The 70,514-nt window shown below is 43.5% G+C and overlaps 4 protein-coding genes across 7 annotated transcripts in view; 2 read left to right on the forward strand and 2 right to left on the reverse strand.

Moving 5' to 3' along the window:
- Positions 1-3,594: 3,594 nt before the first annotated feature.
- On the reverse strand, positions 3,595-10,884 carry LOC113421176 (phospholipase A2 inhibitor and Ly6/PLAUR domain-containing protein-like). 3 transcript variants are annotated; one of them, XM_087970369.1, is made up of 6 exons: positions 9,987-10,884; positions 8,580-8,639; positions 6,868-6,978; positions 5,887-6,045; positions 4,525-4,665; positions 3,595-3,841 (listed from the first exon to the last, which is right to left on the reverse strand). In XM_087970369.1, the coding sequence occupies exons 2-6, from the start codon at positions 8,632-8,634 to the stop codon at positions 3,627-3,629; spliced, it is 681 nt and encodes a 226-aa protein (XP_087826495.1). In that variant the 5' UTR covers positions 8,635-8,639; positions 9,987-10,884; the 3' UTR covers positions 3,595-3,626. The 3 variants fall into 3 exon arrangements, with proteins under 3 accessions (XP_087826495.1, XP_026537219.2, XP_087826494.1); XM_026681434.2 differs by lacking the exon at positions 9,987-10,884 and adding an exon at positions 9,470-9,522 and having other exon boundaries at positions 8,580-8,696; XM_087970368.1 differs by lacking the exon at positions 9,987-10,884 and adding an exon at positions 9,470-9,513.
- Positions 10,885-17,136: 6,252 nt separating this feature from the next.
- Positions 17,137-26,505, reverse strand: LOC113421179 (interferon-inducible GTPase 5-like). The gene is made up of 2 exons (XM_026681437.2): positions 26,301-26,505; positions 17,137-18,735 (listed from the first exon to the last, which is right to left on the reverse strand). The coding sequence occupies exon 2, from the start codon at positions 18,720-18,722 to the stop codon at positions 17,502-17,504; it is 1,221 nt and encodes a 406-aa protein (XP_026537222.2). The 5' UTR covers positions 18,723-18,735; positions 26,301-26,505; the 3' UTR covers positions 17,137-17,501.
- A 6,285-nt stretch (positions 26,506-32,790) lies between these two features.
- On the forward strand, positions 32,791-49,062 carry LOC113421207 (heat shock cognate 71 kDa protein-like). Of its 2 annotated transcripts, none has more exons than XM_026681468.2 (9): positions 32,791-32,914; positions 37,462-37,671; positions 40,396-40,601; positions 41,857-42,009; positions 43,005-43,560; positions 44,355-44,557; positions 46,083-46,281; positions 46,428-46,660; positions 48,506-49,062. In XM_026681468.2, exons 2-9 carry the CDS (start codon positions 37,467-37,469, stop codon positions 48,695-48,697), a joined length of 1,947 nt encoding a protein of 648 aa, XP_026537253.1. In that variant the 5' UTR covers positions 32,791-32,914; positions 37,462-37,466; the 3' UTR covers positions 48,698-49,062. The 2 variants fall into 2 exon arrangements, with proteins under 2 accessions (XP_026537253.1, XP_087827175.1); XM_087971049.1 differs by lacking the exon at positions 32,791-32,914 and adding an exon at positions 33,098-33,372.
- A 14,035-nt stretch (positions 49,063-63,097) lies between these two features.
- Positions 63,098-70,514, forward strand: part of LOC113421177 (uncharacterized) — a 16,303-nt gene continuing 8,886 nt past the window's right edge. Inside the window, exons 1-3 of the mRNA XM_026681435.2 lie at positions 63,098-63,271; positions 67,932-68,045; positions 70,023-70,169. Coding sequence (XP_026537220.2) covers positions 63,223-63,271; positions 67,932-68,045; positions 70,023-70,169 — 310 coding nt within the window. The 5' untranslated portion in view covers positions 63,098-63,222. The remainder of the gene's footprint in view (positions 63,272-67,931; positions 68,046-70,022; positions 70,170-70,514) is intronic.

Raw genomic sequence — 70,514 nt, forward strand, 5'->3', positions numbered from 1 at the left:
TGAATTATTTGGGATTTACTCCTAAGCCAACACACTCTGGTCAAGGATGTCAGTTACCTTAACTTCTTTCAATAATTTGGGCATCAGATATGGAATCATGCAAGCCATTACTGATCCAAAGTTATATACCCATTGCATGTCACCAGTTAAATGTTCTCTAGGAGCAACTTTATATTTGGGTGCTGAAAGATATTTCTCTTAATTCTCATATCACTGTCTTTCTTAGGTTAAGGTAAATTACACACTCTGTTAGAAGTGGGGGGAAATATTACTGGCTAACACAATTATGACACCAGTGGCTTGTTCCACCAACCACAGGGTTGGTCAGAGTTCTGTGTCCATTCTTTGTTGACCATTACTTCTGTGGTCATAAAGCAAGTTCCAGAATCAAGTTGAACCCACCTGACACCAACTTGGGACTCCTACATCAGTCATCTTTGACTCCAGATCCCCAGCCTTAAACTTAGATATCTTGGTCCCAGAGTTAGAGGCCTCAGGTTTCCTTCCTGCCACCCAAAACAGCCATCCCACTTTGTTCCATAACCAACTTGACTCTGGTACACCCATGCCAATAAGGAACTAATTGTGTGGTTTGTGTAGGTAAGCTGTCATTTGGGAGGAGCTGTGAAATAACATTTGCCCTTTGAAACGAGAAGATATGAGTGAAAGTTCACCATTAAATCCTTTAGAAATCCACCTGTTTTCTGAGGCTTTATATGAGGTCAAAGTCAAAATGCTCAAAAATTGAGAAGTGAGCAGATTTGAGCATTCTCAATGGATAAACCTCAAACCCCAAGAGGAAATGATGGGTGTCACAATTCCTTCCTCAAATGTAGTTTTTGATTAAGGAACTCTTGTATATTCCTGGCATATTTTGTCATTGGGTAATTTCCAGAAAGTGCAATGATTGCTTTTTTTATCACTGAGAGGATATCTTTAGACTAGAGTAATAGTCAACATGCTGGACATAAACTGTTTCAACCCCTCCCCTTGGGATACTACTATAGGGCATTGCATGCCAAAACAACTAGACACAGTTTTTTTTCTCGTGATGTTACTCTGCTGAATACCTAATTCCCTCAGTACTGACTTATATCTAAGGATCTTTACCATACAATATGGCTGTATCAGTGGTGGGATTCAATTTTTTTTTACGACCCGTCCTGTGAGCGTGGCTTGCTGGCCGTAGTGTGGCTTGGTGAACATGGCAGGGGAAGGATACTGTAAAATCTCCATTCCCACCCCACTCTTGGGGGAAGTGTAGGAAGTTAGCACCCACCCGTCTCCTAGAAAAATGAAATATCCTGGGAAATATTAAAAAGGCAGAATATTTCCTCTAAAAAGAGTAGAAACTCAAGAGAAGAAACACACCTCAGAAGTAGAAGCTCACCCACACCTTTGTTAATGGGTGAGCCATTAAGGCCTGGGCCAGAATACTTTACATAACAAAGATTTCCAGGTAAAACTATAGCAATTGCCAAAAGTCCTTTCACTGCATCATTATCCAGCAAGGCTCAACCAAGCCTGGAACTCAGGACAGCCTACAGAGTTGCCCCTGCATGGCCTCATGGGAGTCTGACAACCAATCAGAATGCAAGCTCCAATTCAAATCCCAACAAAGGTTATAAAACCCAGGCACTCTCAGCACCTCAGCTCTTTCTTGATCTCTTCCTTCACCTTGAATCATGTGATCATCCTTCCTTTTCACTCTGGAGCTCCAGGCCATGTGGTCCTGTCCACCATTAAACCTTCCAAACAGCCTCCATGTTTCCAGTGTCTTTTCCCCCCACTTGGAACTGAACCCAAAAGGATAATTCTTCCAACAGAAGGATACTGCAAAATCTCATTCCCTCCCCACCCCAATAACCTGCCTTCCAGTTCTGTTATCCTGCAAGGCAACAAAAATAGACCCAGCCAATCAGCTGGGACTTGGGAGGCAGAGAATAGATGGAGGCAGGACCAACCAGAGGTTGTATTTGCTGGTTCTCCAAACTACTCAAAATTTCCACTACCGGTTCTCCAGAACTGGTCAGAACCTGCTGAATACCTCCTCTGGGCTGTATTACTATTATCTTTCTCATCTTTTCTATTACCTTGTCCTATTGGTATCTTATGATTATATTACTTGTTTATTACTTGCCTCCAGAGTTATGCACCAGAGACAAATTCCTTGTGTGTCCAATCACACTTGGCCAATAAAGAATATTCTATTCTATTCTTTGCTGTGCTATGCTATTCCCACTCAATTTAATTTGGTCTTCTCCAGAAAGTATTACTCATAAGAGAAGATGGTAAGGATCTTTGTAGCTTCCTCAAACTATGTTCTACATGATTTTCTAAATTTCTTCCTTCTTCAAAAAGTGACTGGGTAACATCAGAAATTGCTCCATGGTGGACTGAGGTTTAATGCTCATATGACACAAGTGGCTGAAATTATCTCAGGATTAAAAGTCTCTCCTGATCAAATTAGGTTTTGGTGGTTGCATAACATATTAATCCCATCCCATATCTAGCTCGGCCTGTTAGGGAAACCCATCTTATTCTGTAGAGGAAACCTCAATTTAAAAATACTTACTCATTTATTTGATTTGTATGTTGCCCATCTCACTTGGAAAATCTTTCCAAAGATTTTATCCAAGGTAGATCCATCATAAATTTGAAGGTTGCTAAATGATTGATTATTCTCCAGTCATATACAGGTAATCCTTGAGGACTGGAGAATAAACATATTAAGATGATTTGAGGACCACGCCAGAAATCTTGTGTATTTTTCCCAATGTTTTATAGAATATAGTAAATTCCAACAGTCAAGAGGACACTCTGCTAAACCAACAAAGGGTAGAAAATGTATTTGTAAGAAAAAGACAATAAAAGAGAGGGAGTGAGAATGTGGTGCCAGAGAGACTGGAGAATTATGGAGATCAAGTTGCTATTGTAAATAAATGCTTTCATTCCTTCTCCCATTTTATTTATTTTATTTTATTTATTTATTTGATTTGCCAATTGTTTACAAGATAATAAGTATAAGTGTATACATAGTTGTGAATACATGAAATGGGTACATATAAGAAAAATAAAAGAAGAATAAGAGAAACAATAGGACAGGGACGGTAGGCACGTTGGTGCGCTTATGCACGCCCCCTACAGACCTCTTAGGAAAGGGGTGAGGTCAATAGTAGACAGTCTAAGGTTAAAGTTTTTGGGGTTTGGGGAAGAAACTACAGAGTCGGGTAGAGTATTCCAGACATTGACCACTCTATTGCTGAAGTCATATTTCCTGCAATCAAGTTTGGTGCGGTTAACTTTGAGTTTGTATCTATTGTGTGCTCTTGTGTTGTTATGGTTGAAGCTGAAGTATTCATTGACAGGTAGGACATTGCAATGTATGATTTTATATACCATGCTTAAATCAGACCGAAGACGGCGTAATTCAAGGTTTTCTAGTTCTAGAATTTCAAGTCTGGTGGCATAAGGTATTCTACAACGAGTAGAGGAGTGGAGAACTCTTTTGTTTGAAAGACTACTGGACTTCATGGATGAAAAGAACTTGAAAATTTTATTTGCAATTTTGGAGACCATCCAGATGATGGCCTTTTTATCAAACACAGAAGAGGAACCAGTTGACTTCATGAGAGGTTCTGCATGAAGAGGACTCCAGCAAGGGATGAAAAAATGATTCCTGAAGAAGAAATCACACCCCATGTGCCCCTGTCGGTGCAAGCTGCTTTCATACTCAGCTTATATATCTTCCCCCCAAATGGCACCAGGTCATTCTGTTTCAAGTCACAGGCATTCGTGGTTGCACAGCCCTTGATGGTGAAGGATTGATTCGTAGATTTCTCTGCAATGAGAGAAATAAGCAGAAGTACGTTTGTGCAAACATGGGAATCACTTTTCCATGGGGAATTGTGGAATCGGAGCTGGGTCACACAGGCAAGTTGAACTATCCTCTTGCATGTGCGAATCAAACAAGTATTGTCTTGCATGTGAGAATCAGACAACACTGAACTTCCTAAGTAGATTCTTTTATTTTACCCTACATCAGGGGTGGGGAACGATGGCCCTTTTATGACTTATGGACTTTAACTCCCAGAATTCCCGAGCCAGTCAGCCATGCTTTAAGGATCGTGGTCAGTGGTGGAATTCAAAATGTTTTACTACCATTCTGTGGGTGTGGCTTGATGGGCATGATGTTGCAGGAGTGGCTTAGTTGGTGGGCGTGGCAGGGGAAGGATACTGCAAAATCCCATTCCCTCCCCACCCCACTAACCTGCTTTCCAGCTCCGTTCTCCTGTGCAGGGCAACAAATGAAGACCCAGTCAATCAGCTGGGACTCGGGAGGCAGAGAATAGATGGGGGTGGGGCCAGTCAGAGGTGGTTTTCTCCGGTTCTCCAAACTACTCAAAATTTCCACTACCGGTTCTCCAGAACTGGTCAGAACCTGCTGAATACCACCTCTGATCTTGGTGTGAATATCTAGTCAGTATATTGGGGAGAAGGGGGATGAAATACTTGACAAAATACCAATAGAATCTCCTGCGAGAGTAATGCATTTCTCCTCATTTCCGATGCAGGCAACGTGGCTTTTGATTTCACACTCCTTCTGACTGTAGCTTTCACAGGCTGGGCAAGATATCCCGTTTTCCAATGTACCAACTGGGGGAACTGTAAAGCAAGATATATTTTATCTTAGCATCCAAGTGAGAAGGAATATCAAAGGATCTGTTGAGGGTACAGTGTCAAAAAATCAGGATAGCTGACATGATCACACAACATTCTTAGTTTTGATAGTGTAGCCAGGTACTATTTTGAATTTTTTAATACTACCAATACTACCCTTAGACACTCTGATGGATAAGTATCCTATACTACTAAGTCAACTATTGGCTTCAAAAATATTTTTTTTAAATGCTTATTGTATTTTAACCAGTTTTCCATTGATGTAAGTTTTTTCTTCAATGAAGATCCATCCAACTCTGAATAGGCTGTCTTTGAGTGGGGGTTGCTAGTTCCATTCTAAATTTCCACCTTTTTTATCCCAGTTTAAACATTAGCTATCATCAGAATTTCTAACATATGCATTAGACCTCTGGGTCAAGAGCCACTGTAGTGTTGTCCTCCTTAGAACATGGACATAAAAAGTAGACAATAGAATTCTTTATTGGCCAAGTGTGATTGGACACACAAGGAATTTGTCTTGGTGCAAATGCTCTCAGTGTATATAAAAGATAAGATAGATTCATCAAGAGTCAAGAATCATCAGGTACAACACTTAATAATAGTCATAGGGTACAATAAGCAATCAAATCTTACTAGGAAAAAGTCAATAAAAGTCATTAGGATACAAGCAACAAGGTTACAGTCATACAGTATTGTCTACTGACATAAAAAGTGTTGCTTTGTGGATTTAAAAGATAATAGCCTCTCTGTCCTTGTTGTTTTAAGGTTTAGGAATAGATCCCATGCCTCTGAGTTAAGGCTATAATGACAAGAATGTAGAAAAATCCAAAGAGCATGTAATAATCACTTTCTTCAACAATCCATTGTCTCTAAGATAGAGGTAAATACTTGGTCAGGAATGAGCCACTAAACTTTTGATTTGCTTGGAAGCTGTGTGACACAAATCTTTATTGTTTCTGATGTTTGTTTTTCCCCATGGAAAGTCACTGATTGTGTGACTTTAATAAGACTACCTTTAGAGGCTTTCTAAAATTGATTTCTGTTTCTTAAGCTCTGTATCTTTTCCCTCCTTGCCAATGTACAGTATAATTAAAATTACATAAAGTATTAGAATTCTTACGTTATAGTTTCTTCTTTTAAACAAAATAATTCTATTTTTTTTTTTTTTAAAAAAAGGAACAGTTTCCAAGCCCAGGAAATACCCACCATTTAGACTTAATATTGCATTGCACATATTTGTTGAGCAACAGGCCATATTGCTTTGGGTGTGGCGTCCAGCAGCTGTGGTCAAGGTGAAGGTCAGAGGTCTACAGTAGGGTGAGTCAATGCATCCTTTATATTCTCTATTGGGACTGACATTTCCACCTGGGAAGAATGAATGAAAAGCAGATAGAGAAGAACAGGGCTATTCCATTGGCTTTGGTAAAAGAGCATCTCAACCCTTCTTAGCTGAAGATTCTACCGAGTATTCTTTATTTATTTGAGTTTTATCCCGACCTTATTACTTTATAAGTAACTCAGGGCGGTGAACATACAATACATACTCCTTCCTCCTCCTATTTTCTCCACAACATCCACCCTGTGAGTTGGGCTAAATGAGGGTGATTGGCCCAAAGTCTCCTAGCAGATTGTCATGCCTAAGTCAGGATTAGAACTCACCACCTGCTGGTGATTGGCCCAAAGTCACCCAACCAGTTTTCATGCCTAAGGCACAGTAGTGGGATTAATTTTTTTTTACTACCGGTTCTGTGGGCGTAGCTTGGTGGGTGTGGCAGGAGAAGGATACTGCAAAATCCCCCTTCCCTCCCCACCCCACTAACCTGCTTTCCAGCTCTGTTCTCCTGTGCAGGGCAACAAAAGAAGACCGAGCCGATCAGCTGGGACTCAATGAGAGGCAGAGAATAAATGGGGGCGGGGCCAGTCAGAGGCAGTATTTGACGGTTCTCCGAACTACTCAAAATTTCTGCTACCGGTTCTCTAGAACTGGTCAGAACCTACTGAATACCACCTCCGCTAAGGCAAGACTAGAACTCACAGTCTCAGGGTGATTGGCCCAAAGTTCTCTGGCCAACTTTCATGCTTAATACAGAGCTAGAACTTACAGACTCCCGGTTTCTAGGCCAGCACCTTAATCACTGCCCCCAAACTGGTTCTATCATGGCATCCAATGAGACCTAGCACTCTTACCCAGTGTATTGGCTTCTGTCAAAGAAACACATGTAGTCTGCGGAGCTGTGCAATTAGCTTCGCATTTGGGGCTTCCAAAAGGACATGAAACACAGGTTAAATTTACCATTCCTGGTGAGAGAGAGAGAAAATGTGAATTATTGAAGAAAAAAATGAAATGCTTCTCTGCTGTAGACCCAACCAGCCTTGATCCTTGGACCACTGGAAAGCTTTCAAAAGAGGCTGGACTGCCATCTGTCATAAATGGTGTAGGGTCTCCTGCTTGGGCGGGGGGGTTGGACTAGATGACCTACAAGGTCCCTTCCAACTCTCTTAATCTGTTAAATTGAAAATGTCCACTCAAGAGGGCAGCCCTGATAACTTCCACACAAATTTTTCTTTCCTTCTTCCTCTCCTGATGTTTGCCTACAAGTGGGAGTGCTGGATTTACAGCAAGGAACCAAAGAACAGCACAGGTAATCCTCGACTTACGACCACAATGAGGAGCATCATTTCCACTGCTAAGCAAGGCTGTTATTAAGCGAATTGTGGCCGTTTTCCCCCCTTTTAGCCATGGTTCTTAAGTTAACCACTGCAGTTGTTAAGTGAATCACATGGTCATTAAGTCAATCCAATGACCACCCCCCCCCATGAACCGCTTGTCGGAAACCACCTGGGAAGGTCACAAAGGGGATGCTGCAACCTTCATAAATACATGCACCCCAAATTTGATCGTGTGGCTGTAGGGAGGCTGGGACAGCCGTAGGTGCAAGGATTGGATGTATAAGTCACATTTTTCAGTGCTTTTGTAACTTTGAATGATCACTAAATGAATATCCTAAGTCGAACTGCATTTACTTGATGCCTACAGTCCACTTGCAACCCTCTGCCCAAGAATTCACACCACCTAGTACAAACCCCAAAATTCAGGGTTGAAAGCAGAGGTGAGCTGCTGGGGGTTCACAGAGCCCCTAGCTAAGATTCTGTGCTGTTCGGAGAAACCCCAAATCCGACTCCTGGCTGGCCCCACCCCTCCCAGGAGTCCCCACGAGGCCCGTTTTGGATGCAGGTAAGCGCAGGCGCATGCGGAAGCTCAGGGAGGGCGAAAAATGGGCCTCCTGGAAGTTGGGGGAAACCGGAAATAGGCCCATTTCCAGCTTCCAGAGCCCAGAGAGGCCGTTTTCGCCTTCCCAGAGTCTCAAGGAAAGCCTTCGGAGCCCGGGGAGGGCAAAAACATACCCACACCCAACCACGGTGGTGCAGGATGCTGACTAAACCATGGCCACGCCCACCCAGCAACCTGGCCGAGAACTAAGGTGACCAACCGTCCTCCTTTAGGGAGGACAGTCCTCCGTTTGTAAGTTCTGTCCTCTCTTGAAAAGTGTCCTCCTACACGTCCTCCTTTTTGATATTTGAAAATTAATCTGTAAACCTCCATATTTGATCGATGCCAAGCCGATCCGTTGTGTGTGATGTGACATATTTGTATTTGACATGGTGATTCGTCAAGGCTCGGTACAGTGTGGTGAGACGCGATTATGAGACGCAGGCGCTCCACACAGGAGAGTTGTTTGAGAGAGGATGCCATGTGCAAAAGTGCACCGCACGCAAGAGGCTTTGTTTTTTTCCCTTCAATTCATTTGTGTCCTCCTTCTCATTGTAAAAAAGTTGGTCACCTTACGAGAACCAGTTGCTAAAATTTTTGAAGCCCACCCCTGGTTAAAAGGACTCACCTTGGACCCAAGGGAGGAGACTAGCGATAAGGCAGAGAATCCAATCTCCCTTCATGGTTCCTTAGGGGAAGAACAAACAGAGCCGAACTCAGCAGCAGCTCCAACGGGGGATCGTTTCTGTGGCATGAAGAAACAAATATTTCATCCAGTTGCTTCAAATCAGGCCTTTCATCTTACAAAGCCGTATGGTTTTGCTTTGGTTTGGTATTAAAACAAAGACGTGCAAGAGGAATAACTAAGTAATCCTTGAATTAAAACTGGCCTCTTAAATGTGCCACAGAATTTCACAATCCCTGGGGAAATAAAAGTCGGTTGGCAATGAGCAGATGAGTGGATCTGCTCTTGTATGATGGGTGGATTATTTATTTATTTGTAAAAATTTATTATCCATCCGTCTTGCCACATGGTAAATCTGGCCCGCTGAATCATTTCTGGTTAGCGAAAAATGTCAAACTGAGCTTCCAGGTTTAAAAAGTCCAATTGTGAGTGCTGAGCTCCAAGAACTTTCAATAAAGAAGGGTGGGGAATTTCCACATATTTTAAATAAGTTGTCTGTCCATTCTTTCTCCAAGTCTTTCCCAGCCTCTTAGGGGGTAAAAAAGTATTACATTTTCCATTGTTCATCTAGAAGTATGCAAACCAATTGAATACACTTTACGCTGTCTTCCTTCGTTTATTTAGCCCTGGACCAGTTCAGATTTGAAATCCCACAAGTAAATTTAGAAAATTATCTCTTAACCATTCAGAAACCATTCACCTACAAAATAATTTGGCAGCTTTTGAAAATAACACTAATCTGGATGTTGAAAACAGAAACAAGGAGAGAAAAGGAATAATATAAAAGAGTGGATGTCCAGCATCTATGCTTAAAGAAATTCATCACAACTTACGTAACAAATCCGAGATCTGTCAGATGTGATCCATTCAAGTTCAAGGCCTCTTTTTCCCCTTTTTATAGAACTGATGATTGATTTGCCTAGGAAAATTATTGACCAACTAAATAACATGCCAAATTAGTTCCTCATAGCATACAAATTGTGGTTAGATCTTTCCACTTCTGATCGTTAAAAGTATTGTTCCAAACCAAACAATAATTCTCACGAATGAAGGGAAATATACGTGTTCCAGGATAATGTTGCAGGATCCAATCTGGGTCAGTCATCAGAACCAGAGGTTTTCTCTTCTGAGTTTTTGGACTTGTGCTGAAGCCTCTCATACATTCAGATTTTAGTTTAGTTAGTTTTTATTGTTGTTTTTTTTAAATATGGTTTTACATTGTGTAAGCTGTCTCAAGTTGCCATGGGCGAATAGGCGGCAATATAAATTCAATAAATAAATAAATAAATTAAAATAAATAAAATAAAATAAAAAATAAAATAAATATACATCTCCAAGTTCCAGCCTTACCTCTGGTCACATCTATTGCAATGTTGTTATTGTACAGGAAGTTCTTGACTTAACAACCATAACTGAGCCCACAATTTCCTTTGCTAAGTGAGACAGTTGCTAAGTGAATTTTTCCCCATTTTATGACCTTTCTTGCCACAGTTAAGTGCATCACTGCAACTATTAAGCTAGTAACAGCTTCCCCGGTGATTTTGCTTGTCAGAAGTTCGCGGAAGATGATCGTATGACCATGGGACACTGGAATGGACACCAATACACATCAATTGCCAAGCGTCTGAATGTTGACGATGTGATCATGGGGACATTGCAAAGGTTGTAAGTGCGAAAAATAGTCATAAGTCACTTTTTCCAGGGGCAATGTAATTTCAAATGGCCATTGACGAAAGGTTTTAAGTCAAGAACTACCTGTAATGATTGTTCCTCACCTCAGGGACTGTATCTGATGCTGGGTTCTCTTAGATTTTCCATAATAAACCAGGTTAATGTGCAAGCAGAATGTTATTTCTTTGAGGGCTGCGTGTCCTGTGAATTTGATTTTGGCAATTCGAGTTCCTTTTGAACTTGGGAGAATCTCTGAAAAGTGAAACGTTCTGATGACTTCACCCGGAGGACATCAAGGCCTCCTCAACTGCTCTTTCCAACTTCCAGCTGGAAGTGTGGTCATCTTGAAGAAAACCACATGCACAACTTTGCCAGTTTCCCAGCTTGTTGAGGTTCCTACAGCTGCTTTTGTCATGTGTATTGCTTCCACAGCAGAGGTGGTTCTGACCAGTTCTGGAGAACCGGTAGCGGACATTTTGAGTCAGTCCGAGAACCGGCCAATCCCACCTCTGACTGACCCCGCCCCATCTGTTCTCTGCCTCCCGAGTCCCAGCTGATTGGCTGGGTCTTCTTTGGTTGCCCTGCACAGGAGAACAGAGCTGGAAAGCAGGTTAGTGGGGTGGGGAGGGAATGGGGATTTGGCAGTATTCTTCCCCTGCCATGCCCACCAAGCCACGCCCACAGAGCCAGTAGTAAAGCAGGTAGCCAGTAAGTAGGTAGATAGATAGATAGATAGACAGACAGACAGACAGACAGACAGACAGACAGACAGACAAGACAGATCAGAGGTGGTATTCAGCAGGTTCTGACCAGTTCTGGAGAACCAGTAGCGGAAATTATGAGTAGTTCGGAGAACCAGCAAATCCCACCTCTGACTGGCCCCTCCCCCATCTATTCTCTGCCTCCCATTGAGTCCCAGCTGATCATTGGCTGGGTCTTCTTTGGTTGCCCTGCACAGGAGAACGGAGCTGGAAAGCAGGTTAGTGGGGTGGGGAGGGAATGGAGATTTTACAGTATCCTTCCCCTGCCACCCCCGCCAAGCCAAGCCCACCAAGCCACACCTACAGAACCGGTAGTAAAAAAAATTGAATCCCACCACTGTTCCACAGCCATGTATTTAAAAATTCTGCAATATAGAGACATGGCTCTTTGGGACAACTTCTTCCCTGCCATCAACGGAATGTTAGATAAAACTCATCCTTTGCCCCAGAAAGATTGTAGAGTCCTGTGCAACATAGGGGAAGTACTGTAATTTCCCCCTGATAAGGATGACATCAAAGGTAGTTAAAAAACAGCTAAGCTCCCAACTGAACTGGGAACTTGGCAGTAATGAATTACTTCTATTGATTTATTTATAGTATTTTTATTATTAGGTGTGAGTAATCTCAGGTTCCTTTTTCCCAGCTTGTGTAATCATATCTTTTTTGCTATTCAGGATATGGGGGACGGGTTACAGGAAAAATGCTATTGTCTTTGGGCCTGTCCAATCCTTCTGTGATTTCCCAGGGGAATTTGGGTAGCCATTGTAGAGAAGCAAATCTTGGATTACATCAGAGGTTGACCAACTCCTTCTAAAAATCCAGGTGTGCCCTATGTTTTATTTTAAACTCTGGACCTGCACAAGGAATAATTTCTCCTTTCATCCAATGGAACATGTTAAAAAGGTGCAGTTTGGTTATTAGAAAACCGTCTGGAGCAGGGTTTCTCAACCTCGGTAACTCTAACATATGTGGACTTCAACTGCCAAGATTCCCCAGCTGGTGAAGCCAGTTGGGGAATTCTAAGAGTTGGAAGTCCACGGGTCTTAAAATTGCCAAGCTGAGAAAACTGTAGCAGGGAAACTCAAGATGGCTGCCACTCGACGACTTTCAGGTAGCTATTGGGGCAAGGTGATGGGTTTTCTGTTTAGATGCTTATCTTCAGACCACTCAAGATTTCTTTTCTGGTCTTCCCCCGACAAGAATAGCAAGAATGTTCAAGAATAAATCTGAAAAATGCTGGAAATGTCATCAGATACCTGGCTCATACTACCATATGTGGTGGACTTGTGAGGATGCTAGAAAATATTGGACTAAAATTCGCATGTGGTTGGAAAAAATGACAAAGAAACATATAGACTTGAAACCAGAGATTTTTTTATTGGGAATTTTACCTGATACATATAGTAAAGAATTGAAATACCTGATTGTAAATGTATTAACAGCGGCTAGGATTGTATTTGCTAAAAATTGGAAAAATGAGAAAATACCATCGCAGGAAGAAATCATTAAGAAAATATTGGAATGTGCTGAAATGAGTAGATTGACATTTGAAATCAGAGAACAAGAGGATAAACAATTTTATAAAATTTGGGACCTTTTCTATCAATGGTTAGATAATATTACACAATAATAGAATATCTAGAATTTCAGAAAATAATGAATATATAAAGATATATTTCTTTTTTTTTTTTTTGATATCATATCTATAAAATGTTTTTTAGGATAGATCTGGTAGGATTATATGAATTGTTATAAAATAAACTAAGTAAATTATATTTATCTCGCAAAGTATGAATGAATAAAATTATAGTCAAATGATTGTTTAATAGTGATACTAGGGTACTTATTCTTTGATTGATAATATGAGTTATTATGTGATGTAACTGTAATTGAGAGTACGAAATGGATGCACAAAAAATTGGTAAACCAACCGACACACTGCTTGTACATTTATGAAAGAAAGCTGGATGTTTTTATGTTTTGTTTGTTTTGTCTGTCTTTAAAAACCAATAAAATTGTTTTCAAAAAAATTTCTTTTCTGGTTTTGCATTGTTCTTCTTTTTTTTTTTTTTCAATTGGAAGATGGCCAGAATTTTAGGGAATCAGGTAGCTTCTAGATAGATAGATAGATAGATAGATAGATAGATAGATAGATAGATAGATAGATAGATAATTAGACAGACAGACAGTAATGTCTCTCTTTTTAGCAAGCAATAATATGTCTCTGTGTCTGGACAGACACAGATTACTTCTTGGTAAAAAACAAAAGATGTGTACTTTCATCCATGGCTCCCCTCTCCAAATTTTACTCTATCTTTACCTTTTACAGCAGAGGTGTCCAACCTTGGCAACTTTTGAGACGTGTGGACTTCAACTTCCAGAATTCCCCAGCCAGCTTGGCAACCGACAAGTCTTTTTGACAGTTGCAGCATCCCAGGGTAAAGCGATCACCATTTGTGACATTCCCAGCGACCATCTGACAAAGCCAAGTCAATAGGAGTAGCTGGATTCACTTAATGACCATGGCTGGCTGAGGAATTCTGGGAATTGAAGTCCATAAGTCTTTAAAAAGTTGCCAAGGATGGACAAGGATCTTTTATAGTGAAAGGACATTTTGACATGAATCAATCTAGCCTTTAGAGAAGTTGCATGTACTATTTTTGCTAAGGATGGGAATCATTTGTTAGGAATTCATTCTGTAAGAGAATTGTTTCCTTTTCTATCTGGTTTCTCGTCTCTGCAATTTGCTTCAGAGCTAGACACATCCTTGGAGACAATTCCCAGGAACATCCTGCTCCAAAGATAAGAGGGGGCTGCCCAGGAGTATGAATACACAAAGACAAGGGATACTGTGTAAAATAACAAAGTATGGACAGAGCACGGACAAAGAACGCTCCACGGATAAAGAAGGGGAGGGCATGGGCAAACCATTGCCTACATTAATAACGAACCTTTGTCTCTGATTGGATTCAGCGTAAAATGTATATAATACTCCGAGCCCCTCTCGCAGAGTGTGGCTATTTCTTACATGCATTTTGTCTGTATGTTTTGGACATAGTATTCACCCAGACTTTTTGCTTTGGCCAAGGAATAAAAAAGCGGTTATTTTTGCAAGCCCTTGTCTCGAGTCTCACTCTTTGGCATCTCTGTGGCTCGGGGAAACTTCTGGGACCTTACAATAGGTTGGGACATTAAAGGAACTATTCATTGCGTGACAATGAATGGCCAAATCCTCAGTCCGGTTAGGTAAACGAGTCTCTTAAGTTAATAGGAGGTAGGCCATCTGGAGAGCAAGTTATCCAACCTCTCCCAAGCAGAGTAAACCAATCCCTCGTTTCTAGGAATTCTCGCTGAACTTTGCAGTTGCATGGGGACATTTGCTTCTGCCCCACCTGTTCGCAGGTTAATGATTATACTACCTTCTTCTTTTCATCCATATGCTCCTTATTCAACTGTTCAATGTGCTAAATGGACTGACTTCTTCCCAAAAACAACGGACAATGGAATTTTCTCTCACAAGGTTATGAGCAACTGGGAAGGAATTTACATTCCTTTTCGAAGTGGGGCGGAGACCTTTTCAACAGCAAACATGACTGCATCTTGGATTGTCTGGGGATGTGTGTGTGCGTGTTGGTGTGTGTTGGTCAGAACTGCAATGCATAAAAAACAGGAACAAGGCTTGGTTTGCATAATTGCAGTTAATATATTGACTTACTTTGCATTCATCTGCAGACCTCTCTAGACCCCACTCCAAAAAATAATTAGGAGGCAAGGTCCAAAACTATATTTGATTTCATTCCCAAGTGATTTGAATGAAATATTAAGGGCACAGCCTTCCTGTCATGCATTTGATGAGTTCCTTCTTCTGTCTTAATGAAACTTGCTGGTTGGTAACAATTTTCTGAGATCTTTGAAGGCCATTCTCACAAACCCTTCTTCATGTGCATCTCCGTTAGCAGATACGGTTTCCCCATCCATTTCCAGATCTTAACTCCAATATATTCTTATATATAAATATTTATATATAACTATATATAAATGTACCAATTGTCACACTAAACAAGAGGAAAACCTTCTACACACCAATTCCACCAGCGCTTTCTACAATTTTGTAAACAACAAACTAAAAGACTCAAGGTCCATCCCTCCCCTAAAAGAACCAAATGGTAAAGACTGCAATGATGACACCATTAAAGTCAACCTCTTTAACACATTCTTTGGCTCAGTATTTGTAAACAGCAATGGATCATGCCCAATATTTCCTAGTCGAACCACAGACAACTACAATGATCTAATACATATCGATTTTACAGAAGACAATGTTGAAAAAGCACTATGCAATCTAAAACCATCTTTATCTATTGGACCGGATGGAGTTTGTGCCTACTTCTTAAAAAAGCTATCCACTGCCATAGCTGAACCTCTAAGCATAATCTTTGAAAAATCTTTCAGGACCAGCTCCTTGCCAAATCTATGGTCACTAGCCACAGTCATTCCCATCTCCAAAAAGAGAGACCCCAGCCTAGTTGAAAATTACAGACCAATCTCTTTATGCTGTGTCACCTGTAAAGTCATGGAATCAATTATTAACCAATCCATTATCCTCCACTTAGAGACAAACAACCTACTCTCTAATAAACAGTTTGGTTTCAGAAGGAAACTGTCCTGTAACCTCCAACTCTTGCACTGTAAAAACATATGGACTACACAACTTGATCAGGGCAAAGCAATTGACGCAATTTACATAGACTTCTGTAAAGCCTTTGATTCAGTGGTACACGACAAACTACTCCTAAAACTAAGGTCTTATGGTATCTCTGGATACCTGCATAACTGGATAGAAGCATTCCTGTCTAACAGGCAACAAATGGTCAAAATTGGGAGCATCCTATCAAATCCTGTACCTGTCAACAGTGGTGTCCCCCAAGGCAGTGTTCTAGGACCAACTCTCTTCATACTCTATATTAATGACCTCTGTGATTATATTAAGAGCAAATGTGTTCTTTTCGCTGACGATGTAAAGCTATTCAACACCACTGACAATGCTGATACCCTTCAAAAAGACCTCGACTATGTGTCAGAATGGTCAAACAAATGGCAACTTCAAATCTCAACAAATAAATGCTCTGTCTTACATATTGGCAAAAAAAAAAAATCAAAAATAAAATACAAGCTGAATAGTCAAGACATTGTTGATGACAAAAACTTTGTCAAGGACCTTGGAGTACTCATCTCAAATGATCTAAGTGCTAGAGCCCACTGTAACTACATAGCCAAAAAGGCATTAAGAGTTGTTAACCTATGACAGCACATTGTAAGACACTTAAGGAAAATAATTATGATAAATTAATGCAACAGGTAAAGAAGGATTTAGAAACATGGGGCAAGCTGCAACTTTCATTATTAGGCAGGATCGCTGCTATTAAAATGAATATTCTTTCAAAATTCCTCTACATATTTCAGACGATCCCAATCAAAGTACACAAAAAATGTTTTGAAGAACTTAATAAAATAACTGTAAAATTCATCTGCAGTTGCTGGGAGCAAACCTGACTTTATCCTATGTGGTCTTTGGTTATCTGTGTTCCTGGCGTCTTCCCAACCGTGTGAGTTTTGCCATGCCTTCACATCTGGAATTCTTGCTCCTACCCTGCCAAGCTAATTACCTCAGTTTGGCTTGATTGGATTTATAGTTAGTTTGTGTTGACCATGTTTTGGACTTGATTCCCTGCAGTAAGAGGCTGTTCCTGGGAGAGTTTTTCTCCAGCCAGAAGGTAACCTGGACACTGGGGGCAAAGTTGGAGCTAATAAAAGGACTCTCATTGATTATCTGACTGTGTTGCCTTTGTGCCACGCCCTGTGTCATCACATACTCCACGGTGTTTTACTTTTAAGCCATTCGTGCAAATTTCAAGCAATTGTGTGAATGCCTTTCCTCAAAGGATGGCTTGCTTGTTTTAGTAACTCCGGCATGGGTGTTTTTTTTATTACCGTTATACTGAAATCAGGCAAGGAGGCAAGGATCATTAAGAATGGTCTACACATAAAATAAATGAATGACCCACTGAGGCATCAAAAGCGTTTATCATTTCAAAAGGTTGCCGCTGTATAAAGGATTCCAAGAACCCATTTATTGTATGAAAAACAGTAAAACTTCTCCCAATTGTCAAATCTGCTTCATCTAAAGAAATGCAAAGAATCTTCCCAGTTTGTGCAGTCTCACCTTGTGAAGACCTACCTCAATAACCTTTGGGGTGGAGGGAGAGGGGTTATCTTCATAGGATAGGGGCAGACCTGGCTAGGTTCTCCTGGCCAGTTTGACCAATTGGAAGAAAACAAGAAGCAACACAATGCAGAAAAGAGGTGGGGAAAACCCCCCCACACACACACACACATTTGGTCATCTCCAAGCAATTTTGGCTGGTGTTCTTGATCATTGACAGATGAAACCCGGTGAAGGATAGCCCAAGGAGCCCTCGACTTCCGTCTCCAAGCCATAGGCTCTTTCCAGGACCCTCCGCGCATCTTCTGCGAAGCTATCCAGAGCCGTGTGAAGCAAATAATAGGCGGCCACAAACGAGACAGCCCCGGCGACCAAGTTGTTGAAAACGGGCACTTGGCTCTTCAGCACCGTGGCCGCCACTTGCTGGCAGAGTGCAGCTTGTTGCAAAACCGCCCGGATGGCATCCTCCGGGAAGTCTCTCGCGAAGGTTGAGCGCACCTGGTTCTTCAACTCGTGAGAGGGTTTTGAGACCGTGGCGGCCAAGGCCTCCAAAGAGGCATCGTCCAAGCCGAAATGCTGCCGGTAGTTCTTGAGTGTCCCCGTGAGCATGGGGAGGTTGAGGTGGAACGGGTGGCCAGGCAGGGCTGAAATGATACACGCCAGCAGCGCCTTCTTCCAGATGTGCTGGCGCAGCGAACTCTTCTTCTTTTGCACAGCTGCGGCCGTGACGGAGGGGAAGGAAAGCAGCAGGGTGTGTCTCTTGTGACCCTCCAGCTCTTCAGACAGAGTTTCCTGCAAGCGGTGGAAATCGAACCTGTGCAAATGGAAGCTGGAGATCAAGAAGACCTTGGGCATCTCTAGGCCTTCCTTCTTGAGCTGGCGGGTGCAGTCTGACTCTATTTCCTGCAGCACTTCGGCTTCCTGGAAAAAGCTGGGCCTTCGTTGTTGGGAAGCCCGCAGGTCCTGGTCTACCTTGGAACGGACGAAATAGAAGCGTTTGCCTAGGGCAGCCACAGCCCGAGCCAGCTGGGCATGGTTCTCTCGGAAACGCTCGGAGGTGACGATGATGAAGAAATCGTACCTCTCAAATCTCACCAGCTGCAGGTATTTTTGGGCTTGGAAAGAAGGGGTGCCAATGCCTGGCAGGTCCCAAAGCCGAACACGGGGCAGATGAGGGTGGTGATAAGGAGTGGCCGAGAGAGTAGTCTCAACCACACCCGTTTTGGCCGCCCGGATGTCATCGTCGCTGACCCCCAAAATGGCGTTGATGAAGGTGGACTTGCCAGCCCCACCTTCGCCCGTCACTGCGATGTCCAGTGTGGTGGTTTCTAGAGAATCCAGGAGTGACTGGACTTGAGAAGACACCTCCAGAACGACTTTCGACTGGATGACAGAAGCCATCTCTCTGAGGTCCATCTCCTGGATGTCCATGGTGGAAATTCAGCTGAAAGAATAGAAGAAAATAAAGAAATGAATTTTTTTTCTATACAAGCCATTTTTTTTTTTTAAAAAAAAGCCCTCCCTTTTTACCACCCTGTAGTCCCTATTCAAGGTAGAGTCGGGGTGACTGGGCGGAGCTGAGCATTTACTAGCCACATGCCCTTCCTGACACCTACATGGAGTTCACAGCAGTTATTTTTTTCTTTGGACCTTAGGAGAGAAATATCTGTTGCTACCTAGGACTGAACTCTCAACCTTCTGAGTGGGAGGAAAGTATCTTCACCACTAGATTAACACAATGCTCTTCTTTCTATATATGCAATATACACTGCTCAAAAAAATAAAGGGAACACTTAAACAACACAAGGTAACTCCAAGTCAATCACACTTCTGTGAAATCAAACTGTCCACTTAGGTAGCAACACTGATTGACAATCAATTTCACATGCTGTTGTGCAAATGGAATAGACAACAGGTGGAAAGCATAGGCAGTTAGCAAGACATCCCCAATAAAGGTGTGGTTCTGCAGGTGGTGACCACAGACCACTTCTCAGTTCCTATGCTTTCTGGCTGATGGTTTGGTCACTTTTGAATGCTGGCGGTGCTTTCACTCTAGTGGTAGCATGAGATGGAGTCTACAACCCACACAAGTGGCTCAGGTAGTGCAGTTCATCCAGGATGGCACATCAATGCGAGCTGTGGCAAGAAGGTTTGCTGTGTCTGTCAGCGTAGTGTCCAGAGCATGGAGGCGCTACCAGGAGACAGGCCAGTACATCAGGAGACGTGGAGGAGGCTGTAGGAGGGCAACAACCCAGCATCAGGACTGCTACCTCCGCCTTTGTGCAAGGAGGGACAGGAGGAGCACTGCCAGAGCCCTGCAAAATGACCTCCAGCGGGCCACAAATGTGCATGTGGCTGCTCAAATGGTCAGAAACAGACTCCATGAGGGTAGTATGAGGGTCCGACGTCCACAGGTGGGGGTTGTGCTTACAGCCCAACACTGTGCAGGACATTTGGCATTTGCCAAAGAACACCAAGATTGGCAAATTCGCCACTGGTGCCCTGTGCTCTTCACAGATGAAAGCAGGTTCACACTGAGCACATGTGACAGACGTGACAGGGTCTGGAGACGCTGTGGAAGGCATTGATGCTATGGACTGGCCTGCCCATTCCCCAGACCTGAATCCAATTGAGCACATCTGGGACATCATGTCTCGCTCCATTCACCAACGCCATGTTGCACTACAGACTGTCCAGGAGTTGGGGGATGCTTTAGTCCAGGTGTGGGAGATCCCTCAGAAAACCATCCTCCACCTCATCAGGAGCATGCCCAGGTGTTGTAGGGAGGTCATACAGGCACGTGGAGGCCACACACACTACTGAGCCTCATTTTGACTTGTTTTAAGGACATTACATCAAAGTTGGATAGCCTGTAGTGTTTTTTTCCACTTTAATTTTGAGTGTAACTCCAAATCCAGACCTCCATGGGTTGCTAAATTTGATTTCCATTAATAATTTTTGTGTGATTTTGTTGTCAGCATATTCAACTATGTAATGAACAAAGTATTTAATAAGAATATTTAATTCATTCAGATCTAGAATGTGTTATTTTTGTGTTCCCTTTATTTTTTTGAGCAGGGTATGTCTTTTCTATATATGCAATATATTTCTTCTTTCTATATATGCAATAAATTTCTTCTTTCTATATATGCAATATATATATATGCAATATATATATGTTTTTCTATATGTGCAATATATTTTGGAAGTTGTGGGAGCTTCATCACTGCAGACTTTCAAGAAGAGACTGGACTGCCATCTGTCAGAAATGGTGTAGGGTCTCCTGCTTGGACAGGGGGTTGGACTAGATGACCTACAAGGTCCCTTCCAACTCTATTAATCTGCATAATCTATATTTCTTCTTTCTATATATGCAATATTTTTGCAAAATGTAGAAAGGGCACCAGCTCCCTCTGCCGGTCAGGTTAAGTCATGCACTGCTGATTAGAAAGCACCATCTCTAGACCTTACAAATAACTCAAAGTGACAAACATATTTTCCAACACACCTTCTCCTCTTATTTTTCCCACAACAACAATGCTGTGAGTTGAGTTGGACTGAGAGAAAGGGACTGGCCCAAGATCACTCAGCTGGCTTTCATGGCTAAGGCAGGATTTGAACTCACAGCCTCCTGCTTTCTAGCCTGGTGCCTCAACCGCTAGGATGGATAGCCCACTAACTCTTACTTCCTTCAAGCTAATAAATAGGTGAAGCAATCAATTCAAGCTGTTCAGGAGAGAATTTCCTATCTAGATCAGATTGGGATCCATTGCCAAAGTGATGATCCCATCTCAGTAAAGATACTTCTCGACTTACGACTTAGCAATTGAGCCCAAAATTTATGCTGTTGAGTGAGACATTTGTGAGGTGAGTTTTGCCCCATTTTATGACCTTACTTGCCACAACCGTTAAGCAAATCCCTGCAGTTGATAAGTTAGTAACCCAGTTGTTAAGTGAATCTGGCTTCCCCATTGACTTTTTCAGATGTCACAAAAGGGGATCCCATGACCCTGGGACACAGCAATGGTCATAAGTATGAACCAACTGCCAACCGTCTCAATTTTGATCACATGATCATGGAGATGCTACAAGGTTGTAACTGTGAAAAACAGTTGTAACTTTTTCTCACTGTTGCAACTTTGAACGGTCACTAAAGGAACTGTTGTAAGCGGAGGATGGCTTCATTTTATTGTATTTTATTGAGTTCTTTTTTAAGTATAGTCCTTGACTTACGACCAGTCATTTAGCAAATAGTCAAAGTTCTGATGGACCTACCTTGCTGCTACTTATAAACTGGATTTGAAGTTCCGAAGGTCAGTCCACCTCCCCAGTCACATGATCAAACTTGAGCACTCAGAAACACACCTACATTATTATAGCCCTCTGCAACTTTCTGTTGTCACCTGATCATGTTTAATGATGGTTTTGCTGAAAGTCTGGTTTTTGGCCAAACTGCATTCCTAGCAAACCAATGGTTTGCTTAATGAGCATGTCTGGTGCTTAGCAATGGCTGCATTCACTAAACAATTGTCATGCAAAAAAAATTTTTTAATAAAAGCAGGTTATGAGGTGAACAAGTAAACGCTTCATCCTGCCCAATATGGTCGCAAGTTATGATGGCCTTTAAGCAAAGCACTCGTGTGGTCGCTGTCAACCCTGAAGCAAACCTGGCTGAGGCCATCTTTACAGCTTCAGGGTTACTACTGGAGGGGAAGGGGGAGAGGAAAATAGGTATCTGGTTTTCCTGTGGGAACCAAGGATGTTTCAATAGGTGGCTGGATGGAGGAGGGGGGAGGAGTAGAGTAACCAAGCAACCAACCAGCACATCTATTGGACAACTCCACTCCTCTGCTCGCAATAGAATACCTTATGCCACCAGGCTTGAAATTTTGGACCTGGACAACCTAGAACTACGCCGCCTACGGTCTTGACCTAAGCTTAGTACACAAAATTGTCTGCTTCAATGTCCTACCTGTCAACGACAACTTCAGCTTCAACCACAATAACACACGGGCAAACAATCAATACAAACTCAAAGTAAACCGTTCCAAACTCGGTTGCAGAAAATAGGACTTCAGCAACAGAGCAGTCAATGCCTGGAATTCACTCCCTGACTCTGTTGTTACATCCTCAAACCCCCAAACTTTAACCTTAAACTGTCTACCGTGGACCTCGCTCCATTCCTAAGAGGTCTGTAAAGGGGTGTGCATGCCTACCGTCCCTATCCTACTGTTCCCATTTATCCATACTCCTTTATTATGTATATACTTATATGTTTATACTTATATGTTTATACGTTAGGTTCATATTTATACTTGTTTTCTCACACATGCTTGACAAATTAAACTAAATATAAATAAATAAAATGTGATGGAGGACTTGCGGGGAAGGGGAAACTTTCACTTTTAACTGGGTGAAAACCGTGGGAACTTTCAGTTTTCACCCAATTGTGCCAATATGATGCATCCAATAAATCGGTTTTTTAAGGAATCTTACCTGCTTCAGAGTTCTGCTTTCTTTTTTCAAAGGTTTTATTGAATAAATTGTTAAAAACATTGGACGTGGTGTGATCATCCTGACAATCCTGTTTGTCATACATATTATGGCATAGAATACATGTTTTATATACATTCCTGCAATATTTTCTATTTCTAATCATCCGTTCTGCCAGCCCTATTTTCTTTTGATTCTAGATCCTTTCTTTTTTCCCACCATTGATAAAATTTATCCCATACTTTATAATATTCTGTCTCATCTTTATCTTTCATTTCAAAAGTTAATTTATCCATCTCAGTGCAAGTCCATATCCTTTTTATTACTTCACTTTTATCGGGAATATCTATCCACTTTTGAGAAAAGGCTAACCTTGCTGCCATGATCACATGGATTATTAAATAAATCTCCTCTTTATTATATTTTTCTGCTTTCTATGGGTGCATTACTTGGGAACGCTGACATTTGCCTCATTTAACTCTTTTTTTAAAAAAAAAAAATCTGTTCCTAACGCAACCTTATATTTTAGTGGTCGCCAACCAGTGGGCCGAGGACCACTGGTGGTCCACAAGAAAATTTTGGTGGTCCACAGAGAAATGTCACCCCCAAAGCAATTAATCCAGGCTGTGCGGGAACACAAGGCTGCGCCAGCCACATGGCCCACAGGAACACAAGGCTTGTGTCACTTGCATTGCTAACAACACGAGGTAGTGAGGGGAGGGGGAAAGGGCAGAGGGGGATTTGCCCCACTCACTCCACGCGCCTGGCCTGGCCACCGGACTGCTTCTTTCTTCTGCTTTTGGCTGCATGCAAGGAAAGCAGCAAAAGTCTTTCTTTCTCTCCCCCAAACTCTGCCAGAAATGAGTCTTTGGGACCCTGCAAGGCCTCCTGCTCCAAGAGGCTGCGCCGGTGTGACAGGTCCCACAAAGACTCATTTCTGGCGGAGTTTGGGGGAGAGAAAGAAAGACTTCTGCTGCTTTCCTTGCATGAAAAGTCTCTCCCCCTGCCCCCGAGAATGGAGCTGGAGATGATATCCTGAGATCTCAAATGAAGAACGATCGATCGGTAGGAAAACGGGATGGGGAATTTTCCTGCAGACATTTCAGGGATTTTCCCAGGGTCTCTGGTCCACGGGATTTAAAATTAGGAGTTTGGTGGTCCCTGAGGTCCAAAAGGTTGGAGACCCCTGCTATATTTGATCCTAAGGTCCACATAAAGGTTGTGTAAAATTGCATTTCTGTTCATTGAACTTTTGTTTTGCCTCCAAGCCTGCCAATTTCTGCCTACTTTTTCTTTACGCGACTGCTGCTTTCGTTTGAATTCCACCAGTTCCTAAAACCCACAGACATTTTCCTCCTACGGCTACTCGGTTTAGAATCCACAGTCCTGTTCACAGGGCAAACCCACGGTCTCCCTAAATAAAACAACAAGAGAAGGAAGTGGTTGTGCTCCTTTTTTCTACGCTGAAAAAACAACCCAAACCACCCAGAGCAACGGCGCACAAAAACAAACAAACACGCCAATCCCAGCAAAAGAAGAACGTTGCAAACGACAACTTAAAAACATGAACTGAAAAATCATCCTCAGCAAATCATCAGCAACCATCTCCGCACTCACCCACTCCAGCCCACCCTGTCCTATCTGAGAAAGCACATGATGCTCGTTTGTTACACACATCTACAGGTTATTCTCCAAATGCGACCACAATGGAGCCTAACATTTCCACTGCTAAGCAAGGCAGCCGTTAAGCGAGCCACACATCATTTTGCAAGTTTTTTTTTTTTTGCCACGTTTCTTTTAAGCAAATTGCTCAAGTTGTTCAATGCATCTCATGGTCGGTAAGTGAATCTGGCTCCCCCCTACCTTTGCTTGTCAGAAGCTCTACAAAAAGATTGCAAATGACAACCTAAGGACTCCAGGATACCGTCAACATTGTAAATGCATGCTGGTTGCCAAACATCCGAAGTTTGATCACGGGGATGAAAGTATGAAAACTGGCCACGAGTCTCTTTAAAGGAGGATATTTTGTACCTCTGGGTTGAAACACCTGGAATACTGCATCCAGTTTTGGTCACCACATTATAAAAAAGATGTTGAGACTCTAGAAAAAGTGCGGAGAAGAGCAACCAGGATGATTAAGGGACTGGAAGCTAAAACATATGAAGAACGGTTACAGGAACTGGGCCTGGCTCTTCTAGTGAAGAGAAGGACCAGGGGAGACAGGATAGAGGTCTTCCAATATTTGAGGGGCTGCCACAGGGAGGAGGAAGAGGTCAAACTATTTTCCAAAGCACCTGTAGACCAGACAAGGAATAATGGATGGAAACTGATCAAGGAGAGATTCAATCTGGAAATAAGGAGAAATTTTCTGACAGTGAGAACAATCAACCAATGGAACAAAAGTTGCCTTAAAGAAGTTGTGGGAGCGTCATCACTGGAGACTTTCAAGAAGAGATTGGACTGCTCTTTGTCAGAAATGGTGTAGGGTCTCCCGCTTGGGCGGGGGGTTGGACTAGATGACCTACAAGGTCCCTTCCAACTCTGATTATCTGTTATCTGAAATGAAGGGTCCTTGGTGCTCTGTGAGCTTGCTTGTTTTCTTGCAGACGTTTCATGACCCAAACTAGGTAACATCATCAGGGCTAGTAAGGAGTGGGGTTTGCTGTCAGTTTATATTCTGGTGACTTGCCCTGTCAGTGTTGGGCAGTGTTGACTTGCCCTGCCTTAGAGGCCCCTTGGTTGGGCTGTTTACTGAATTTAATTCTTTATTGTCATTGTACATATATATATACAGTATACATACAACAAAATTCACATAATACCCAGAGCCCAGATGCAACATGCGCACGCACATGACAATCCCCAAACACTCCCACCCACCCACCAAAATTCCCCGCCCCCTAAAAACACACAAGCATCCACACAACAGACGAAGTAATACTGTCCAACAGCTCACTGATGGTGGTCCTTAAGTTCATTGTTAAGTGCAGTTATAGCTCTGGGATAAGAACTATTCACAAAACATGTGGTCCGAGTTTTAATTGTTCTGTATCTTTGGCCATGGCATGGCTGTTTACTGGTGGCTCTTTGGCAGTTTCATCAAAAATCTGTGCAACAAAGACCATCAACCAGCTCAAAAGAGAAAAAGACTCCAATAACTTCTCCACCAGTAATCAGCAACCAGATCAGCCATGGATTAAACTCCAAGGTTAATACCCCAATCGAAAAACTGCCAGAGAGCCATCATCAGTAAGCAGCCCAACCAAAGAATCTCTAAGATCACCTTCACCAACACCTACAGGGCAAGCCACCAGAATATTACACCACCACCACCACTACCACTACCACTACCACTACTACTCGAAAGCTGAGGAATTCTGGGAATTGAAGTCCACAAGTCTTAAAGTTGCCCAGGTTGGAGACTCCTGTAATCTAATCACACTCAGTCAATAAAGAATAATATTCTCTATATAATGAATATCTTCCCAGCAGGGAGAATCCAAGCCCACCAATCACCTCGCAAAAGGATCCTTTCCAAGCCGGCTTCGGTCTTGCAGGAGCCGTGAAGGAAGGAGATGCGCGCGATCCCAGGACTCCGAGAGCCCCGCGCTTCTCTTTCTGGATCGAAGAGGATTTTTCTCTCCCCTCCCCGGTGAAACGAAGCTGGAGACGAGAGACCTTTCGCTCGAGTGGAAGGGAAAAGAAAGAGAAACTGGCCCTCCAGGAGGCGGAGCCGCTGCTGCCCGAGCCGGGAAGGGGGGGTTGCAATCTGAGCTTCCCAAAGGGCGCAACCTTGGGCGGCATCCTAAATGGAGTCGATTGTAAATCTCCATTTCTTCGTCCTTGGGTTGTGGGGGGGGAGGAGGTTGCAGACCTGCTTATTCTAACTGTCTATGGCAGGGGTCTTCAAACTGGACAGCTTTAAGACTTATGGACTTCAACTCCCAGAATTCCTCCTCCAGTCATGTTAGCTCAGGAATTCTCGGAGTTGAAGTCCACAAGTCTTAAACTTGCCAAGTTTGAAGAGCCTTGGTTTATGGAGAATCTCCCAAAACGTGTGCTTATTCTGTCTATGGAGATTCTCCCCCCACCACCACCCCCAAAAAAATCTGCTTATTCTAATGTCATCCCAATCTGTATTTTTATATGCATTTGTTGCATTTTAAAAGTACGCTATCTTTTGGGGATGAAAAGTCTACAGGCCGCCTTCCCCAAAAAACTCATTTTTCTCCTACAGGAGCCTTGTGGGCTGGGCTAAGAAATGGGGAATTCACTTGGAGAATGGCTGTGATTGAGGTTTCCTTGAAATTTGGGGTTCCTTAGGGTTACCGCCCTTCCACAAGACTTGCACCCCAGTGGATATTGGTGTCTTCCAGGACACCATAAATGAGGGGTCTCCAAACTTGGCCACTTTAAGACTTTGTGGACTTCAACTCCCATCATTCCTCAACCAGCCATGCTGGCTAGGAAATTCTGGGAGTTGAAGTCCACATGTCTCAATGTGGCCAAGTTTGGAAATCCCTGCCACAAATGAAAAAGGCTGAAACGAATGCCCCCCAAACTGATTGTTTTAACCATTTTTGAGAAGTCTGCCCAAATTTTTGAAGGCTTTTTTTTTTGTCCCTTGCTCGTTCATTCAGGGGTCCCCAAACTTGGCAACTTTAAGACTCGTGGACTTCAACTCCCAGAATTCTCCAGACTGGAGGATTCTGGGAGTTGAAGTCCACAAGTCTTAAAGTTGCCAAGTTTGAGGACCTCTGATTTACATGCAGGATCAGGGAACCGAGTTCAAACTTCGTGGGAATGCGGCTGTTGAGTTTGCACGTGAAAAGTGCTGCTTGAAAGTAAACCCACCTCCCCCTCCCCCGCACAATTGGGCCGGCCTCGAGACAGGAGGCGGCGAAGAGGGGGGCGCAATCTTATTTCGGAATGAATGAACGCCACCTTTATTTATTATAACTCAAATGGATTTGGAGGGCGCCAGGTTGAAGAAGGTCGGGCCAGGCCCGCGGCCCAAAGAGCTCGCCCCTTTCTGTCTCTATGGTTACCAGGCTTGCGCTACAAAGCAACGCTCACGCAAGAACGAAGGGGGCGGGGCGAGCAGCTTCTGACGCTAGTGGGGGGGGAAGCCTGCAAGTTCGCAACGTTCGCTGGGAGGCGGGACGCAGCCTCGCACTCCTATTGGCTGGCCCGCGGGGAGCGACAGATCAAAAGGGCTTAGCTGTTCCCAGTCTAGGCGAGCGTCTTCTAGGCGTGTGATGCACGTCAGATGACTAACAGAGTTGGAAGGGATCTTGTAGGTCATCTAGTCCAACCCACTGCCCAAGCATACAAAAACTGATACAAAAATCAATCACCAAATTGCTGGAAGTGCACACAATGGAATGGAAGTGCATACATGGTGGTCTTGTAAAAAAGTAGTTCTGTAAGAGCATCTGGAAGTGGCTAGAGATGATGGGACTAAAAATAGGTTATAAACCAGCATTCTTTTTATTGGGAATTATATCAGAGAAATACAGCAAAGAAGAGATGTATTTAGTAATCCATGTTATCAAGACGGCAAGAATGATGTTTGCCCAGAAATGGAAGGCTAGAGAAATTCCTAGTGAAAATGAGGTGATAAATAAGATTTTGACATGTGCTGAAATGGACAGACTGACTTTGGAAATGAAAAACAAGAATGAGTCAGAATACTGTAAAATTTGGAACAAATTTTATCGTTGGTGGGAACAGAAAGAAAGGATTCAAAATGAAAAAGAGAAAGGATTTGTAGAAGGGATATCCAAGATCGTGTGATTAAGCTATAACTGATGATGGTTGATGATGTAATGAAGGAAAACTAAATGTATAAAGTTTCAATATGTATATAAGATATATATCATATAAGATGTAAGACAAGAAGATATGTCAAAACAATTTCACCATGTTCAATGTTTTTAAACAATTTATTTAATAAAATGTTTTTTTAAATCGATACAAAAGTGAGTTATTTTTTTATAAAAACTATTATTTTTAAAAACATACACATACAAAGCATAAAAACATAAAACCATCTTCCATTTTATATACATACAGTGTGTTAGTTGGTTACGTATCTTTTGTGCTATCCTTTTGTAGTCATTTACTCACAATTTATATCAATCTTCACATTTTTGAACTAACATATGCTTATATATTTATAGTTATTAATCATCCATGACTGAACTATTTATTCCATCATTTTATACGAGATGTTCCAAGTTTTATCTTAAAATTTGCGTTATACTTTCAACCAGTGGTTGAAAGTATAAATTTTCTTTATATGCAGTTGACATTGTCATTTTATAATTTTGAGACCACAATTTTTGAAAGTGAGTTATTATTCTGAAGTGAGCGTGCAACTAGGTTGTCTCCTTTAAGTTATGTCAGGCTGGTTTGTCCATATAGTCACCTGAATTCAAAAAATGACTGGCAGAACTGGTAAAAAAGGAGGGCCATGCAGGATGGACTTCGTAATACTTACAATATGGGGTTCAAAGCACCACCCAAGAGTTGCAATTGGGGGGGGGGGCATATATTTTAGCAGGTTTTATTGATTTTTGTCATAAAGAAACTTCCCAAGCAAAATCCCTATTACAACCTAACAGTGATTTCAAGGGACAGGGTTGGCTTATTTAAAGCTTCAGAACTTTGTTTTGGGTATAAGACTCAGGTGAATATTTATTTTGATCCTGCCTTTTTATTTTTATAAATAACTCAAGGTGACAAACATAAAACTTCCTTTTTTTCCCCACAACAACCCTGTGAGGTGGGTTGGGCTGAGAGAGAGAGAGGGACTGGTCCACAGTCACCCAAGTTGGCTTTCATGGCTTAAAATGAGACTAGAACTCACCATCTCCTGGTTTCTAGCTTGGTGCCTTAATAAAACGGAGCATATCTTTACAATAAACAAGGAAAATTGAAATGCAGTCCTAACTTCCCTTTCTTGGGAGTAAATAAACCCTATGAGCCACAGTGGCGCAGTGGTTAGAGTGCAGTACTGCAGGCTACTTCTGCTGACTGCCGGTTGCCTGCAATTTGGCAATTCTAATCCCACCAGGCTCAAGGTTGACTCAGCCTTCCATCTTTCTGAGGTGGATAAAAATGAGGACCCAGATTGTTGGGGGCAATAGAATGACTCTGTAAACTGCCTAGAGAGGGCTGTAAAGCCTGTGAAGCGGCATATAAGTCTACGTGCTGTTGCTGTTGTTTGCTATTGCAAGCTAACTCTGCTCACACTGCCAGAAGTTCGATCCTGACCGGCTCAAGCTTGACTGAGCCTTCCATCTTTTCGAGGTGGGTAAAATGAGGACCCAGATTGTTGGGGGCAATAGGGTGACTCTGTAAACCGCTTAGAGAGGGCTGTAAAGTGGTATATAAGTCTAAGTGCTATTGCTATATTCAAGAAAGCTTTTGCCACTGTTGAAAGAACAAGAGAGGGAATCTCTCCAGAGAGCTATAAAGTTTCCCCAGCCGGGATCGGCTTCCACAGACTGAAAAGGTCAAGAGGGGTTAATTGAGGACACCGGTCTACACTGGCCATTTTCTAAACGGCCAACGTCTTTGGGACGCTCTGGGCAATGCAGGCTTTATACGTTTAAACATGTGAGCAAGATTTGAGTAAAATCATGTCCAGCAGGCCCAAAATGTTGCTGTTGTAAATAGGACCTTGCTTCAAGGAAGCCAGTGCAGAGCCTTTTGGAGAAGAGAGACTCCCGTGCCAAATCGGGGCCTCAGATGCTGGCTTTTCCAAAGAACAGCTGCCAATTTCGGCTGCTCCCTTTTTTTAGCAGTGTGAATGAGGCAGTTTGGCCCTTGGATGTTTCCATCCTTGGAACAAAAGTCAATACTGCAGAACAGCGGTGTCAAAATGGGATTTCTTTGAGGGCCGAATCAGCATTGTACTCCTCCACGGGCCGGGGGGAGAGGGGAGGATGGATGACTCCTGCAGCACTCTGCCGGCCAAAAACGAGCTGTGTGGGTCGTTTCTGGAGTGGTTTTTTTGGCCCCTTTACACAGCTACTTTTGGCCTGTTTTCCGAGCCATTTTAGGCCGTTTTCCGGCCTGTTCTGGGGCTCTTTTGGGGGGGCATTTTTGGCCGGTTTTTGGCCAGCAGAGTGCTACAGGAGGCCATAGAGCTGTGATGGTAAACCTATGGCACGCGTGGTACAAGTGGCACGCAGAGGCAAACTTGTCTTACTGCGCATGTGCACGCCTCACAGCTGATTTTTTTCCCCAGTTAGTTTGGGGCCTTTTTCGGCCTCCTAGGGGCTTGGAAAAAGCCTCTGCAAGGCTTCTCAGACTGAATTATAGGCCCATTTTGTCACTTCTGACAATTTTTGGCACAGGAGCCCAAAAAGGTTAGCCATCACTGCCATAAAGGGTGAAAACAAGGGGGGGGGGGATGCACACTGCCCGCTTTAGCCACCAGAGGCACTGCAGGCTGGTCCTTTGATATTTCCAGGCCACCCCCACAGGCCAGATTTAAGCACCGCGTGGGCCAAATTCGGCCCATGGGCCTTGAGTAGAAGAATAGAGTTAGTGAGAGGTAAAAAAAAAAAAGGTAGAAGGTGGATTTTACTCCGCTGGTCATTGCCACCTAAGGCACTTGAAGGCCAGACAAGAAGCAACGGATAGAAACAGATCAAGGAGTGATTCAACCTGATAATAATGAGAAATTTTCCGACAGTCAGAACCATGGAAGAGAAATTGCCTTCAGAAGTTGTAGGAACTTCATCACTGGAGGCTTTCAGGAAGAGACTGGACTGCCATTTTTCAGAAATGGTGTAGGGTCTCCTGCTTGGGTGGGGGGTTGGACTAGATCAGGGTCACCAACCTTTTGGACCTCAGGGACCATCAAACTTATAATTTTAAATCCAGCGGACCAGAGACCCTGGGAAAATCCCCCCCAAAATTCCCCACCCCATTTTCCTACCGATCAATCATTATTTGGGATCGCAGGATACCATCTCCAGCTCCATTCTCAGGGGGGGAGAGAGACTTTTGGCTTCATGCAAGGAAAGCAGCAGAAGTATTTCTTTCTCTCCCCCAAAGTAAAATGGAGACCCAGATTGTTGGGGGCCATATGCTGACTCTGTCAATCGCTTAGAGAGGGCTGTAAAACACTGTGAAGCGATATACAGTATAAGTCTAAATGCTATTGCTATTATAAGACTGGTGCTATTGCTATTCTAACCACTGGTGGCGCAAGTGGTTAGAAACACAGTACTGCAGGCTATTTCTGCCAATTACCAGCAGTTCGATCCTTACTCAGCCTTCCACCCTTCCAAGGTCGGTAAAATGAGGACCCAGATTGTTGGCTGACTCTGTAAACCGACTTAAATCTTTGAAAAGATGAAACCACAACCAAGCAGCTTAACACCCACCCACCCCCTCGGCCGAGTTTCTCTTGGGTCTGGATAAAGGAGTCCTGGGAATGCAAGCTCCTCGTTTGCCCTTCTGCACGCTTCCCGTGCCCTCGACCTTCGTTTGCAATTTCTCCCCCCCCCCGCGCGCGCGCGCCTTCTCCGCACCCGAATAAACTTAGAAAGTGAAGTCAGGGGCTCCCAGGGGAGGGAGGGACAAAACGTTTCCAGCGGGAAGCTTTATTTGGAAACGACGAGCGGGTCTTTTCCTTCCCCTCCCCCCCTCCCCCTCCTCCCGCGCGCGTGCCAGGGAACCGCGGGAGCGCGCGCCCCCCGCCGGAGGGAACGCGCGCTTTCCCCAGCTTTCTTGAACGTTCCAGGCGAGGCTCGCGCCCGTCCGGCTCAGGGAAACGGCGGCCGCGGGAGCGCGCCTTTTGCAAAAAGCCCCGCCCGACGCGAATCCGGATTGGACGAAGGAAGCCGCCAAGTCGAGAAGGTTCTGTAAAGGGTCGGGGTGGGGGAGTGGGGAGGAGGAGGAGGGGGGGGGAATGTACTAGAAGGGGCGGGGTGGGAGCGGGACTCTTGCCTATAAAGTCGGGATCGGGTGTTTTTGTGTTTTTTTTAAATAAGAAAAGCGTGCAAGGAGCGCTCGGAGGTTTTGCACGGCGGGTTGAAAACCAAGCACAAGCCAGCGCCTTTCAAGCGCTTTGGGGATTTCGGCGAAGAAGCGATTGCAACGAGCAAAAGGTACCTACCTAGTCGGGCGCGCAAATGGCTAAGAGAAGAAAATTACAAAGGCGTTGCGTGCAAAAGTCTGGGGTCTTCTTTTCTTTTGCAAAGTCTTTTTTTTTTGCAAAGCGCGGCGCCTAAGAGCTGGTTCGCCGCCGCTTCGCTCGCTCGCGCCCGCCCCGGATGAACTACTGGCCCGCCAGAGTCGCCCGGCCCGGGAACCGCCCGCTTTTGGTGGCCGCGGAGGTCTCCTTCCCACGACGCGCCAGTTCTGGCTGCTGCCTTTTTTTTTTTTTGCAAGCAAGTTGGGAAGTTGCATTGAGTCTGGCTGGTGGCTCCGTGGTGGTTTTTGGTTTGGTTTGGTTTTTGCACAAGTTGGGCGTCCCCGGGATGAAGCCAAGCCCGTTTGCTTGGGATCTGCCTTTAACGGGTTAGAAAGTGAGCCGATTCGGGAGAAGCGTGTCGTGTGAATGCAGGCAAGGAGGGGTTGTTAGGGAAGGGTGCTGCCCGCGTTTCCTGCGGTCTTGAACTGAAGGGTTGTTATGTTAGGTTGAAATAATAAAAGGGGGCTCCGTTGAGTCCCCCTCTATCGATTACTCTGGGCTGAGGATCGTTGTGCGATAAAAAGGGGGAAACACGGAACGTGGGGATGGTGCGCCAGACGCTTGTGGGGATACACACTTAGCTGAAAACTCATCGCTTTCTTTTTTGGGGGACATGTCGGGATCCAACTGCAGGCTGCTCGTTCCCGAAAAAGAGACTTGAAAAGTGGGGAGTGGGTGCCACATAGGCTAAGTGCCCCCTTGATTCCTACTCCCACCCCCCGGAAAAAAGGAGGGAAGGGGGGGTGTGTCTGGCTTGCAGCCTTTAGGGGGAAAGACGGTTTATTGCAAAGTGAAATTTCCCCCCTTCCTTTTGCACGCAGTTGGTTTTTTTGCTTTGCAGTCTTTAACCCTTGGCTTGCCCTGTTGCTGAAGAATGCAGAGGAAACATCCAGAAGGTTTGGGCCCTGTCCGATGGGAAGCTTCCCCCCTCCCTCCTTCCCCCAAAAAGGGGGGCTGGTATCCCAGGATTGTTGGATAAAGTCTGAATCTTTCCATTTCTATTTTCTTCTTTGGAGTCATTTTGAGTTAAAGCATCTGGTCCGTTGCCCAGAACAATTCCATGCTTGGAACTGAGCGCAGAAAGTGCCTTGTTGCGCACACAATCAAGGGGGGGAGGAGAAAGTGTTGGAAAATAAATCGCATTCCTTGTAAGAACACACCCGGAGCCTCCCATATTTTTTAATACGGATTCATTCGGAATCATCAGCCCCAGGTCGGAATAAAACGAAAGTTGCCCTGGAACTGGTTGGAGGCCGCTTGAAAATCAATATTTCAATTCATAAGTAAGCAGGCAGAGGGATTATTAAGCTTGTATTTGTAATTGGATTTTTTTTTTAGTAACTGTCCTATCCTCCCATTGCTTAGCTTAAAGTCGTGCCTCGCTTTTGCAATTTATAACCCCGTTGTGTTTTTTTAAAGTTCAGAGCCTGAATGGTAGGGGATTGTCTTCATTCTTAATGTATTACTTATAAAAGGTTATTTTTATGGAGGGCACTTCAGCCAGGAAAAAAAAAATTCCACTGGGATAAGGTGAATCAATGGAAAAGAAAGCCTCTGTCTGGCCTGTTGTTTGATCTTAACTTTTTTTTAAAATAATGTGATAAGATTTGGGGTGAAGTGAAGACCCTGGATTATTATTATGGTCTTCTCCCTTATCGGAATAAAGTTTTAGAAACTTAATTGTAAGGTTATATTTTGGAAACAAGCTTGTTGGTTTGGAAGCATCATTGATTGATGGCACATAAAATTCTGAACAGCAAGTCTATTTTTGTAGGAAAATACATTTTTTTTCACCCTGGTGTGGTTAAAACTAACCTTATCCAAGAATAGTCAGGAAAACTTAGTTCTTTCTATCATCAACCTGGTTTTCCCGCCCAGGATTCTTGCTGCAAAAAACTTTTAGCCACCCAAATCCAAAGGGGGCCTTAATTCCTCTGACAGATGAAACAGGGATATAAACAAAAAGAATGAGTCCCAAAATTGAGTTAAAATAGTCTGGGGATTCAGCCCTGCTGGTTATTTCTTTAAACTATTCTATTTGGGTTGGGGGCTGTTTATGAAAAACCTACCAAGAGAATCTTACAGGTTTCTTTCCAGAAACATACCAGCAATACAAGAAAATCTACAGCAAATCAAGAAAATTGGGCATGGTTGTCCTAAAAGTGCTTTTTTCAAAAGGCTTACTGGATTTTTGATTCCCCCCCACCCCCCTTCTGAAAAGGTCTTGCTTCTTATCCAAGAACTAAAGAAGAAACTGCTTGGATGAGAAGACATTTTCAAAGGAAAAAAACATTTTTCAAAGGGGAAAAAAACCCAAGAAAGTCCAGTTGCCTTTTTTTTTAAAAAAAAGCACCTTTGAGGGTCTAGTTTTCAGAATTAATAATGCTTTTTTTTACTTTTGAGGTTGGGGTGGGGGCCAGATACTTAAGATAAAGTGTAGAATTGTCTGCCTAATTTTGCTGGGGCTCTGTAGCTGATCAGAATTGCTGCAGCTGCATTCTCCAAGCCAGCCCACTGGTGGAGTTCTAGAAAAATCTTTCCTGTTCTGGAAAAGGGTTTGGTGTGGGGGGAGCCTGAAGCCAAGTTAGTGGCGGAATTCTTCTTCTTTTTTTCTTTTTTAAGTGTAGTCCCTGGCACAGCTGAGCTGGGTGGGGCTGTCACTCTTGAGTCTTGAGGGAGTTTTTTTTTCTCTCCCTCATATCTTGGGTAACACAACAGCATTTTTTAAAACCTACTTCCAACGTTGCTGTCAGTTAGGCCTTTGCAGTTGCTAAATGGTTTCTGTTATTTTCCAGCTTGACAGCTGGGTTTTTTGAAAGGCAGGGCTGCCCTTCCAACTAACAACTGACTTTAAAGAACCATTTGTAGCTTCGGTTTTTAACAAGTTTGGCAACTGCATTTGTCTTAAGAGTGCATTTTTAAAAGCATTTTATGCGTTTGCTGTTTTAAAAGCTTGGCATGCAGGAATAATTTAAGGACAGCTAGGAAATTGTATGTCTACAATTCACTTCTTTAAATGAGTTCTCTTTGTTTCCCCTCCCCATCCAGCAAATAATTGTAAGCCTGTGCAAATGGGTTACATGGATTATAAGCATGTGCAAAATTCTTTTTTTTTTTTTTTAAACTCTTGCACAGTTAAAATGAAAAGCTTTCCTGGATTTTTTTTTTAAAGTTGTTTAGGATTTCCAATTTTTTTTAGCTCAATTTACTAATACGATTAGTAAGCCAAAGACTACTGTGTGCAGTTCTGAATGTTTCCTGCAGGGGGGGGGGACAGCCAATAAAAATACTTTGTGCATGCAATACATTTGCTGCACCATAACAAAACATGGATTCATAAGGGTTCTTTGAATTTAAGGAGATAATAGGAGAATTGAATGGCTGCTTTTTAAAAGAATGTGAGACTTGAGGGATTGAATCCATATCTTCTCCCTCATCTTGGGGACTTGGCCCATGTTGCATCTAGACCAGGAGTCTTCAAACTTGACAGCTTTAAGACTTGTGGACTTCAACTCCCAGAATTCCTCCTCCAGTCATGTTAGCTCAGGAATTCTGGGAGTTGAAGTCCACAAGTCTTAAACTGGACAAGTTTGAAGACCCTTGCTCTAGACTGAAGTTTCTTAGCCTGTTGTTTATCCTGGAATGAGAGCTCCCTGGATAGACATAAATGGCAGCTATTTTTCTCCATACAAATGAACCCTTAATCTGGAACTTTGGCCTAAATTGAAGGGGGAAAAAAAGATTATTTTGTCTTGTACAAAAGTGAATCTTCATAAATATATGCTTCTTGCTCTTTCCAAATCTTTGTGACAATCCGGAAAATCTAGTTAGCAAAGGTAGCACAGAGCAAGCCTTGAAATAAAGAGGGAGATTTTTTTTCCCTAGCCATTCCTGTTTCTAGGGAAAAAAAGATAGTTTACCGAAAGAAGCCTTTATAAACCCAAACCAAAGAGCAGCCTGATACTTAAGTGATTATTTACTATCTAGAAAACACCATTCAAATACTAAAACTTCATGGAATGGTACTGAAGCTTCTTTCTTCCAAGAAAGCCAATTGCAAAACAAGGGCTTTGCAGAGCATGTCAAAAGCAACCTTAACCTTCCAATTGCAGTCGGGCCAATGCTGTTTGCTCCCAATTGCAGATAGGAAGAAGGCTGAGGCTGAGAAGTGAGATGCTCTCTTGATAATTCATAATCCCTTGCAGAATGAAGTCTGGGCAACTGGATGGAGCTAGCAGAGTGTTTAATGGCCGGATGCCCTTCCTGTCACCAATGCGGAGGTTTTTTTCAACAGATATATTCTCAGCCTGTCCACAGAGAAAAATATCTGCCTTTTACCTAGGATCGAACTCACAGCCTCCTGATTGTGAGACGAGTTCTACCTCTAGGCCATCACATCACCCAGTGCTTTCTGGAGAATTCCGTCCTCTGTATTCACCTATGATGTGCCTCTTTTTGCAGGCAAAATGTCCAAGGGTCCAGCTGTCGGCATTGATTTGGGGACCACCTACTCCTGCGTAGGCGTTTTCCAGCATGGCAAGGTGGAGATCATCGCCAACGACCAGGGCAACCGCACCACGCCTAGCTATGTGGCTTTCACGGACACAGAGCGCCTCATTGGTGATGCTGCCAAGAACCAAGTGGCCATGAACCCCACCAACACCGTCTTTGGTAAGAGGGTGAAATTGGGCCTGGTTCTGCTAGAACTATCAGGGATTGAGGGAAGAGGTCTAAGGAATTAATGGGGAGATGAAAATCAAAACATCGGTAGGCCACTTAGTTGGGGAATGGCTATAGAAGTAACAAGAAGTTCCTGCATGCATTAGGCGTGGTTTGCCGAGGGTCAGGGCAGTGATTGGGTGTCCAGGAAATCGGTTATTTTGGCTCCGGAGCAGTGACTAAAGAGATTTTAAGCTTTCTTGTTAACTTAAGCAAACAGAGTTAAAAGCATAACATGAAAAGCCTACATAGCAATAGCATTTAGACTTACATACTGCTTCATAGTGCTCTACATCACTCTCTAAGATTTTATACACTTGGCATATTGCTGATGATACCCAGATCACTTACAAACTAGGGATCTTTGCTGCTCTCTGAGCTTGGCTGTCTTCTTGCAGACATTTCTTTACCATACTTGGTGACATCATCCATGATAGAAAAGGGGTGGGATTTGCTCTCATTTCATATACTACCCTCAAAAATGACACTATAGAGCAGGGGTCCCCAACCACCGGTCCGCGGACCGGTACCGGTCCACGGAACAAGTCTTACCGGGGTTGCTGTGGCGCCACCATCTTTTTCACAAAAGATGAGCTTCCGGTGAGCTTTTCCGGTAGAAAGCCATTTCTACCCGAAAAAGCTCACCGAGCGTGCATTAAATGCTCCGGGGTCACCGGCCATCTTTTTCGTCAAAAAAAGATGGCGGCGCCCAGTTGATGCCGGTACTGGGCCGCGGCGTCAAAAAGGTTGGGGATCACTGCTATAGAGCACTGCACACTAGAACAACTAGACATAAGGACAGTTTTTTCCCGTTGTTTAGCCATCACTGCTAAACAAATAATTCCCTCAACACTGTCCAACTATTTACAAAGCCTGCACTACTATTCATCTTCTCATAACTCATTATCACCCATCCCCTCCCACTTGTGACTGAATCACTAACTTTGTCGCTTGTATCCGATTTATATTGACTGTTTCCTAGTATGATCTGATTGCTTATTGTACCCTATGACTATTATTAAGTGTTGTTCCTTAGATTCTTAACTCTTGACGAATGTCTCTTTTCTTTTATGTACACTGAGAGCATTTGCACCAAGACAAATTCCTTGTGTGTCCAATCACACTTGGCCAATAAAGTATTCTATACTAGTGGATTGCCCTTTGGGTATTGGGAGTGGAGTTGTTGGTTCCTTGATTGGGCTAAGCTTGTTGGGAACCAACCAGCACTGATGAGTGTTACCCCTTCTAATTGATGACCTAATTGAAAGTCTGCAAGAAAACAGCCCAAGCTCAGAGAACATCAAAGGGCCCAGCAGTTCAACCCTGACTGCAACGCCTGATAAAGCTCTCGGAGGGGCTTAGCTTAGGCGCCAGGGGAGATTCACAAGGATGCAATTTCCATGGGGTTAACTTCTATGCAGAAGTTCCCAGCTTAAAGGCCAGTACTAAGGTTGTTGTTGTTTTTCATTAAAACCTGGCACTTCGTGTCCTGTAGTCAGAAAAGCTGCAAGGCTTGACCTTGGATGGAACAGAAAGTCCCAAGCTGATAAGAAAAGCTTCGTAGGCGAAGTCCTCCCTCCTTTATTCAGCAAACAGGTTAGCTCAGAAAGAGCTCAAAACTTTTAAACTTCCCTTATGAAGAAATCAAATCTGTCACTTAACTCCTTGAAATTCAATGTCTCCCACATTGCCACACCCACTGGCAGCTCTTGATTCCAAGTATCTTTGTTTGCTTTTCGCTGCTTAATCAATCTGGGGAGGGCTTAGTGGTAAAAATCAAGATTTAAGACAACCAATTTGGAACTTGCCCCTCTCTGCTAGAAAAGATGGACTGTGGGCCTCATAACATTTGAGACCCTCTGGCAATTTGACCCTCTGGCTATGTCTTTCTGGTGGGACATGGTGGCTCAGTGGCTAAGACGCTGAGCTTGTTGATCAGAAAGGTCGGCAGTTCGGCGGTTTGAATCCCCAGCACCGCATCACGGAGTGAGCTCCCGTTCCTTGTCCCAGCTTCTGCCAACCTAGCAGTTCAAAAGCATGTAAAACTGCAAGTGGAAAAAACAGGGACCCCTTCGGTGGGAAGGGAACAGCGTTCTGTGCGCCTTTGGTGCTTAGTCATGCCAGCCACATGAACATGGAGATGTCTTCAGACAGCGCTGGTTCTTCAGCTTTGTAATGGAGATGAGCACCGCCCCCTAGAACCGGAAACGACTTGCATGTATGTGTGAGGGGAACCTTACCTTTACCTAATGTCTTTCTGAGGAAGTCCTTCAGAATAGAATAGATAGAATACAATACAATTGTTTTATTGGCCAAGTGTGATTAGACACACAAGGAATTTGTCTTGGTGCAAATGCTTTCAGTATACATAAAAAAGATACATTTCCAAAGAGTCAAGAATCATAAGGTACAACACTTAATGATGGTCACAGGGTACAATAAGCAATCAAATCATACTAGGAAACAGTCAATAAAAATCGTAAGGATACGAGTGACAAAATTCCAGTCATTCAGTCACAAGTGGGAGGGGATGGGTGATAAGGAGTGATGAGAAGATTAATAGTAATGCAGACTTTGTAAATAGTTGGACAGTGTTAAGGGAATTATTTGTTTAGCAGAGTGATGGCGTTGGGGGGAGGGAAATAATTCAGTGCTTTGAATCTTCCCCATTCTCAGATGCCAAGCGCCTGATTGGCCGACGTTACGATGATCCGATTGTGCACTCTGACATGAAGCACTGGCCTTTCCACGTGATCAATGATGGGGGGCGTCCCAAAGTCGAAGTAGAATATAAGGGTGACATGAAGAGCTTCTACGCTGAAGAGGTCTCCTCGATGGTGCTGACCAAGATGAAGGAAGTCGCAGAGGCTTACCTGGGCAAGGTGAGGGGTGCAAGGGGAGCCTTTGCGTGCCGTGTTATGTATTTGACGTGCAGGAGCAATGAAGGAGAGGAGACCTTAATTTGGTATCCGGGTGTTGACTTAACAACAGTTAATTTAGTGACCCAACATACAACAGCACTGAAAAAAGGGACATGACCATTTTTCAGACCTTTGCCATGTTGCAGCATCTCTCTCTTTTCCGTTGCAACATCTCTCCAACAATCAAAATTCAGACACTTGGCAACTGGCTCATATTTATGACTGTTGCTGTGTCCCGGGTGCGGTTTCATGTGATTGTCTTTTGCAACCTTCTGACAAGCCCTCATTGAGGAACAACTGTGGCAAGAGAGGTTGCAAAATGGGGCAAAAATTCGCTTAATTGTCTTGCTTAGCAACAGATATTTGGGGCTAAATTGTCATAAGTCAAGGGCTACCCGTATACTCGGGCCCCTTGTGATAAAAATGGAGTTTTGTCAGTTCAAAAACACAAGAACTGACCTCTGGCCTGGTGCCATTACAGTGGAACCTCGGATCATGACCGTAATCCGTTCTAGGACTACAGTCGCAAACCTATTCGGTCATGACCAGAAGCACGACTATCTGCGCATGCGCGGACGAAAAAAAAACAAAATGGCACCGAAGGGGAAATCGCCACAGCAGGGAAAAGCGTTTTGGGGTTTGTCTTCCGAAGATCTGTTCGTGAACTAAGCGTTTGCAATCCAAGGTTCCACTGTATATTCTATCCCAGCAATGGTGGGATTCAAAAGGTTTTACCACCAGTTTGGTGGGTGCGCTGGCGTGGAAAGTGCACACCAAACGCACACTTTGTGGAGGCGCAGAGGCATTCCAACTCACCACCTGCAAGCCTGCACTCTCCGAGATCGCTTCGTGCAGCTGCAATCAGCATTCTATCCCAGCAATGGTGGGATTCAAAAAGTTTTACCAGTGTCTGCTGCTCATGGCTGTTACCGGCTCGGCAGAACTGGGCCAAACCGGTAGAATTACCACCACTGTATCCCAGGAAAGGATGAGAAGAAGCAGAGGTACTTGGTGGATAAAGATGCCACATCTTGAACTTTTGGCTCTTTATTTCAGGGGGTTTCAGTTGGAAGTTTAATGCTTACAAGTAGGACCTGTTTATGGGATGAAGAAGTTAATAAGTGAGATTCTGTTCGTTTTCTTGTCTGAAGTGACAATGGAGAGGAGGCACCACGTTACTTTTCACTGACCTGATCTCTCCTTCCCTCCGTCACAGACAATCACGAATGCAGTAATCACAGTGCCAGCCTATTTCAACGACTCTCAGCGGCAAGCCACCAAAGATGCTGGCACCATTGCAGGACTCAATGTCCTTCGCATCATCAACGAACCCACAGCGGCAGCCATTGCCTATGGACTGGATAAAAAGGTATGGATAAGGTGTTCCTACATTTGATTGATTACTTTTATATAGAGTCCAGAAAGGAACTTTCTGAAGAACTTCTCAATATCCGCTTTTGGGAAACTGTTTTGATTCTTCTTTGGACTGGTCAACCATCCCACGCAGTTCATGCAGCAAATAAAGATTTCCAGGGCGGGTTTCGTTTTTCCGAGAGTACAATTGAGCTGGCATGAATAAGGAAGTATCGAAACTAATCGAAACAGCATAATTCATATCAAATCAAGTTTTATTACAGCTGGAGAGCAGAACAAATGAAAACACTCTAGCACTAGCCAGTAAAAAATTATAGAATAATAAAGCAATAAATAATAGATAAAATCTATATTAAAAACACAATTTGGCATCCAATCTGTCAGTTGCACATGGCCTAACTACAGCATAATTAAACCTCCCCTTTTCCCCCCGGCTGTTCCGCAGTCTTTTATTTCCTCCAATCCACTCTTCATTTTGTTTGGGTAACGGAATCAACTTTTGGATGAATCCTAACACTGCTTTGATCCCCCTGCCCATATCTCCCTTCCAATCATTCCCTCCCTCCGTTGCTTCTTGTCTGGCTGTGAACAAGGTTTGCCCTTCAGCCCTGACAGGAGTGTTCTAACAACTGAAGTTTAGGCGGGTTTTTTTTTAATGGCAAGATGAGTTTATTGGCACTTAACCAGATCCTGATTTGGCAAGATTAACCAGCTAAAGATGCAGACCAGGGATCTCCAAACTTGGCAACTTTGAGACTTGTGGACTTCAACTCCCAGAATTCCCCAGCCAACATGGCTGGTTGAGGAATTCTGGGAGTTGAAGTCCACAAGTCTTAAAGTTGCCAAGTTTGGAGACCTCTGATGCAGACCAACGTATCCAGAGCATTTGAGCCACTCTTCCATCTACTTCATATTGGTCAACTTTGTCATAGGATATAGACATCCTTGCAAGATCCGTTTCCCATTTAATTGGCTTCTTTTGTTTTTCAGGTGGGTGGTGAGCGAAATGTCCTCATTTTTGACCTGGGTGGTGGCACCTTTGATGTGTCCATCCTGACGATTGAGGATGGCATCTTTGAAGTGAAATCAACCGCCGGGGACACTCACCTGGGTGGTGAGGATTTTGACAATCGCATGGTGAACCACTTCGTGTCGGAGTTCAAGCGCAAGCATAAGAAGGACATTACAGACAATAAGCGGGCCGTCAGGCGGCTGCGCACCGCTTGTGAGCGGGCCAAGCGCACTCTCAGCTCCTCCACCCAGGCTTCCATTGAAATTGACTCCCTCTATGAGGGCATTGACTTCTACACCTCCATCACCCGGGCTCGCTTTGAAGAGCTGAATGCTGACCTCTTCCGGGGTACCCTGGAGCCGGTGGAGAAGGCTTTGCGGGATGCCAAGTTGGACAAGGCCCAGGTCCACGACATTGTGCTGGTGGGGGGCTCCACCCGCATTCCCAAGATCCAGAAGCTTTTGCAGGATTTCTTCAACGGCCGGGAACTCAACAAGAGCATCAACCCGGACGAAGCGGTGGCTTATGGAGCAGGTAAGGGTCATAGAAAGTGGCAGTGTGGAAGATAACGCAGAAGTAGGAGCCTTCTGCAAGTTCTTCAGAAGACTGGTTACAGGTGGAAAGACCTCGTCGTTCTCTTGATGGAGAAGATAAAATAAAATGACCCTTATAAAGATCGCGGTAGACCCGCATTTATGTCAGGTGTATGGGCTCGTCTTTCCACTTGGCTGGAGAAGACCAGTAGAGTCCAGTGAAACACCCATTTTAGGAGACGACCTTGTTTATTATATGTGAAGACATGGGTTGGTTAAGCTATGCTAGTTTATTGATTATAGCTAAAGGCAATGTATGGTGTAAACCTGGGGGCGGGTCCAACCTTGGCACCTTTTAAGTTGTGTGGACTTCAACTCCCAGAATTCCACACCCAGCTGGTTGGGGACTTCTGGGAGTTGAAGTCCACAGGTCTTAAAAGTTGTCAAAGTTGGACGCCTAGTGTAAATGGAAGGGAAGCCTAGTGCATTTGCTGAACCGTCTTATGGAGATTCTCACTCATGGTTGTTCCAAAGATGCTTTTTCAAAAAGCAAGCGGACTTTGTTTTTCCTTGAAGAGGTTTTGCTTCTTATCCAGGAAGCTGCTTCAGTTCTGGAGAAGCTTCTTGAACGAGAAGCAAAAAGCCTAAAGGGAAAAATAAAACCCAGTTGCCTTTGGAAAAAGCTCCTTAGGGTCAGTGCATTTTGTTGCTTCCTAGGAAGATCCAGGGGGTGGCAGCTATTCTAGGGGGATGCCGGGTTAGATCCTGATCGGCTTTCCTGCTTTCCTCTTCCAGCTGTCCAGGCTGCCATCTTGTGTGGGGACAAGTCTGAAAACGTGCAAGACCTTCTTCTTTTGGACGTCACCCCTCTTTCCCTGGGCATTGAGACTGCAGGGGGGGTGATGACGGCCCTCATCAAGAGAAACACAACCATCCCCACCAAGCAGACCCAGACCTTCACCACTTACTCCGACAACCAGCCTGGAGTGCTTATTCAGGTAAGGCACGTCGCATCATGGCAGGATGGGGCTGGGAATAGTAGAAGGGAAGGTATGGGGTTGATAGCTAGGAAGCCGAAGACCCCAGAAGACCTACCTATGTTTCCCCAAGAATAAGACCGGACCTTATTTTATTTTGGGCCCCAAAAGGAAATATATAGAAAACAAATTAAGACACTTTGGGGTATTTTGTTTGGTTTTCCATGGATGAGAGGCCCACTTCTATTCGCTCGCAATGGGACCAGTGGCTGCGCAGTACACCATTGCCACTGCCACAAGGCAGGGGGAGCTGCCCATGCACCCCACAATGACTTACCTCAGGGCCCCTGCAGCCAGGCTATCCATACCCCAGCACCTCTGGCCGCAACAAGCAGAAAAAGTGAGCCAGTAGCCACACAGGTACCTGCTGCACGTGGCTACTGCCTTCAGCGCAGGTGTCGTGGCATGGATGGCCTAGCTGTAGGGGTCCCTGAGTGAGGTAAGCCAGAGCAGGGCATAGGGGGCAGCTCCCACCACTCTTTGCCTTGTGTTGGCGGCACCACAAGCAACCAGATGGAAGGGATGGGTGGCCGGCTGTGCAGGCGCTTAAGTGGGGCTTATTTTGGGGGGTAGGGCTTATATTAGGTGCACATGTAAAATATTAGGGCTTATTTTCAGCATAAGGCTTATTTTCGGGGAAACGGTAGATGGAACAGGAAGGTAGATCAGGTTGTTATTTTTTTCCCCCCTAAACTCACGAGCTTTGAGTATGCAAAGAATGAAGAGTTTTCTGTTGACCTGTAAAATCAAACTTTGGAAAGAAACGATCCAACCTTTTATCTGGTTCCAATTTGTGCAAAAGGGATATAGTGTTGGGGGAAGGGATAAAACAGTTGTGTGATCTCACTCGGCTCCTGGTGCCAAATTCAAAAAGGAGGTTTCAGTATTTCAGATGGCATCTTCCCTTGTCAGTTTGTTGGTGGTGGTGATTTTTACACACCATCAAGTCATTGTTGACTTTTAGCAGACACTTAGACTTTCTCCATGACAATCTAAGTTCGTTCTTGAGCTCTTCCAATGGTGCCTTCATCCCTACCTTAACTGTGCCGTGGTGGCGCGGTGGTTAGAATGCAGTACTGCAGGCTACTTCTGCTGACTGCAATTTGGCAATTCAATTCTCACCAACTCAAGGTTGACTTAAGCCTTCCTATTTCTTCCGAGGTGGGTAAAATGAGGACCTAAATTATTGGGGGCAACTCTGTAAACAGCTTAGAGAGGGCTGTTTGGCTGCTGGCTGTCCTTTTTTTCTCTTTCTTCGCACCTTTGGCGTCTTCTCTTTCTTCGCATTGGCGTCTTCTCCAGAGAGCCACATGTTTTGTCACCTGGGTTAAGGAAGCCATAAAACAGGTGCTGGGTTGAAGGGTTAGACCCACAATATCCCTAAATCCAAACTCTGGATTCTACAGTGTTTTCCTTTTATCGGCTGTGGGTTGGTAATAAGGGTCTCGGACTTGACTTCCTAACCCTGCTTTTTTTGTGCCCACAGGTGTACGAAGGTGAGCGTGCCATGACCAAAGACAACAATTTGCTGGGCAAGTTTGAGTTGACGGGCATCCCGCCTGCTCCTCGGGGGGTCCCCCAGATCGAAGTGACCTTTGACATCGATGCCAACGGTATCCTCAACGTGTCCGCGGTGGACAAGAGCACGGGCAAAGAGAACAAGATCACCATCACCAATGATAAAGGTGAGGTGCTGGTCCACAAACTCCAATCGGGGTTTCAGAACCAACCAGAAAGGTGGTACCAGCTTTGGAAAAGGGTCCGTAGTTAGCGAGCCTGGTCTAGCTTCGATCTCCCGATAACTCCTCTTTTCCTCCTCCCCCGCCCCCAGGCCGTCTTAGCAAAGAGGAGATCGAACGCATGGTCCAAGAAGCAGAGCAGTACAAAGCGGAGGACGAGGTCCAGAGGGAGAAGATAGCTGCAAAGAACTCCTTGGAGTCTCTGGCCTTCAACATGAAGAGCACGGCGGAAGACGAGAAGCTGAAGGACAAGCTGTCTGCAGAGGACAAGCAGAAGATCCTGGATAAATGCAATGAGGTCATTTCCTGGCTGGACAGGAACCAGGTGAGCGAAGGGAGCAGGGGAGGCTGGGGGGTGGGTGGGGGTGATGGTTAAGTCAGGTCTTTCCTCTTCAGTTGCCTCCAGGGGGGTTCTCCGCAGAGCTGTAGGGTCTCCGATTTTATATTTATACTTAGTCTTTTTCATATTACTGAACTAGTAATACTAGTAATATGTTTCCTTTTAGATCCATGCTTCGCTACAAAACTATGTGGTCAGGCTTAGTGTTTTGGGGGAGGAAAACAAGGGGAAAAAAGTCTGCCTCTTGCCTATCAGGATCCCATCTGTAATCATCTGGCTAGCGTCCTGTCAGGGTGTAAGAGAGTTGAGGGCTGTTTGGAAAGTGAAACAGTATTTGCTGTGTGAGCAAGGAGCCCCTGGGCTCAACTGTTCTGTACTAAAGCTGTTTGGTGCTCTGAAATTCCTCTGCTTGTGTTTTGCATTTGGAACAGATATCTTTTCAGGTGGGGAGGGGGAGTAGAACTCCTTAGCATCAGAGCGTGTTAATAATAATAATATAGGAAGTACTAATGCTCTGGTGGTCATTTCGAAAAACCCTTAGTGAGCACCTAGAAGCCAAGAGGAACATGTGTGCCAAATTTCAAGTTTGTAGACTTTACGGTTCTGGAGATTTTGTGATGATGCATGAGTGGTATTTCATTTTTATCCGCATTGCAACTGCCCCACATCCCAAGCCAATACAATCAGAGTTGAGCAAAACCTATAGGTATTTGGTTTTTCTATTAATTGATCCTAGATCACTTACAAACACAAATTTATTCTGGCTTTTTAGCAGTTTATCTTGGTTGCAGTGCCAAAATTGAATGTGAACCACTCAGGTGTATTCCTGATTAAAGTCCACTTGTCTCCAGAGAAGGTGTTAGGAGCATGGCCTTCATAGCATCCAGATCCGTATTTCTCAACTTTGGCCACTTTAAAATGTTGTGTGGACCTCAAATCCCATCTGAGAAACACTAGTCCAAATTTAGCTTTTTGGGTTGGTCAGATTTCCTTTCAGATCCGCTAGGGGGCAGCTGAGGCCACCAAATGATTTGGATCTCAGGTATCTGAAGATCTGCCCCAGGAGACGTCCTAAATATGACATCTACCTCCTTGATACCTAAGCATCAGCCTCTAAAGCACTTGGGGAATCCACTGATCAAATTTAAATTTTAAATGTCGTTGAATTGCATCTGTTGGTCCCACTTGTTGGGTGGCAGCTGAGATAATCGACTGAAGTCCTAATTTAGCCCTTGACCTCAAAAAAAGGTTGAATGTCTCAGATTGAAGCCTATCTGTCCATGCAGAAAAATCTTAAAATGAGTTTTTGCTGTCTGATATTAAGAAGGCAGATCCAGTTTGGTCTCGTGGTTGAGGTAGGCCATTGGGAGTTCTAGTCCTATCTTAGGCAGGAAAATCAACTGGGTGACTTTGGGCCAAATCACAAGGAGAGTGTAAATTCTAGTCCCGCCTTAGGCATGAAAGCCAGCTGGGTGATTCTGGGCCTGTCTTCCCTCTCTCAACCCAACCCCCAACTCCTGGGATGATTGTTGTGGAGAAAATAGGAGGAGGAAGGAATGTATTAAATGTGTTTGCTGCCTTGAGTTCTTTATAAAAACAATGAAGGTGGGATTAAAAAGTCCAAACATGAAATATAAGTAAATGAAACCTAAAGGCAGTTGGAATCCTACATACTATTACATGCACTTCCTTGATTGATTGGCACAAATCAATCTGAGCCCTGGAGGTTTTAGCTGGATTTCTTATTAGAAGCTAGAACGAGACTTCCTGTTTTCTGCTCGCTTGCGTTCAGATGTTCTCATTCCGTTTTTTTTTTTCCCCTTCCTCAAGATGGCAGAAAAGGATGAATATGAACATCAGCAGAAAGAGCTGCAGAACGTTTGCAACCCCATCATCACCAAGCTGTACCAAGGAGCCGGAGGGATGCCCGGCGGTATGCCGGGAGGAATGCCAGGGGGCTTCCCCGGAGCTGGAGGAGCTGGAGGCGGTTCTTCGGGTCCCACCATCGAGGAGGTGGATTAAAGCTTCTGCCTCTTCTGAAGGCCCTGCAAAGAGGGACACGGGTGGGTGAAGGCTAAGAAAAGAAACTCGACACATCAGCTTTACAAGGAGAGAACTATCGTTTGGTTCTGCTCCATTTCAGCTGTTGCCACCAGGCCTGTTCAGGATTGTCTCTGTGTGTCCGTGCATCTGACTCTGACTCTGTCCCTCCCTCTCTCTCTCTCTCTCTCTCTGCCTTCACACAGCTTCCTAAATTTGCTTTCTTCGTTCTCGTCCCCTTCCCACCTTTCTCCACTCTGTTAATGGAACTGTGCCTCTCTCCCGATTGCCAAATTTGAGACTCCTGTTCATGTGAATAAATTATTGCACTTTGGTTAACCCACCAACTTTGTGCCACTGTGGTTTGTTTTGTCACTGTGGTTTGTTTTGTCTTTGGAAAACAACGCACGCACTCCCAGCTAATGGGTGGGGTGGGGGGAGGTGTGAAGCAATTGCACTCAAGGGTTGGATGTTATCTGAGACAGAAGGGAGGACTTCCACTCCGTGGTGGCGGAGTGGTTGGAATGCAGTATTGCAGGCTAATTCTGCCCACTGCCAGCAGTTCGATCCTCACCGGCTCACGGTTGACTCAGCCTTCCATCCTTCCAAGGTGGGTAAAATGAGGACCCAGATTGTTTGGCAACATGCTAACCCTAAACCATGTGCTGTAAAGCATTGAAGCGGTATATAAGTCTAAGTGCTATTGCAAGGGGAGAAGAGAAGTCCATGACGGGCAACATCTCCTATCCCACTGGTTTGAAGGGTCTCTTCTGGCCTGAAACCTGGATCTCCAAACAACCAAATGCAAAGGCTCCTTAGCAGCTCTGCATATAGGGAAAGATACATGCATCAAGAATCATCAGGTGCAACACTTAATAATAGTCACAGGGTACAGATAAGCAATCAAATCATATTAGGAAACAGTCAATATAAATTGTAAGGATACAAGCGACAAAGTTACAGTCATACAGTCACAAGTGGGAGGAAATAGGTGATGAGAAAGAAGGTTAATAGTAATGCAGACTTTGTAAATAGTTTGGACAGTGTTGAGGGAATTATTTGTTTAGCAGAGTGATTGCCTTTGGGGGAAAAACTACTTGTGTCTAGTTGTTCTGGTGTGCAGTGCTCTACAGCATTGTTTTGAGGGTAGGAGTTGAAACAGTTTATATCCGGAATGTGAGGGGTCATAATAAAAAGGTCATAAAAAGGGCAAAACTCAAATATCTCACTTATCAACTGAAATTTTGGGCTCAATTGTAAATCGAGGACTACAGGCACTGCAGTTCCTTATAAAATGATGGAAATTTGTAAGTAGACCTCATGAAAGATCGTAATAAGCCATTGGCTACATGTTTGAATGAGCCACTGAATTGTCACTAGAGAAGAGTATGTAGAATTTCTGGTTGCCCAAAGTGAAGAAAGAACAAGGCAACAAAACTTGGTGGAAGAGATTGCAGAAAGAAGTACCAACATTTGCAATTTCATCCTCTAGTTTTTTTCCTATTGCCAAATGTACTTTTGCCGTCTTCAGAAATCAGGAATGTGCCCTTTAAAAACAAAAACTGCAGTAATGAAGGCAAATCTACATGTCCCAGAATAATGTTGCAAGAATCGATCTTCTTGGTTAGTCACCGAGACCAGAAGTCTGAAAGCTCAGAAGACAAAACTTTTGGTCCCAGTGACTGACCCAGATTGGATCTTGCAAAAACTGCAATTTTCAAGTTCAGATGTCCATAATTTTTCATTTGCCATGGTGGCACAGTGCAATACTGCTGCTATTTCTGCTGACTTCTGGCTGCCTGCAGTTTGGCAGTTCAAATCTCACCAGGCTCAAGGTTCCATCCTTCCAAGGTGGGTAAAATGAGGACCCAGATTGTTGGGGGCAATAGGCTGATTCTAAACCACTTAGGGCTGTAAAGCACTGTAAAGCGGTATATAAGTCTTAAGTGCTATTTCTCGGTGTTCACTGTGTGAAGCATTTGGTTTTCACAAAATGGTGCGCCTTCTACTTCTGAAATCCAAGCTAATTTTAAAGAGTGATGTGAGTGAAAAGGAGACCAAGAGTGAAAGTGGCAGCTTGTTGCAAGAGTTCCCTCTTACGATGGGTGTGCTGGCCTGAAGAAACCAAAGAAGTTGACTCAACAGAACACTGGTTGCAATATCTGAAGCAACGTTGGTTTGGTAAACAGTCCTTGGCAACGTTACCAGAGATCTTGGCAACCAAGCTTAAAATAAATAATTTCCCCTTGCCTGCAGAAAGCTCTCCTGTCCTTAAAAGGGCTTTATATTCTTTAAAATGTGTAATGTGGTGATCTCTTGTCATTCAACATCTTAGTTTTTCCTTGTTACCCAACAACGGGCAAAGAGATTTGGAAACATCGTCACCAAGTGATTATATGCACTTAACCATTCAGCTAAACCTGATGACTTTCTCATAGGTGGTAGTTTAAAATAGCATCACAAAATTCCTACGTAAAGATGAAACAGCAGCAGCAAGAACTGAGTATTTAGAAATATGAAATGCATGTCTCTGTTTTTAAACACCTAGTAAGTTCAAGAATTTGCTTGGAGTAGATTGTTTACATTGGAGTTTCGTGACACATTAGCTCAGGAATGGGACTGTTTGCCCTCCAGATGTTGCTAAATTATAATTCCTAGCATCAAGAACCAGCCCAGCAGGCCTGGGGGAGTCAAGATGGTGGCCAAAGCCATGTGATCAATGCCCTGCCCCTTTTTCAAGTGGGTTGCCTAGGAACAGGCCTTTGATTTAATGGTTCTTGACGCCATCTTGAGTTTTTGACGCCATACATGCTCCTACCCAACATACTTGACTATGTTTAAATGGATGTGTTTGGCCTATGATAATATATTTTAATAAATGGAACTAAACTCATGCCCCTGTTGGAATCTGATTCTGAGGGGAAGGCCAAGCAGCTGACAGGGAGTGGGACTGTGGTTCCATTAGCTGTGGAAGAAACTGGGGAAGGGCACAGTACGGCTGTGCAGAGCAGGGGAGAGGTAGAGCAAGGGAGAAGGAATTCAGAGGAAGACCCAAGCCCACCCCTTCTTCATCCTAGGGCATGCAGGGAGGAACGGAGAAGGGAGCAGCATGAGTTGCATGGCTTATGGGGGCGGAAAGGGCCCTGATTCCCTTCATTAGCTACAGCTGGGAACACAGTGCTTAAAAAGTTGCACAGCAACTTGTTGGAAACAAATCGTGTATTATCTTGTTTTGTCGAGGCTTATCTGAGTTCCTGGCATGTTCCCAACTGGGTGTGTTTTGTTGGCCTTTGAAGTCTGCAATCCCTTCTCCTGCCCTGTCCAGTTAATTGAGCAGTGTGGTTTGTGTGGATTTTTATTTACAGTTTGTATGTACTTTGTTTTCGGACTGAATTTCCTCCACTTAAAGACTATTCTTGGGAGAGTTTTTTTTCCAGCCGAAGGTAACTGGACACTGGGGGCAAAGTTGGAGGTATTAAAGGGACTTTTCTTACTTATGTGACTGTGTTGCCTTTGTGCCACGCCCTGGGTCATCACATAAACTAGTTTTACTGAAGCTACTGGGAGATGTAAATCAACATAGTCAGAGCGATACCAGAGAGGAAGAGTTGGAATAATGTTGGGAATTATCACTTGATTTTTATTCATTTATTACATTTATATGCTACCTGTCTCGCAGTCACATGATTTTGGGCAGCTTGCAATGTAATCAGTATTTGAAACAGCAAAATAATAAAGACAAGTAGTCCTTGAATTAAAACAGTTCATTTAGTGACTGTTCAAAGTTACAACTGCACTGAAAAAAGTGACATGACCATTTTTCAGATTTATTACTGTTGCAGCATTTCCATGGTCCATGGTTCCATGCAGGGGTGGGATTCAAAATTTTAACAACTGGTTCTGTGGGTGTGGCTTAGGTGGTGGGCATGGCTTGGTGGTCATGTGACTGGGTGGACATGGTTTGGTGGTCATGTTATTGACTGGGTGTGGCCAACTCAACATCATTCACATCAAGGCATGCATCTCCTTGCCTGGCCTCTCATGACTTTGAGGATGCTGCAACAGTCATAAGTGTGAAAAATGGTCATAAGTCACTTTTTTCAGTGCCATTGTAACTTTGAATGGTCACTCCACCCAAGCAAAGTACCAGCAAAGGAGGGGGAAAAAACTCCAGAGATGTTTCTGAGACAGGAAGTCTAGTCCTGCCAAGAATGTAATAAGGGTTAATGGCGAGGCAGTTTCTGTAAGCAACACCAGAATGTTTCCTTCCTGCCTTCCTTACAGGATTAGGCCAGTAATTTCTTCTAACAACCGGTTCTCCGAACTGCTTAGAATGTTAACGACCGGTTCTAGCGAATAGGTGCGAACTGGTAGAATCCCACCCCTGGTTCCATGGCAACTGACTCATACGTATGACAGTTTCAGTATCCCGGGGTCAAGAGATTGGCTTTTGGGACCTTCTGACAGTCAATTGGGAAGCCAGATTTATTTAACAACCATGTTACCAACTCAACAACTGCAGTGATTCACTTAACAACTGTGGCAAGAAAGGTCATAAAATGGGGAGGGGAGAAAACCACTTAATTGATTTGCTTAGCAATATAAATTTTGGTCTCAATTGTGTTCATAAGTCGAGGACTGCCTGTATAACATTAAAATTAAGAATCATCTAAGATGGGGAGAGTGTAAAATGAGGTAGAGGATGGATTTTCTATTTAATCCAGTAACCACCATTTATATTTTTAAAATGTCAATATATAGGATAATTTGTTCGTCTATTTCCTTATTACACTACAGAAGTTTTCTGAATGTGTTTGCCAACATTTTGTGAATGCAGAGAAGAAGATAATTCAGCAATCAGGTTAAATCAATCCTTGACAACTAAGTCTTAAGTGGGATATTAACATACTGGAATTTATTCAAAAAAAAAATAGTTCTAGAAGGCAACTGTTATGCAATCAAGGCCAATCAAGGCCCTCTTACTGAGTAAAAGGCCAAGAACAACAGATAACATGTACAAGTTAGAGATGCAATATTGTAATGCCTTCTTAAGCAAGAAACCTACGCAGATAGGGCTTTTACAAGGTCAAGGGCACTGAAAAAAAGTGCCATTTTGCAATCATTGCAAGTTCGAATTCTCATGCCTAAACCAATTCAAACTTTATGAGGTCATTAGACCTCATGATATTTTAGTGACTTTAGTCTAAGAGATCAGCATTCTTGCATAAGATCTTTTTGATCTTATTTTGAGGAGCGGGAATATTAAGTGGCTATTTTTTGAAAGAAAAGTTGGGTGTCTTGGCCAATTTTGCTCATGAGTGCAGGACAGATATACACCTACAATGACCATCTTTAAAAAATAATAATAATAATAATTACCAGACAAATCTAAGAAGGGGTCAAATCAAAAGGAGGATAAAGCTAATTCCTTATGTTTATAACTTTGCTTTACAAAGGAAAATTCAAGAGACAAACCAAGAGAATGAATAATTAAAGGACAGTTTTCTGACAGTCCTTTAAAAGAAGGTATATGGTGGCTGTACGTATACCACTCTGGCTTTTTGACCACAGAGACGATTTTGAAAAAAAAAAAAAGATGAGGAACTTGATGCTTTTCCAAACTGAACACCCAAGTTCTTTTGGCTGGGCTAGCCCAAAGAAAGTGGAAATCACTTGCAAAATGACTGCAGCAGGCAACAAAAGTTGTGTCCAACCTCTGAGGAAAGAATTTGGGAAAAACAATGTTGGAAATAATGTCCATCTTGGTTCAGTTCCAAGTGGGAAGAAAGACACTGGAAACATGGAGACTGCTTCAAAGGATGGCTTAATGGTGGACAGGACCACATGGGGTTTGAAGTCCTGGGCAAAATGAAACACATGGGTGAGAGAGGGAGAGAAATTTATACTTTCTTTTGGGCTTTGAACTTGCTTCCTCTTCCTGTGGCAAGGGCATGTATTCTGATTAGTTGTCAGACTCCCATGGGCCATGCAGGGGTAACTTTGTAGGTTGTCTTGAATCCCAGGCTTGGTTGAATCTTGCTGGCTGATGTAATGAAGGGGCTTTGGGCAATTCCTATTATGGCTTAATGGCTTTGTCCTAGTTAGTGATTGCTCTGAGTTTTTCCTTCCTGCCCTGATGAGCTAATCCTGTTTCAATCTTTTGTCTTTTCTTATTTTAGGAATTAATCTTGTCGGGGCAGGAAAAAGGGAGTATCAGCTTACCTTGGAGAGTTTATTTTCAGCGTGATTCCCCTTATCTTAATGGCTCTACTTAAGTATTTCTATGGTCAGCTTTTGTTACTTTTATAACAGCCATTAGTAGGCTGCTCTGAGTTTTTTCTTTCAGATGGTGATTCTTGGTTTTCTTAAAGGGGGAAGGGCTGGCTTGAGTTTTCTTGGCAATGTTTTCTGAGGTTTCTGATGCTGTGAGATTTCTGGCACTGTCCTTTTGGGGTATACTTCCCACAACAGTTAAGCTAAGAGAAGGACCAAGAGTTCCAGGGGAAAATGGGTTGAACCTCATAAGAGAGAGATCAGAGATCCGTGAAGCCACAAAGTGTGAAGTGTGAAAAATGGCCGTACGTCACTTTTTTCAGCGCTGTTATAACTTCGAGTGGTCACTAAATGAACTATTGTAATTCGAGGGCTACCTGTAAGGAGCCCAAGATTTAAAGGCAGCCTCTGGAAGGCACATGCATGCTCGGAATTAGCACATGGCTCCTGAACTGACCTTCAGTGAGGAAATAAAAACCTCCCTTGCAGGCAGCTGTTCCAGCAATAGAAAGTTGGCATCAAAAGTTCTATTCAAGAGGGGTTAAAGTAGGGATTAACCTCCCTTTCGGCCTCATCTGATGATACCATAGTTTGCACTTCCCTGGTTTACCCAGCCTGCAGGTAAGAGATGGGACATTCCCTTCCCACATAACATTCCCACAAATATTTCCCAAAGGGGTGTGAGTTGCAACCAGCCAATCAGCAACCCTACAACAAAATATCTCATTCGAATGGTGTTCTTTTAATCATCTCTTGCAGGTAATTTCTTAATAATATAATAGCTTGGCATTCCAGTCTCGGGGTTACTGCATGTAATATCTCTTTTTAAGTGTTGTTGATTGTTTGCTGGGACTTTAAAGGCCTTTACCCAGATAGTGTTCTCTCTTTTTAATAGTTTTCTTTTTTTTTAATTGTTAAAAGAGTTTCCTAGAAGCATAGACTTACCTGAGTCAGATTAAAGGATCCTGCATCACAACTCAGCGATGCATTTGTTTTCCCTCTGGGAAGTTGTGAGGTTGCTGAAATCTGGCAGAAGGGGGAATCCCCCCCCCCAAAGTGAAGGGGCTGTAAATAAAGCAACATGTCTGTGCGTTTTTACTTGGAAGTAAAACTGATTTGATTCCATATCACTCAGCAAGGATAAGGACGATGTCGGGCAGGAAAAGACAGAGACATGTAGCCAATTTGAATAACCATGATGGGTTAAAGAAACCCAGGGGGCTGGAGTAACAAATGTTGAGCAATAAGCCGTGGTTTGCGGGCCTGAATGGCTAGATTCACACATATTAAGCCAGTCTGCTTTCAGCTAGTTATTAAGATGCCCTTTCACGATATGAAAACAGGCATAGTCAATGTCACCCTGCAAATCTGCCCTAGAGCAACAGCAAGCACACCAGCACATAAAGGAGGCTGTCATTGGAGGGCTACTATATAGGCCATGCTTCATCGCACATCACTGCAGCAGTGGTGGGATTCAAATTTTTTTTACTACCGGTTCTGTGGGAGTGGCTTGGTGGGTGTGGCAGAGGAAGATTACTGCAAAATCTGCATTCCCTCCCCACCCCACTAACCTGCTTTCCAGCTCCATTCTCCTGTGCAGGGCAACCAAAGAAGACCCAGCCGATCAGCTGGGACTCAATGGGAGGCAGAGAATAGATGGGGTTGGTGGGGCCAGTCAGAGGTGGGATTGGCCGGTTCTCTGAACTACTCAAAATTTCTGCTACCAGTTCTCCAGAACTGGTCAGAACCTGCTGAATATCAACTCTGCACTGCAGCCATCTCTGGGCAAGAGCCTCCAAGATGTCTAATAACACCCACTGGAAAATGGTACCAGTAAGAGAGATTCAGAAAGAAGAGTTCCAGAAGAATTAAGGGGCACATGACAACTGTCTTCCAGGACGTGAAGGGCTGTCACAGAAAAGAGTGGATTGATGTGTCCCAAAGGTGCTTTTTCAGGAGGCAACTAGAGTTTCTTGCTTTTCTTTGAAGACATTTTGCTTCTCATCCAAGCAGCTTCTTCAGCTCTGACCAGATGGTGGGGAATGGAAGGATTTATATTCCTTGTAGACAACTGGTCATTTGCATTCCTTCAGAGAGCCATTGAGGCCACTTGGAGATTTATCTGTGTCCTCAGAGTCACCTGAGTAATTAATCTTTAATGAACAAGCAACTTTATCTGGGGAAGAAAGGGGAAAGGGGGGAAAGAGAATGGAGAATTTAAGACTTAAAAAAACAACCAAAAAAGGGAAAAATAAGGTGAAAAGTGGACACAATGTCAGAAAGCAACAGAAAAGAGGAATACAGAAGAGGGTGGAGATCAAGAGACAAGGGGGTAAAAAGGGTAGAGTGGAGAAGCAAGGGAGGAAGGAAGGGAAGAGAAGCTACAAAGGTTTGAAACAAGATGTAAAGAAACAGGATTTATTTAGAGATAATGGGTAAAAATATAATTGAAAAAGAGATTCTGCAAAGGTACATAAGACTGTATTGTTGTATTTGTATTAGAAGTAATGTTAGAAAATTGGAACAACATATGATTATAAAATGGGATAAAATATTTAATATAATTCAGTGAAATTTTCTTATTTTTTGAACAAGATAAATGAAATGAAATGTGAGAGAATTGAATTAAGAAGGAATGGGAACATCTTAATTATATAATGTATCCCTCCCCCTCTTTGACATAGATGGCCTCTTTGACCCCTCTTTCAAACCAGCGGTCCTCTCTGTCCAAAATATGGACTTTGCTGTCTTCAAAAGAGCGGCCTTTGTCTTTTAAATGAAGACGGACTCCTGAACCTTGTCCTGATGGCTTTGTTCTCTTAAGTTGTGCCATGCGAGGGGATTGACTTATTTGACAAAGCCCCAGAGGGCAAGACAAGAAGTTATGGGTGGAAGCCTTTTAAAGAGAGCTTGAATACAACCTAGACGTAAGAAGAAATTTTCTGAGAACTCCCTCACTGGAGGTTTTGAAAAATAGACCAAATAACCATTTGACTGGGGTGGTATAAGTTTCCTGCCTGGAGCAGGCGGTTGGGCTAGATTAGAAGACTTCCAACTTGACCATCTGCATTTCTTCCCGTCATTATGCTCAGCACAATATATTTGGCAGAAGGTGGTTACATATTTAGGAAGTCATCTTGACTTAACGGTGTGAGAAAAATAAATAAACGTCTGATCCATTTCCTGGCAACCTCCCCAACTTTGAATTAGGTTGCCACTTCTTAATAGACCTTCTCCATTAAGTTTTTATCCTGCATTGACTTGTCTCGTTCCTGGAGCCACAAGAGACAATGTAAGAGGCCAGGTGGCTCTTAGTATTGTTCTTCAGGATTGACTCCATCAATCCTGATATCCACTTTGGGCAAAGGCCAACTCCTCCATGGCAACCATCTAGCAAGGAAGCCCACCATTGGCTCTCAAAAAACCAAAGAACAGGCTGCCCTTTGGAGCAGAGCTGGGTGCATTGACTTTGGGTCCATGAGAATTCATGATCTAGCAAGAAATGGAGCAAGCAAGATGGAGGAAATGGTGTAGGGTCTCCCGCTTGGGCGGGGGGTTGGACTAGAAGACCTACAAGGTCCCTTCCAACTTTGATTATCTGTTATCTGAGGAAGCAACTCCTGTGTAGCTGTAATATTTACAATCCTTCGTGTCCATTGTGGAACGTTCCTTGTTTGTCCTCAGTTGAGTTATGGAAGCTGTGCACGCTCCTTTGGTGGGGATGGATTCAATGATGGTGTTATTTGTCTCCAAAAAGAGGAAGAAGAGAAGGTACACCCAAACTAAACTCATCCTGAGACCAGAAAATCTCTATCTTTAGTGAATAGACAGATGTAACTTAACTCCCATCCTGGGGTTAATGAGAAGGAAAGAGTCCACCCAACTCCAAAATGGAAAAGATGACCAGTTGTCTACTTGCTCGCAGGTTCTGGTTTTTGGACCATTCACTCAACCTCCCAAGAATCTGGAAGGGGCCTTAGTTCCCACCTGGCTGTCTTTCTTGGGTTCCTGAATTACAGGTACTCCTTGACTTACAACCCAACTGAGCCCAAAATTTCCAATCTTTTGGCTTGCCTGGGCTGCCCTGTCAGGAATGGTCTTGAGCCACATATAAAATATACAGTATATAATATAGCTAAAGTATATAAATCACATAATAATGTTAAAAGTTTACAATCTTGTGGGGCTTCATTACCAGCTGTCCAGGATTAACACGCGGACTGTAGATTGGACACACCTACACTAAGCTAAGGGGGGAACTAACCAGGTTTAGCATCCTGTTTATTAGGGCTCATGGAACAATGGGGGTTAATATGCTTCCTGTCCTTAAATCAAGATTTCTAAATCCAGGTTGCAAAGATCCAGATGAACACAAGATCCCAACAAAAGGATCTCTGCTGCCATCTAATGCTTACCTGGATTTTTGCAACTCAGATATGATAAACATACATAAAGGGAGGACCCATTTATCCTGTCAGTTAAAAAGGAATCACAATCAGAAGGAGAAAATATGGGAATATATGCAGATCTGAGCTACTTTAGCTTTAAACTCTGGGTCTGATTTAAATTGATACCAAACTCTATTTCTGCAGTTGACTTACACATCTGTCCTTGAGGAACCCTATCTAGTAAGACAGTGTTTTTATCTGTCCACCCCCTGAACAGAGGCATCAATTAAAGATGCGGAAACTGAATCATCATCAATCAGAGATTTCCTGGTGCCTCCTAACCTAGGGATGTTCCCGGCTCTCAGAAGCAACTGCACAAACAAAACCTTTAAAGTAGTCTAATAGTAAACACACAACACAGGGTGTGCAGCACTGTCAGGCTAAAGGCAAAAAGTGCTTTGGTGCACCCAGTGGTGCTCACATCACACTTATCTGCAGCTCCTTAAAGCAGCTACATTTTTTCTGGGATTGCCAGACCTGGTCGTGTACTACAATAACATCATGAAAATGGCTGTGTTTGGTTTTGAGGGTTTATTCAGTTCAGAGCAGAGGTGGTAATCAGCCGGTTCTAACCAGTTCTGGAGAACTGGTAGCAGAAATTTTGAGTAGTTCAGAGAACTGGCAAATACCACCTCTGACTGGCCCAGTCTATTCTCTGCCTCCAGAGTGCCAGCTGATCATTGGCTGGGTCTTCTTTGGTTGCCCTGCACAGGAGAACGGAGCTGGAAAGCAGGTGAGTGGGGTGGGAAGAGAATGGGATTTTGCAGTAACCTTCCCCTGCCACTCCCACCAAGCCCCATCTACAGAATCAGTAGTAAAAAGTTTGAATCCCACCATGGGTTCAGAAACGCTCTGCTGCTCCAGTGGAACTGACTCTAAACAACTTACAAAGGGGTAGACAGAGTTGAGTTTAGTCCCCCTGTGTACACTCCATGTGCTTCAACACACTTTTGTTAAAACTTTTGAAATCACAGTGCTAACACAGCCCGTGTTACAGAACCAGGGTGATATAATAAGAGCCAGATTGCTGGGATGCGGTCCAGCATTAGCGATTATTCCAAAATCCTTAAGATGAAAGAATATTGCATTGCAACATATACAACATTGGCATCCTTTTTTCGGTGTTTGCTCAACATGTTGAACCAGAAACCAACCCCAGGTTTACATAAGATACCAAGTCAACCCAAACCCCAGATTAAAACCAAGCAAGCTTTGCCTGTGACATGAATAAGGTTGTTAGTTTGGACTCATCTAAGCATTCAGATAGTCCTTAATTTACAGCTATTTGTTTAGTCACTGTTCGATGTTACAACTGTCAACCCTGAAGCTGAGCTGACCGTAGCCATTTTGTGATTTCAGTGTTGCCACACTGGAACTGAGGGATAGGGAGGTGAGGGGTAGAGATAACTGGGGTTTTGTAGCCAAAACAAAATGCTTTCTCTTGGGAACCAAGGACATTCTCACCCCTGGTCAGAGAGAGGAGGAATGATGTTACCCAGCAACCAGACGGCACTTCAATTGGACTGTGTGACTGATTATTTGGGGAAAGGGGAAAACTTTTAATTAGGTGAAAATCGCGGGAGTCTTCAGAGTCGGTTTTCACCAGATTTGTGCCAATATGATATACCCAATAAAACATTTCTTTGAGGAATCTACCTGCCTCAGAGTTTTGCTTGCTGTGGGTCTGTTACTTGGAACCCTGAGAACAATAGCACTGAAAAGAATGGCCGTTCCTCAACACTTACAACCACTGCAGTTGGTTGGCAGCTGGCATGTATTTATGACAGATGCAGCATCCTGGGGTCAACTGGTTACAGTTTGCAACTTTCCCAGTCAGCTTGCAACAAGCCACGTCAATGGGGAAAGCCAGGTTTGTTTAGTGACCAAGTAATTCACTTAACAACTGGGGCAAAAAAGATTGTAACATTGTGCACAACTCACTTAGCAACCGGTCAGATACAAGGAACCAGAACAATTCAGTGAATAAGCCAAATCAGTTTATTTACGAGAATCTTGCCAGACTGATTATATTCATTTGGATACAGAATCAAAATCATGTAAAGTATTTAGAATAGAATAGAATAGAATAGAATAGAATAGAATAGAATAGAATAGAATAGAATAGAATAGAATAGAATTCTTCATTAGAATAGAATAGAACTCTTTATCACACTTTATCCAAGTGTGATTGGACACACAAGGAATTTGTCTTGGTGCAAATGTTCTCAGTATACAAAGAAGAAAAGATAAATTTGTCAAGAGTCAAGAATCATAAGGTACAACACTTAATAATAGTCACAGGGCACAATAAGCAATCAAATCATATTAGGAAACAGTCAATACAAATTGTAAGGATACAAGCGACAAAGTTACAGTTGTACAGTCACAAGTGGGAGGGGATGGGTGATAAGGAGTGATGAGAAGATTAATAGTAATAGTAATGCAGACTTTGTAAATAGTTGGACAGTGTTTAGGGAATTATTTGTTTAGTAGAGTGATGGTGTTTGGGAAAAAAATGTTCTTGTATCTAGTAGTTCTGGTGTGCAGTGCTCTATAGTGTTGTTTTGAGGGTAGGAGTTGAAACAGTTTATGTCTGGGATGTGAGGGGTCTGTAAATATATAAAAATACTATAACAATACTGCTTTTATAAATATATAAAAGTACTGCTTTTATAAAACCTTAGTAAGGCCACACTTGGAATATAGCTGCCAGTTTTGGTCATATTACAAAACAGATGTTGAGACTTTGGAAAAAGTGGATTTGGGTTTGGCTAGTCTAGAGAAAAGAAAGACTAGGGGTGACATGATAGTAGGATTCCAGTATTTGAGAGGCTGCCACAAAGAAGAGGGGAGTCAACTTTTTTTCCAAAGCACCAGAGGGCAGGACAAGAAACCATGGATGGAACCAAACAAGGAGAGAAGTAATTAAGGAGAAACTTCCTAACAGTGAGGACAATTAACCAGTGGAACTGCTTGCCACCAGGAGTTGTGGGTGCTCCATCACTGGAGGCTTTTAAGAAGAGACTGGACAGCCAGTTGTCTGGAATGGTATAAGGTCTCCTGCTTGAACAGGGGCTGGACTAGAAGACCTCCATGGTCCCTTCCAGCTCTATTCTGATTGATTGGAAAGGGCAAACAAATGCTTCAAGAGACAGGCCTCTTTCACTTCCTCCCATGAAGAGACTCCATGCTGGAATGCATTTTTCTTTCCTTTCCTTTCCTTCCCTCTCCTTTAGCAGGTGATCTTGCCCAATAAGTCTCACTTCGTAATGGAACTTCTGATCTCCACGGTGTTCATAAGTCGAAGACTATTCTGTGAAGCATTCTTTCCAGGCTTACTCCTCATTCCTTTCTCTTCTTTCTTGTTCTCCCGTTCCCTGACCGGTTGTTTACTCTCCCTCTCTTTCTCCTACCTCTCATTCCAACCAGCTGGGTTGGATTCCTGGTACACTCGCCTCCCCCTGTATCCTTTGAGGTGCTTTCAGGAGCTCCTGACGAATTCCAGCTGTGACTCATCCCTGATACTGGGTGGGTCTCTTTCCAGAGCATCCTCTGGGATGGCTGTTCACGTGCCGGGGTTGAAACTGCCCTTTCCCACTCATTGGAGCAGAGGAGGATCTTAGCCTGAGATGAATGAAAACCCAAACAGGTGTTTCATTTTGGGCAGGTCCATATAGAAGGGAATGCTCAGCCAGGAATATTTAGACACTCATGAGAATCAGTGACAAGGCAGCTGGCCACGTCCAGGAAGCAGGATACAAAGGGGGAAGTTAGAGGCATCTCAAAATGGCTAAGAACTTGCTAATGGTACTGCTACTCACCCTCCTCAGCCAAGGTAAAGCAAGACTGGCTGCCTTGATAGACTCCTTTCTGTTGATATTCAATCCCAACTCTGCTTTTATTCTATTTATCTTATTATTCTACTTTCCTTGGAAGTTTTGCAGCTCTTTTTCTTAGGGAAGAATCTTTACTTTTGTTTTGTATTTGTGCCTTAGGGGGAAAAAAAACGGTATGCAGCTCTGTTCTGGAGCACTTTCTCTTGATCCAAACCCTTTTGGTCTTTTTTAGATTAGGTTTAACTGTTTCTGTGCTGTAGGAGCCTTAGAATCTGTTTTACGTTTCCGTTAAAGTGAAATTTTGTTAGCATCTCTAACTTTCCCATCCATTCTGCTTTCCAACACACGGCATTTCTCAGTCTTTGCAACTTTAAGGTGCATGGATTTCAAACTCTCAGGATTCTCCAGCCAGCATGCTACCTTGGGAAATCTATACATCGTAAAGATGTCAGGGTTGAGAAACTCTGTTCTGACACATTCAGAGTATTAGAAACAAAGGTTTTGCTTCAGAAGGGACTTTACCTTCAGCAATGCAAGATTGTTTATAACTGTAGGTCCCAAAAGCGCTTTTTCAGAAGGCAACTATGCTTTGTTTTTCCTTGAAGATGTTTCGCTTCTCATCCAAGAAGCTTCTTCAGTTCTGTCTGAATGGTGAAGGATGGAAGGATTGATATTCCTTGCAGTCCTCTGGTCGTTAGCACTCTTTCTGAGAGTCATTGAGGCCACTTGGAGGTTTATCTGTGCCTTCAGAGTCACCTGAAGAATGCAAATGGGTTGTGGAACCTTCTTGGAACTGGTGAAGCCAAACGACTTCAAGGAAAAACGACATCCAATTGCATTTTTAAAATGCACCTTTGGGAAACCATGACCTGGATGACTGAGAAATTCCATAGACATTGATATAGGTAATTTCCCTCCCCCCACACTCCATATATAGAATTCAATTCACAGCAATAGCTCAGTTGGCTCCGGAATATTGAGGGCTGAAGTCCACTGTTGGAGAATATTTCAGTTGAAATACCTAGTGTAGATTATCCCAAAGGTGCTTTTCCAAGAGGCAGCTGGACTTTCTGGTTTTTCTTTGAAGACATTTCACTTCTCATCCAATAAACTTCTTCAGCTCTTACTGAATGGTGGGGAATGAATGGATTTACACTCCTTGCAGACAGCTGGTTCATTTGCATTCTTTTAGCGAGTTGTTAAGGCCACCTGGAGGTTTATCTGTGTTGTTAGGGTCATCTGAATGGTGCAAATGGGTGTGGAGCCTTCTTGGATCTGTTGAAAGGACTGAACCATGACCTGGATGATTGAGAATCTCCATAGACTTGTAGTGAAAATAAAACCTGATAAGAGTTTATTGTGCAAAGAAAAACCAACAAGTTTAATGGATCATTGCAACTTAATAATTGTTTGTAGCACTTAGGACTGTTCAAGTACCCATTGATGCTGGCCAACCCAAGATCTGTGGACACTTGGAAGAAGCATGATAAACCTCAATGCATTGTTTGTATCCAGTTGCAATAACAGGGCAATTATTGAGCACATACAAACTGTAATAATAAGGCAAGAATATCTGCAACAAGTTTGTCAGGTTTGAAAGAAAACATATTATAAAATATTAAAATGAATATTAAGGTTTGTCCTGCCAATCAGTGGACAGACACCGTGTCCAGCCTGCAGATAAAGAAAACCTGTCTTCATTTTTTTAACACGTGAAAAATAAATTTAGCTGCTTCTTCCCAACTATGTTGCAAAACGAACAAGTCACCTAGAAAATGATTGAGAGAAGAGACAGTTCTATTCCTTTATAAACAGTTTTAATGTATTTTAGTTCAGGTAGGGTATCTGTATAAGTAAGTAACTTGATATGTAAAATATTTCATTTTTTCAAAAGCTAGCGACTGATTTTTAAAAAAAAGTTAAACAGCTTCTGGAGTTGGTTGAATTTCAGAATGCTCAATGCAGCTGGAATAAAGAGAGAGCATTCTGATGTTGTTCAAAGTAATAGAATATATTGCTGGCGGCTCAGCCATCGATGTCCAATGGGGATTATTTGTGCATAACTGTATATCGGATTTTAACCTCCGTTCACTAGCTTGTGACAATTCCGCACTGAATTCAGTGGGACACAGGGCTGGGATGCTGGGGGTCTGCAGGGGTTTGGGAGAGCCCCTAGCTAGGATTCTGTGCAGTTCAGAAAACCCCCAAATCCCACCCTAACCACCCCATCCTGCCCGTTCCAGGAATCCCCACACGGCCCATTTTGGATGAAGGTAAGTGCAAGGCCCACACAGAGGCTCAGGGAGGGAGAAAAACGAGCCTCCCGGAAGTTTGGAAAGGCCGGAAATGGGCCTGTCTCCGGCGTCCAGAGAGCCTCCGGAGCCCAGGGAGGCCGTTTCTGGGGATGGCAAAAACACTCAACCGTGCGCTGTGGTGCAGGAGGCTGACTAGGCCACGCCCACCATGGCCACGCCCACCCAGCAACCAGCCAGAGAACCCCTTGATAACATTTTTGAAGCCCACCCCTGGTGGGACAGACTTGTGAGGAAACATGCCTTACTTAGAATGGAAATGTGCTTTATATATATTTATTTATATGTGCTTTATATATATATATATTCTTCAGTGGTGAGATTCAAATTTTTTTACTACTGGTTTTGTGGGCGTGGCTTGGTGGGCGTGGCAGGGGAAGGCTACTGCAAAATCCCCATTCCCTCCCCACCCCACTAACCTGCTTTCCAGCTCTGTTCTCCTGTGCAGGGCAACCAAAGAAGACCCAGCCAATCAGCTGGGACTCAGGAGGCGGAGAATACATGGGGGCGGGGCCAGCCAGAGGTGACATTTGCTGGTTCTCCGAAATATTCAACATTTCCAGTTCTCCCGAACTGATGAGAACCTGCTGAATGCCACCTCTGGTTTCTTGTATTTGCGTGTTAGTGGTCAACACCGGCAGCCGGGTAGGAAAACTACATCCACGTGGGAACCGTTACATCCAGGTCAGCCTCAGGAACTAACAAACATAGGAAGCAACAAGTCAAGACGAACTCAAAGTCAACAATGGGACTGGGGGGGAAAAAAGTGACTTAACCAACGTTGTTTTCACTCTTATAACTCTTGCTGCATCACCAAGATCATGTGATCAAAACGGGATGCTTGGCAACTGACTCGTATTTATGACAGTTGCTGTGTTCTGGAGTCACGTAATTTCCCTTTGACAATCTCCTGACAAGCAAAGTCAATGGGGAAATTAAATTCACTTAACAATCGCGCTACTAACGTAAGAACTGCAGTGACTTCACTTAACAACTGTGGCAAGAACAGTCGTAAAATGGGGCACAACTCACTTAACAACAACTGTCTTGCTTAGCAATGGAAATGTTGGGCTCAACTGCAGTCATAAGTCGAGGACTACCTTGTGCCGAGTTGCCCATCAGGCTGAGTCTTCCAACGTTTTATTTGCTTGCTAGTTAGCAAGTTCTCTGAGGTTTCCTGATGTTTTCTTGTCATCTCCTCTCTGCATTCAATAAAAAGATTAGACTCATGTATTGCAATAACTTGGCTTTATTAGTTTGGATTAATGTATTATATAAGTCCAGGATTGCAGAAGCTGGTTGCTGGCTTAGCAAGTTACTTACACTATGAGTTAATCAATAAACAACTCAATAAACAGTTTGTTGCAAGATACAATCCAGTCCCATATATTTCCTGAACTATCTGAACAGGGATAGGTTTATTGGCAATAATAAACTAGCCTAATAGTGAAGCTGAGGAGACGTGTTTCTACTTGCCTAAAGTAGATAATAGCACATCACAACTCCACCCCTCAAAAGGCTACCTTAAACATCACTTAGTTTCTTCCAAGCTCATGGAATTGACAGGGAAACAGAATAATTAGACACAAAACTAGACTTTCTTCTTGGTTCCACATACCACCCCACCCCACCCCCAAGACTCTTAAAACTCTGGGTTTAAAATTAAAAGCACTTCTCTCAATAGGAAGTTTCCAGTCTTCAGTGTTCTCTGTCACATAATTGCAAAGGCAGGATGATTAGCTACGGTGATAAATATGGAAAGAGATCAAAAAGGCGAAAATAAAGATGAACCCAGTTTCACATTTCTGGTTCCTGAAACTGGGTGTTAAAAGTTCTTTTCATAGCAATTGGGTTTCCCAAAAATCCTTTGGTTGCATGGTTTATGCAAAACACGTCCCTTTAGGCATAGGCATTGTACTTATTTTGTATATTATTTATTAAATTTATGTGCCACCTATCTCACTGTTGAGCGACTTCCAAGTTCACAGTGCACAGATTTAAAAATATATGGAACATTTTAAATATATTCTGCATTTATTGTCTTCTTTCTTATCCAATCCATGTTGTTTCTTTCTTTGTAGCATTAAATAAATGCATAAACAGAGGCTTCTAACCATTCCTTCCCTTCAGTTGCCTCTGTGCTTGTGTTCAGTTAAGGATTTGGATATTCTCTGAGTTGGGTGGACTATAAAAATCTTAAAGCAGGGGTGCCCAACCTTGGCAACTTCAAGACACATGGACTTTTAATTCCCAGTTGGATGGGGAATTCTGGGGGTTGAAGTCCACAGGTCTTAAGGGAATAAAGAGTACTACAGTCTTAAAGTAATTTTTCTTGTTTTCTTCCCAGTGTTTTGCCTGCAGTGTAATACATGCCACGGAGAATACAATTGTGTTGGACAGAACATGACCTGCGAAGATTCCTCAGCCAGCTGCACAACTTCAGTCCGAAAGGCACATGTCTGTGAGTGTCATTCGTCACAAGCATTGTCTGCATTGTGTGGTCCAGAAAAAAATCAAGTTGGCCACGATGGTACAATCGAAGCTCTGCCCACTTTTCAAACTAGGTAGTAGAGCTTTGATCGTACTGCTACGGCTACCTTCTTGACCTGACCAGCAGATGCCCCTGTTTGTACAACAATTTTCTTGTCTTCTGCAAAGAAGTTGGAACATGGGTGGTTTGAACATAGCAAAACAATGGGCGGCTGTGTTGGAAAAGTCACTTTCGTGGGTTCCATTGTTTGCAAATGCTGCAATTACTGGTGTAGAATGCAGAGTAACAGAGTTGGAAGGGACCTTGGAGGTCTTCTAGTCCAACCCCTCCTCTGCTCAAGCAGGATGTGTAGGGCCAGCCAGGGGTGAGATCTGGAGCAATAGTGGGATTCAAAAATGTTTACTACTGGTTCTGTGGACGTGGCTTGGTGGGTGTGACAGGGGAAGATACTGTAAAATCTCCAGTCAGAGATGGGATTTGCCGGTTCTCCTAACTACCCAAAATTTCCGCTACTGGTTCTCCAAAACTGGTCAGAACCTGCTGAATACCCCCTCTGGTTTGGGGGTTCTTCGAACTGCACAGAATCTTAGCTAGGGGCCTTTCTGAACCCCTGCAAACCCCCAGCAGCCCAGTCCTGGCTATTGGACACCCCTAGTCCTTCTTTTCATTAAGCTAGACACACCCAATTCCCGCAATCGTTCTTCATATGTTTTAATTTATGATTTGAAAAATCCCTGAACACTAATGATAGTACAGCCATCCCTGCTCTTTGAATTTCCTGGAGTGCAGAGAGAGGAAGCAAGAAATAAGGGAAGTATAATGGTATGTGGGAAAGACCTTGGGACACAGAGCAATGAAAAGGGTAGATAAAAGACAACATAACTTGCAGCTGTATGGAGGGTGAGGCAGTGGCTCAGAAGAAACCCTCCCTAGTTTCTTGAGCAGTTCAGGGAGTAAATTATATATTCAGACTGGCAAGATTGATATTGGCATCCCAGATAGAAATCGCAACCCGATGAGCTAGTTCTACTTTATTGTAAAGTTATCTTGGCAGAATCTGTCAAGTCTGAAAGTACAATCCTCCACCCACAGCTTCCTTTACAACCCTAGAATTAAAAGGTAAAGGGTTCCCCTCGCACATACGTGCTAGTCGTTTCCGGCTTTAGAGGGTGGTGCTCAACTCCATTACAAAGCCAAAGAGCCAGCGCTGTCCGAAGATGTCTCTGTGGTCATGTGGCCGGCATGACTAAATGCCAAAGGTGCACGGAACACTGTTACCTTCCCACCAAAGTGGTCCCTATTTTTCTACTTGCATTTTTACATGCTTTTGAACTGCTAGGTTGGCAAAAGCTGGGAAAAGTAACAGGAGCTCACTCCGTTATGTGGCGCTAGGGATTTGAACCGCCAAACTGCCGACCTTTCTGATCGACAAGCTCAGTGTCTAAGCCCCTGAGCCACCATGTCCTCTTACCCTAGAATTAGGGAGGGTCTTTTCTAAGCTTCTTGCCCCACCCATTGTCCAGTTGTGGACTATGCTGTCTCTTATCTGACCATTCCCTTGGCAGCATTTCTCTGTCTGTCTCCCAAGGTCTTTCTCACATTCTGTTAACAGTATTGATCTCCAAACCTGTCAACTTGAAGACTTATGGACTTCAACTCCCAGCTGGCTGGGGAATTCTGGGAGTCGAAATCCACTAGTCTTCAGGTTTGGAGACCTCTGCATTACAGGAAAGGATATTCAGTTTTCCAAAGCCAAACACAGGAAGAGAATTCAAGAGTTTTATTTGTCGAAATAAAACAAGGAAAACCAACTAATTCCATTCATGTTGTGGGGAGGTAGAAAGAAGTATTGGAAAAAACAGTATTATCTATCCTGACCGGGTCGTGGATTCTCCAGCCTAAAAAATATATATATATATATTTCCATCTCTTCTTTTTTTCCCTCAGCTTTTCTGGAATTCCAGACCGTGAGGAAAGGCTGCGCTCGACAGCTCTATCCATTTGAATCTTTTTCCATGACTTCGCATCTTGTGACTCTCTCGTACCAAGCAAACTATTGTGCGGAGGATGGCTGTAACAACGAGACCTACTTCGGTGAGTCCTGAAGGGGAGCCCCTTCAAACTGGGCCCGGGAGGGGTCCTCCCCCCAAAAGAATTTTTATTTTTATCCCACCATTTTTATTTAGATCCCACCTTTATTATTTTTATAAACAACTTGACAGTGAATATATCTAATATTCTTTCCTTCTCCTGTTTTCCCCACAACAACAATCCTTGAGGTCGGTTGAGATAAGAGGGAGGAATGACCTCACCCCTTTCCTAAGAGGTCTGTAGGGGGCGTGCATAAGCGCACCAACGTGCCTACCGTCCCTGTCCTATTGTTTCTCTTATTTTTTTATTTTTCATATATGTACCCATTTCATGTATTCACAACTATGT

The sequence above is a fragment of the Notechis scutatus genome, chromosome 8, assembly GCF_049901735.1.
Source record: "Notechis scutatus isolate UNSWTSFEM ecotype Mainland chromosome 8, rNotScu1.2, whole genome shotgun sequence".
Classification (NCBI taxonomy): domain Eukaryota; kingdom Metazoa; phylum Chordata; class Lepidosauria; order Squamata; family Elapidae; genus Notechis; species Notechis scutatus.

Coding starts and splice junctions, on each gene's coding strand:
- LOC113421179 (XM_026681437.2), bottom strand. CDS start 18,722: ATGGACATCCAGGAGATGGACCTCAGAGAGATGGCTTCTGTCATCCAG.
- LOC113421207 (XM_026681468.2), top strand. CDS start 37,467: ATGTCCAAGGGTCCAGCTGTCGGCATTGATTTGGGGACCACCTACTCC. Junction 40,602..41,856: donor CAGAGGCTTACCTGGGCAAG/GTGAGGGGTGCA, acceptor CCTCCGTCACAG/ACAATCACGAATGCAGTAAT. Junction 46,661..48,505: donor CCTGGCTGGACAGGAACCAG/GTGAGCGAAGGG, acceptor CCCTTCCTCAAG/ATGGCAGAAAAGGATGAATA.
- LOC113421176 (XM_087970369.1), bottom strand. CDS start 8,634: ATGAAGGGAGATTGGATTCTCTGCCTTATCGCTAGTCTCCTCCCTTGG. Junction 6,046..6,867: donor GACAGAAGCCAATACACTGG/GTAAGAGTGCTA, acceptor CATTCTTCCCAG/GTGGAAATGTCAGTCCCAAT. Junction 3,842..4,524: donor TCTCGCAGGAGATTCTATTG/GTATTTTGTCAA, acceptor CTCTCATTGCAG/AGAAATCTACGAATCAATCC.